General features: G+C 43.1%; 7 protein-coding genes across 16 annotated transcripts in view; 1 reads left to right on the forward strand and 6 right to left on the reverse strand.

Moving 5' to 3' along the window:
* Nucleotides 1-5,038: 5,038 nt before the first annotated feature.
* LOC306921477 (polyadenylate-binding protein 4-like) lies at nucleotides 5,039-20,159 on the reverse strand. Its single transcript, XM_079498618.1, has 17 exons — nucleotides 20,051-20,159; nucleotides 18,206-18,351; nucleotides 17,941-18,047; nucleotides 17,709-17,815; nucleotides 17,437-17,590; nucleotides 17,204-17,310; nucleotides 16,932-17,085; nucleotides 16,701-16,807; nucleotides 16,557-16,582; nucleotides 7,388-7,497; nucleotides 7,156-7,262; nucleotides 6,890-7,037; nucleotides 6,657-6,763; nucleotides 6,471-6,543; nucleotides 6,197-6,353; nucleotides 6,044-6,094; nucleotides 5,039-5,168 (listed from the first exon to the last, which is right to left on the reverse strand). The coding sequence occupies exons 2-16, from the start codon at nucleotides 18,295-18,297 to the stop codon at nucleotides 6,076-6,078; spliced, it is 1,575 nt and encodes a 524-aa protein (XP_079354744.1). The 5' UTR covers nucleotides 18,298-18,351; nucleotides 20,051-20,159; the 3' UTR covers nucleotides 5,039-5,168; nucleotides 6,044-6,075.
* A 5,091-nt stretch (nucleotides 20,160-25,250) lies between these two features.
* On the reverse strand, nucleotides 25,251-29,568 carry LOC306921517 (uncharacterized protein). Its single transcript, XM_079498672.1, has 9 exons — nucleotides 29,478-29,568; nucleotides 27,650-27,795; nucleotides 27,385-27,491; nucleotides 27,153-27,259; nucleotides 26,878-27,031; nucleotides 26,646-26,752; nucleotides 26,394-26,524; nucleotides 26,241-26,291; nucleotides 25,251-25,380 (listed from the first exon to the last, which is right to left on the reverse strand). Exons 2-8 carry the CDS (start codon nucleotides 27,739-27,741, stop codon nucleotides 26,273-26,275), a joined length of 717 nt encoding a protein of 238 aa, XP_079354798.1. The 5' UTR covers nucleotides 27,742-27,795; nucleotides 29,478-29,568; the 3' UTR covers nucleotides 25,251-25,380; nucleotides 26,241-26,272.
* Nucleotides 29,569-32,178: 2,610 nt separating this feature from the next.
* Nucleotides 32,179-44,809, reverse strand: LOC306927580 (heterogeneous nuclear ribonucleoprotein 87F-like; the record flags this gene model as incomplete). The annotated part of the gene is made up of 10 exons (XM_079507375.1): nucleotides 32,179-32,386; nucleotides 33,205-33,298; nucleotides 39,111-39,204; nucleotides 39,366-39,472; nucleotides 39,569-39,722; nucleotides 39,880-39,983; nucleotides 40,109-40,224; nucleotides 41,094-41,321; nucleotides 42,879-43,011; nucleotides 44,668-44,809. The coding sequence occupies 9 exons, from the start codon at nucleotides 44,807-44,809 to the stop codon at nucleotides 33,207-33,209; spliced, it is 1,170 nt and encodes a 389-aa protein (XP_079363501.1). The 3' UTR covers nucleotides 32,179-32,386; nucleotides 33,205-33,206.
* LOC306921525 (uncharacterized protein) lies at nucleotides 32,179-56,755 on the reverse strand. Of its 6 annotated transcripts, none has more exons than XM_079498686.1 (7): nucleotides 56,493-56,754; nucleotides 54,615-54,730; nucleotides 54,407-54,513; nucleotides 54,094-54,250; nucleotides 53,888-53,994; nucleotides 53,625-53,728; nucleotides 32,179-32,371 (listed from the first exon to the last, which is right to left on the reverse strand). In XM_079498686.1, exons 1-6 carry the CDS (start codon nucleotides 56,582-56,584, stop codon nucleotides 53,636-53,638), a joined length of 672 nt encoding a protein of 223 aa, XP_079354812.1. In that variant the 5' UTR covers nucleotides 56,585-56,754; the 3' UTR covers nucleotides 32,179-32,371; nucleotides 53,625-53,635. The 6 variants fall into 6 exon arrangements, with proteins under 6 accessions (XP_079354812.1, XP_079354813.1, XP_079354814.1 ...); XM_079498687.1 differs by lacking the exon at nucleotides 32,179-32,371 and adding an exon at nucleotides 52,606-52,813 and having other exon boundaries at nucleotides 53,894-53,994; nucleotides 56,493-56,755; XM_079498688.1 differs by lacking the exon at nucleotides 32,179-32,371 and adding an exon at nucleotides 52,606-52,813 and having other exon boundaries at nucleotides 53,675-53,728.
* Nucleotides 45,588-50,238, reverse strand: LOC306921506 (heterogeneous nuclear ribonucleoprotein A1-like 3). Of its 2 annotated transcripts, none has more exons than XM_079498650.1 (8): nucleotides 49,992-50,238; nucleotides 49,025-49,140; nucleotides 48,800-48,903; nucleotides 48,489-48,642; nucleotides 48,284-48,390; nucleotides 48,032-48,122; nucleotides 46,527-46,620; nucleotides 45,588-45,803 (listed from the first exon to the last, which is right to left on the reverse strand). In XM_079498650.1, the coding sequence occupies exons 1-7, from the start codon at nucleotides 50,081-50,083 to the stop codon at nucleotides 46,529-46,531; spliced, it is 756 nt and encodes a 251-aa protein (XP_079354776.1). In that variant the 5' UTR covers nucleotides 50,084-50,238; the 3' UTR covers nucleotides 45,588-45,803; nucleotides 46,527-46,528. The 2 variants fall into 2 exon arrangements, with proteins under 2 accessions (XP_079354776.1, XP_079354775.1); XM_079498649.1 differs by having other exon boundaries at nucleotides 48,029-48,122.
* Nucleotides 56,756-59,515: 2,760 nt separating the features above from the next.
* LOC306927591 (uncharacterized protein) lies at nucleotides 59,516-65,674 on the reverse strand. Its single transcript, XM_079507388.1, has 9 exons — nucleotides 65,535-65,674; nucleotides 64,893-65,008; nucleotides 64,701-64,807; nucleotides 64,532-64,601; nucleotides 64,274-64,349; nucleotides 60,206-60,342; nucleotides 60,017-60,123; nucleotides 59,782-59,917; nucleotides 59,516-59,672 (listed from the first exon to the last, which is right to left on the reverse strand). Exons 2-9 carry the CDS (start codon nucleotides 64,999-65,001, stop codon nucleotides 59,596-59,598), a joined length of 819 nt encoding a protein of 272 aa, XP_079363514.1. The 5' UTR covers nucleotides 65,002-65,008; nucleotides 65,535-65,674; the 3' UTR covers nucleotides 59,516-59,595.
* A 3,302-nt stretch (nucleotides 65,675-68,976) lies between these two features.
* The window catches only part of LOC306921666 (RNA-binding protein 3-like), a 1,638-nt gene continuing 700 nt past the window's right edge, over nucleotides 68,977-69,914 (forward strand). For 2 of the 4 annotated variants that reach the window (XM_079498899.1, XM_079498902.1), the window contains exons 1-2: nucleotides 68,977-69,102; nucleotides 69,764-69,879. In XM_079498899.1, coding sequence (XP_079355025.1) covers nucleotides 69,771-69,879 — 109 coding nt within the window. In that variant the 5' untranslated portion in view covers nucleotides 68,977-69,102; nucleotides 69,764-69,770. Of the gene's footprint in view, nucleotides 69,135-69,745; nucleotides 69,880-69,914 lie in introns of all 4 variants that reach the window. The other 2 variants (XM_079498900.1, XM_079498901.1) reach the window with 2 other exon arrangements.

Consider the following 69,914-nt stretch of genomic DNA (forward strand, 5'->3'; position numbering starts at 1 on the left):
TAAATAATAAGATTACAGTACATAGTAATTTCTTTTTAATATTTATTTACCCAAGGAAGTAGCTGAGCACAGGTGCTCATTTTCAGCAACACCTGCACATAGAAACCTGCACGTGCAAAACAAATGCTTGCAATGGATTAACCCATTTTGGGCGGGAACTCTGCCCTTTTGGTGTTTTAAGCATTCTGTTCTACTTTAGCTATTGAAAAATAGCAGATCTACAAGCTCATAGCGCGCCACTCGGTGGCGCGCTATGAGCGCAAATCTTTGAATATATATTTCAGAGCGAACATTTTTAACGAAAATATTGGCTTCTGAGGGGTCCCTGGAAGAACATATTTTGAGATGGGGGTCCGTGGCCCAATAAAGATAATTCTGGGGGTCCTTGACATGAAAAAGGCTGAGTACCACTGACATAGAAAGATGGGTTTTTCAGAAAAGATTTAGGATTTAGATTTTTTTTTTTTAAATCGACCTCGGTCCAAAATGGGTTAAATAATAAATAAATAAAAACAGAGTATTTTGGCTGTTAACTCTTTTTTTTGCCAACTACGTAAATATTCGTGCCCCCCCGCCTATGGAACGTTATATGCCAGCTACGGATATTTTAGTTTCTGTTGCAATTTGTTTGAGCTGAACCCCCATATAATGCCTATTAGCCCTATATTATATTGTCACATGGAAATTGTTACAACAAATGTAAACCTCATTTCATGTAGAGACCCACCTTTCTGCATAATTCAAGTATGGGTCCTGGGCTGTCCTGGGCTAGTGGTCACCTTAGAGTATATATGAATAGAGACGGCACCGGATTTCTCCTCTTGCATTAAGTTGCTCAAAAGCGCATGAGGCGATTTCACTCCTCCTTCCGGTTAGGAACAGAGTGCATTCTGGGAAGAATTGGGCCAAATCGTGAATGTATGAAACAGCGTTCACGTGTCATCATGAACGTGCGCAATGATAGTAGATAACCAGAATTGGTCCAGCGCTGCAATACCAAATTCGGCCACTATGTCCATTTCGCCTCAGGGTTTCCTCTGATTGCCGTCTCTATTCATATATACTCCAAGGTGGTCACCCTCTCCCCACAGATGTGGAGACTATAAAGGCTCATTCATAGTCTGGATTTTCGGTGGTGAGGTGACCACCGCTCTGGTGGTGAGGTGACCACCGCTCTGGCGGTGAGGTGACCACCGGAGCTGAAATAACGTTGAGAGGTAGTGAGTAAAAACAGAGAGAAGGGCTGGGGCGGTGGTTTGCTTTTCACCGCGAATCGTGATGTCCAGTGGTCACACCGAAAATCCAGACTATGATTGAGCCTTAAGCTGTGCCATCAGTTGTATATGGGAAAGATGGCCTCCTCAGTGGGGATACAGTGGAAAGACATTGCCCTTTATGGACCTGGAGAGGTCAGTGCAGAGCTATCAAAACACTCTAAAAAATGATATCCAGGCCCATTAGAGGCTGTGTCCCTGCTGCTATCTGACAGACAAGCATTGCTTTCTGCACACCTGATGTGGCCTGTGTTTTTTTCCTTTTGTTCTGGAGCTATTCAACTATGGAAAGGGGAACAGCCCACGACCCACTGGGCCATGAAGTAATGTCTCACCTCTGACATGGGAGAGGACCGGGAGAAGCTCAGAGACTCCTTGGCTACTATAACTTTAAGTGCCCAGTGAGCTATAATCCAGTGACCCCCCACACCTCATACTGCCCTCTACTACCCACCTGCAGGGCACCCTATAGGCCCGCCACACTCCTGCATCACCTCTGCCATAGGGACTCAGTTGACGTGCATGTTCTGATAGCGCTGCGGTGACCTCCATACCCCCCTACCACCCCCCACCCACATTAGAAGACTTGCAATGCACACCGTCGCGGGCAGCGCACCCCCGCGCCTCCCAGTTCTTCTCTGTGTGTGTATAGTGTCAACACTCGCAGAAATGACAGATCAGAATCACACACACACACACACACACACACACACACACACACACAAACCATAAGAGTTTTGGTATGGAATGAACATAATATAATAATTAGGCATGCATCACTTTGCCTAAAACCCTGAATTATAGAAGGACTGCAATTGGAAAAAGCCTACGCCGGTTCCCATGCATTTGTTGAAGAGACATCTATACAGTTTCTATACATTGCGCACTGCCCGGGACAGTGTGCATTGCAAGTCTTCACCACCCACCTACTGTACCCCCTCTACCTGCCTTAGGGCCCTCATAACACTGCTACACTACCCAGTACTGTACCCCCTCTACCTGCCTTAGGGCCCTCATAACACTGCTACACTACCCAGTAGACATACTGTACCCCCTCTACCTGCCTTAGGGCCCTCATAACACTGCTACACTACCCAGTACTGTACCCCCTCTACCTGCCTTAGGGCCCTCATAACACTGCTACACTACCCAGTAGACATACTGTACCCCCTCTACCTGCCTTAGGGCCCTCATAACACTGCTACACTACCCAGTAGACATACTGTACCCCCTCTACCTGCCTTTAGGGCCCTCATAACACTGCTACACTACCCAGTAGACATACTGTACCCCCTCTACCTGCCTTAGGGCCCTCATAACACTGCTACACTACCCAGTAGACATACTGTACCCCCTCTACCTGCCTTTAGGGCCCTCATAACACTGCTACACTACCCAGTACTGCACCCCCTCTACCTGCCTTTAGGGCCCTCATAACACTGCTACACTACCCAGTAGACATACTGTACCCCCTCTACCTGCCTTTAGGGCCCTCATAACACTGCTACACTACCCAGTACTGTACCCCCTCTACCTGCCTTTAGGGCCCTCATAACACTGCTACACTACCCAGTACTGTACCCCCTCTACCTGCCTTTAGGGCCCTCATAACACTGCTACACTACCCAGTACTGTACCCCCTCTACCTGCCTTTAGGGCCCTCATAACACTGCTACACTACCCAGTACTGTACCCCCTCTACCTGCCTTTAGGGCCCTCATAACACTGCTACACTACCCAGTACTGTACCCCCTCTACCTGCCTTTAGGGCCCTCATAACACTGCTACACTACCCAGTACTGTACCCCCTCTACCTGCCTTTAGGGCCCTCATAACACTGCTACACTACCCAGTACTGTACCCCCTCTACCTGCCTTTAGGGCCCTCATAACACTGCTACACTACCCAGTAGACATACTGTACCCACTCTACCTGCCTTTAGGGCCCTCATAACACTGCTACACTACCCAGTAGACATACTGTACCCCCTCAGGGCCCTCATAACACTGCTACACTACCCAGTAGACATACTGTACCCCATCTACCTGCCATAGGGCCCTCATAACACTGCTACACTACCCAGTACTGTACCCCATCTACCTGCCATAGGGCCCTCATAACACTGCTACACTACCCAGTAGACAGCTTAAGTTAATTCTAACATCAGCAGTCTTCAAAGGTCTCCCAGAAATACCTGACAATGGCTGAACAACTTCAGATTCTAGTACCCGTTTATGTTCATGTGTAATACCAGAGTTGATCCGAGCAGACCCGTACTCGGCAGCGTTGCAGCTGCTGTCCTGCAACTGCAGCCGTAGATGCAAGCTCCCAGAATGCCATGCAGGACTTCATTGAAATGTATACACATCTTTTTTTTAATACATTTTTATCGCATGATTTTGTAACCCATGTTGTCACACAGTCAGTGTCAATTATCTAATGTAATCCTGGGCTCTACACTCCCTCTGCCAATCTGGGGAGAGCAACGGACTGACCTCATGCTTCCTTCAATGCATGAGGAGTCCAAGCCGCATCTTTTCACCTGACAGGGGGGAGTTCCCCCGGTTGGACGTAGCGCGTGGAAGGAATACGTTATTCCAACCAGTTTCTTTCCCCTCCATCAGGCGCCCCAGCTGGCCAGAGGGAGGCAGTTTAGAGAAGTAATACATAACGACAAATGCATGTTTTTTTACATGAATTTATTTATTTCCACAACAAAAAGGCATCAAGGGCAAAGAAGTCAGTATTTTTGTATTACACTGCCAGCCAAGGGATGATCTTGGATTCAGGTTGATTTGTCATTTGCAGCTGAGGACAAGTGGGTAAAATAATGAATTTGAAGTTAGTGATGATCATTATTATTTTTTAAATAGTTGCAGGTCACTATATTATTTGGATTGAGACTACAAATTGTGTCAGCTCCACACTATTTTAGCCCATTAGTGCAGTCACAACATACAGCATTTTGGCATGCTGTGAACTTAGTAGATCTGCTACTATAACACTTTGCACGTATAATGGCATGCCCGAAATATGATGTCAGGGGTGGTTGCAACAATCTGGTTCAAGAATAGACCCCTACCATGGCCCAGGAAATGAATCCCAATGCATTTTTCCCATAGACATTTCAAAAAGTATTTATTTAAAGACGGTTACGCCGCGGACAAAGCCGAGTCGTGACAACTCATGACAACACAAACAATATTTTGGACCAAACAAATAATTACAAAGAAGAAAAACAACAAAAAGTGTTGTAACCTGCCGTTTTTCGCTTCTTTATAATTATTTGTTCGGCCCAACAATTGTGTTTGTTGTCATGATTTGTCACGACTCGAGTTGGCTTGATCCGAGCAGACCCGTACTCGGCAGCGTTGCAGCTGCTGTCCTGCAACTGCAGCCGTAGATGCAAGCTCCCAGAATGCCATGCAGGACTTCATTGAAATGTATACACATCTTTTTTTTAATACATTTTTATCGCATGATTTTGTAACCCATGTTGTCACACAGTCAGTGTCAATTATCTAATGTAATCCTGGGCTCTACACTCCCTCTGCCAATCTGGGGAGAGCAACGGACTGACCTCATGCTTCCTTCAATGCATGAGGAGTCCAAGCCGCATCTCTTCACCTGACAGGGGGGAGTTTCCCCCGGTTGGACGTAGCGCGTGGAAGGAATACGTTATTCCAACCAGTTTCTTTCCCCTCCATCAGGCGCCCCAGCTGGCCAGAGGGAGGCAGTTTAGAGAAGTAATACATAACGACAAATGCATGTTTTTTTACATGAATTTATTTATTTCCACAACAAAAAGGCATCAAGGGCAAAGAAGTCAGTATTTTTGTATTACACTGCCAGCCAAGGGATGATCTTGGATTCAGGTTGATTTGTCATTTGCAGCTGAGGACAAGTGGGTAAAATAATGAATTTGAAGTTAGTGATGATCATTATTATTTTTTAAATAGTTGCAGGTCACTATATTATTTGGATTGAGACTACAAATTGTGTCAGCTCCACACTATTTTAGCCCATTAGTGCAGTCACAACATACAGCATTTTGGCATGCTGTGAACTTAGTAGATCTGCTACTATAACACTTTGCACGTATAATGGCATGCCCGAAATATGATGTCAGGGGTGGTTGCAACAATCTGGTTCAAGAATAGACCCCTACCATGGCCCAGGAAATGAATCCCAATGCATTTTTCCCATAGACATTTCAAAAAGTATTTATTTAAAGACGGTTACGCCGCGGACAAAGCCGAGTCGTGACAACTCATGACAACACAAACAATATTTTGGACCAAACAAATAATTACAAAGAAGAAAAACAACAAAAAGTGTTGTAACCTGCCGTTTTTCGCTTCTTTATAATTATTTGTTCGGCCCAACAATTGTGTTTGTTGTCATGATTTGTCACGACTCGAGTTGGCTTTGTCTGCGGCGTAAACATCTTTAAATAAATACTTTCTGAAATGTCTATGAGGAAAATGAACGGAGAATCATTTCCTGGGCCCTGGTAGGGGGCGGGACTGCGACGCTCTATAGAGGGTATGCGCGCAACATCATCATACCCGGAAGTTATGCGGGAACACCTACTAAGTGGCAAAAAAAACAAAAAAAAAGGAAAAAAAACACTTTCTGGACTTGACAGCCCATACATCCAAACAGAATAAGGTATTTTCTGATTGCATTAAACAACGTTAAACTCACTTTATGCATGAACACAACTAAAGATATACTAGAGATATAACCGCTACATGCAGCATACTTACATTAGCCGTCATATCCGTCCCTGTGGGATGATCTAGGATCCGCCCGAAGAACTAACAATAAAGATACAATTAAAACCAGCATGAAGTGTACAGTACAAGAGTACAACAGGTGCACCGTGCTCAATTCACTAATTATTCAAGACTTGCCCTTACTTATTATACCAGTCGCCACCGGAGAGGAAGCTCCTCCTCCCTCCTCCTCCTCCTCCTCCTCCTCCTCCTCCTCCTCCTCCGTATCCTCCTCCTCCTCCTCCGTATCCTCCTCCTCCTCCTCCTCCTCCTCCTCCTCCTCCGTATCCTCCTCCTCCTCCTCCTCCTCCTCCTACACAAATACGAGGGGAATTTAACATGCCATTGATAAAGAATAAAATGTGCCGGAGATGGGAAAGGCTAACTTAAAGAGTTTTGTGTAAAAGCCCATCTCTACCTCTACCTCCACGACCAGATCCGCGCATTTCGCGGCCCGACAGCTCCACACTGATTATCCTGCCATCCAACATCTGAAATGACATCAATACATTATAACAGTGTTATGTTGTACAGTATTTGGTGCAGTACAAAAGTACAAAATGGCTTCAATCAAGCCATCCGTGACAATATATCATCAACTCACCTTTCCATTCATTGCATCCAGTGCATCCATTGCAGCCTCTGCGTTGTCGTACGTCACCAAGCCGAATCCCCGAGACCCGCCTGTGTGTCCGTCTATGACGACTTCAACTGTAGACACAAATCAATAAAAAAAAAATTTAAAAAAATGAATGAATTGAAGATAAATAAAAATAAAATCATGAAGGCAAATAAATGTGGTTGCCAATATGGAGCGCATTAGCGCAAGTAGCTTACCGTCCACAATTAATCCGTACGGGGAGAACGCCGACATCAACGACTCCTCGGTGGCGTCAAAGCTCAGCCCCTTAATATACAGCTCACGACCAGATCCGCGCATTTCGCGGCCCGACAGCTCCACACGGATTATCCTGCCATCCAACATCTGAAATGACATCAATACATTATAACAGTGTTATGTTGTGTTGTACAGTATTTGGTGCAGTACAAAAGTACAAAATGGCTTCAATCAAGCCATCTGTGATAATATATCATCAACTCACAGATCCATTCATTTCATCCAGTGCAGTCTTTGCAGCATCTGCGTTGTCGTACGTCACAAAGCCGAATCCCAGAGACCTGCCTGTGTCTCTGTCTCTGATGACTTCAACTGTAGACACAAATCAATAAAAAACAAATAAAAAAAATGAATGAATTGAAGATAAATAAAAATAAAATCATGAAGGCAAATAAATGTGGTTGCCAATATGGAGCGCATTAGCGCAAGTAGCTTACCCTTCCTAATTAATCCGAACTGGGAGAACGCCGACTCCAAATACTCCTCGGTGGTGTCAACGCTCAGCCCACCAATATACAGCCTACCCTCTTCCGAAATGGTTTGTCTAAAGAGCACGAAAACTGTTTGGTTAGCACATTTGGACTCAACCCCTTCCATTGTGTGAAATGTGCTTTACATAAGCAGATGAAACTCTGCATACACATAATGTGGGAACACAACCTGACAGAAATCAGAAAGGGTCACATCAGTCTCACTACTTACCCTACAATCAGCAGAGAGGAGATCAGGAGGGCTGTAGAACAGATGAAGAGTGGGAAAGCAGCAGGGCCAGATGACATCCTGGCAGAAGGCATAATGGCAGATGTTGATACCACCGTGAGCCTGTTGCATGCACTCTTCAAAATGATCTGGGAAGAAGAAGAGATACCGTCAGGATGGAAAGATAGGGCTTTATTTTTCTATTCATTTTATATCCCACGGTTTTTGTAACCCATTTTCTTTTTTCACCCAGACCCACATGCAAACTCCACACAGAAAGGCCCTTTTGCCAACCCATAGGGTATGAAACGGGCACTGTTGACGCGAAGGAGAGAATACGCCCCAGCGGGAATCAAACCCAGGACCTTCTAGCTGTGAGGCGCCACCATGACCCGAAAGAGGGCCTCATTAACACGCTCCCAAAGAGGAGACCTGGGCAACTGCAACAACTATAGAGCCTGGGATCTCCTAGCCGCAATTTGCAACTCTAGAAGTTTTTATAATGGGATGAATCTAGAGTTGCAATACCCTCCATTGACTCCCCATTCATTCAATTTGGTTTGTGATCTGCTTGTCTTACACAACGTTAAACTCACAAACATTGCAGCTGTAGTCCAAGCTTGAATTATCCTCTTTCAATCTGCCAAGCTTGTTTTTCATAAAAATCCCCCGTAGACATGTTATGAGCTACTTTCTGTCAAGACATCCTCTGTAGGTGATTCTTTTTCGAGTGTTGCAAGTGTTGCAGTTTGGAAGAACTCGTTTGTGTTAACGGGTCGTGCTGCTGCCTCCTGCATTATGTGCAAATTCGAAACAGGTGGTACGCTGGGCCGTTCAGTGACTTATGACGAGTGCTTCCAAACTCCAGCAAAAATAATCACCTGCACAGAATTTCTTGACAGAAAGTAGCTCATAACATGTCTACGGGGGATTTTTATGAAAAACAAGCTCGGCAGATTGAAAGAGGATAATTCAAGCTTGGACTACAGCTGCAATGTTGGTGAGTTTAACATTGTAAAGTGCTGGAATGCACCATCAACATTTGTCAACAGGGGGAGCCCTGGTATAGCATGAGATGTATTTAAGCCAATACATTACAAACGTTGTTTAAGACAAGCAGATCACAAACCAAATTGGATGAGTGGGGAGTCAATGGAGGGTATTGCAACTCTAGATTCATCCCATTGTAAACAAATCTAGAGTTGCAAATTGCAGCTAGGGATCTCCCTACTCTGTGTCAGGGAAACTAGGTGCTAAATAGAGTCATCCTGGATAGAATGAAGGAGACGGTTTACCACCAAAAGAGACGAGCCAGCAGGATTCTGAAATAATTGGTCATGTCACGTCACTACACTACACTACACTACACTACACTACACTAGCCTGGATCCAGCCCAAAGACCCCGCCCATTCTCTTAGTGGACTGCATCTCAAGAAAGCTACAGTCTGATAATCAGGCTAACACTACACTACACTACACTACAAAAAGGCATTTTGAGTGACAGTGTACATAGAGAGACCTCTGGAAGCTACTGAAACACCACAGAGTGCCCACTAACTATAGCTAGTGAACATAATATCATAAAATCAGCTATATATATCAACTATATAGGCCTACAGAAACAAGCCCAAATAAAGAAAAAAAACCATTTTGAAAACAAGTTCACCAAAAGATCAACCCATAGCCACAATATTTACCAGCAACTTTACAGAAAAACTAGTCCAAAGTCACTTATAATAAGCAGAGATGGCATACATTTCAGAGAGCACACATAATAAGGTTACCTTCAGTTGGTTTTCAGAAGAGACTGCAGTGATTAAGGTGTTGCTGCAGCAGCTTGGTGAGTTGAGGGCAGGAAATGCTCTGCTTTTGACTGCAACCCAAGAGGCCAATTAGCTCTTCGCTAAGTCCCACCCAAGCCCGTTCTTGGCCAATGCCACGTTAGCGACGGTTACTATGTTAGGATCCTGGTCACGCTTTCAATGCTGGTCAAAATGTTTAAGCAGTGTCAATAAATATATTTGCTGTACAGCATGTGTGGACCTCAGAAAGAGGGTTTGTTTTCTTACCTTGTTGTGAGCAAACTAGTCCATTCCATGAATTATTTCGCTCCGTTGTGCAGTTTAATAGTACATATTAGAAATAAAAATAGGCTCTCATTGACTTCCATTGTAACGGGGAAACAGCTCTCAAAGTCACTCTTTTAGAACACTAAGCTGATTCTGACCGTTTATGACATCAGGAAAACTCATGCGGTTATATTTTTAATAAAAAATGTCAAGGTTGTCTTGTTTTTGACTTTTTGACTTCAGTGTTGCCATATTGTGTGAGAGAAATAAGCCAACCCACCTCCAAAAACAAGCCAACTCTTAAAGCCAAATCAAGAAAAACAAGCCAAAACAAACACAATAATATGACCATATATAATCATAATAAAAAGATTGTATGCATTTATCATTATAAATACTATGTAGGCATATGTCTATGATAATTCATGTTTTGGTAATGTATTACATACACTAATTATTAGCCTTAAGCCAAAAGTAGCGGGAAATAAGCAGACCTGGCAACCCTGACAAGTTTGTGTGGTAAGAAGTTCCGGTTTGCCTACAAAACGATCTGATTGGTCCAAATCTGTACACCCACTTCTGAAGTAGCCTCGGTCTCAGGCCGTTGGATGTAAACATTAAACAAATGTATTTGATCTCGTCCACTTGTCGCAAACACCATACACAATTTTGGACGTGTTTGAGGGAGACACTTTAGGAGAAATGTCTGGGACTGCAGCTGGGTGCATCTCAAACAGCATGGCGACTTGTTTACAAACGAGAGTTGGGAACACCAGAACCGCTTCACACCAAAATAGTTACTTTATAAATCTATCAAAAGACGAAAATAAAACGAGTTTTCCTGATGTCATAAACTGATTCATGGAATGGACTAGTTTGCTCATAACAAGGTAAGAAAACAAACCATCTTTCTGAGGTCCACACATGCTGTACAGCAAATATATTTATTGACACTGCTGAAACATTTTGACCAGCATTGAAAGCGTGACCAGGATCCTAACATAGTAACCGTCGCTAACGTGGTATTGGCCAAGAACGGGCTTGGGTGGGACTTAGCGAAGAGTGAATTGACATTATGCAGTTGCACACCGCTGCCATCTTGCCAGCAAGGTGCTAACTAGGTGCAACATACCATAGACAGCCCATTCATCCAAACAGAACAAATCTAATTGTATTAAATAACGTCAAACTCACCAACATTGCAGCTGTACGAAAAGCTTGAATTATTGTCTTACTATCTGAAAAGTCCACCGTAGACATGTTATGAGCTACTTCCTGTCAAGACATTCCTTGTGTCAGAGTTTGGAAGCACTCGTCATCAGTAAAGCAACCTGCTGCTGCCTCCTGCATTATGTGCAAATTCAAAGCAGGGCTGTTGAGTGATTGTCAACGAGCACTTCCAAAGTCTAGCACAAAAAAATCACAATCCACACTCACATATTAACTGTAGCCTATATATGATGATTTCGGTGTGCCAGTACAGTACAGTACAGTGACAGTACAGTACAGTACAGGGTACAGTAGAGGGACCCCCACACGGTAACTGTCATTTCCCAACCGTTTTGGACGCGGGGCGGCACGCCTGAACCGGCCCGGCCCCCTGGGCGCGTTCCTGGGGGTCTGGATGTTCCGGGGACCCCCACATGGTAACTCTGTCATTTCTCTACCGTTTCGGACGTGGGGTGGCTAGAGGCCTAGACCTACCCGGGAATGGCCTCCCGCCCCAGAAAGACAGGCTCCCCCCATAGTATTTAAAATATTAAATGTTTTACAAAAGCACACGATTATGAGGTAAATAATAAGATTACAGTACATAGTAATTTCTTTTTAATCTTTATTTACCCAAGGAAGTAGCTGAGCACAGGTGCTCATTTTCAGCAACACCTGCACATAGAAACCTGCACGTGCAAAACAAATGCTTGCAATGGATTAACCCATTTTGGGCGGGAACTCTGCCCTTTTGGTGTTTTAAGCATTCTGTTCTACTTTAGCTATTGAAAAATAGCAGATCTACAAGCTCATAGCGCGCCACTCGGTGGCGCGCTATGAGCGCAAATCTTTGAATATATATTTCAGAGCGAACATTTTTAACGAAAATATTGGCTTCTGAGGGGTCCCTGGAAGAACATATTTTGAGATGGGGGTCCGTGGCCCAATAAAGATAATTCTGGGGGTCCTTGACATGAAAAAGGCTGAGTACCACTGACATAGAAAGATGGGTTTTTCAGAAAAGATTTAGGATTTAGATTTTTTTTTTTTAAATCGACCTCGGTCCAAAATGGGTTAAATAATGAATAAATAAAAACAGAGTATTTTGGCTGTTAAAACTCTTTTTTTGCCAACTACGTAAATATTCGTGCCCCCCCGCCTATGGAACGTTATATGCCAGCTACGGATATTTTAGTTTCTGTTGCAATTTGTTTGAGCTGAACCCCCATATAATGCCTATTAGCCCTATATTATATTGTCACATGGAAATTGTTACAACAAATGTAAACCTCATTTCATGTAGAGACCCACCTTTCTGCATAATTCAAGTATGGGTCCTGGGCTGTCCTGGGCTAGTGGTCACCTTAGAGTATATATGAATAGAGACGGCACCGGATTTCTCCTCTTGCATTAAGTTGCTCAAAAGCGCATGAGGCGATTTCACTCCTCCTTCCGGTTAGGAACAGAGTGCATTCTGGGAAGAATTGGGCCAAATCGTGAATGTATGAAACAGCGTTCACGTGTCATCATGAACGTGCGCAATGATAGTAGATAACCAGAATTGGCCCAGCGCTGCAATACCAAATTCGGCCACTATGTCCATTTCGCCTCAGGGTTTCCTCTGATTGCCGTCTCTATTCATATATACTCCAAGGCGGTCACCCTCTCCCCACAGATGTGGAGACTATAAAGGCTCATTCATAGTCTGGATTTTCGGTGGTGAGGTGACCACCGCTCTGGTGGTGAGGTGACCACCGCTCTGGCGGTGAGGTGACCACCGGAGCTGAAATAACGTTGAGCGGTGGTGAGTAAAAACAGAGAGAAGGGCTGGGGCGGTGGTTTGCTTTTCACCGTGAATCGTGACGTCCAGTGGTCACACCGGAAATCCAGACTATGAATGAGCCTTAAGCTGTGCCATCAGTATATGGGAAAGATGGCCTCCTCAGTGGGGATACAGTGGAAAGACATTGCCCTTTATGAACCTGGAGAGGTCAGTGCAGAGCTATCAAAACACTCTAAAAAATGATATCCAGGCCCATTAGAGGCTGTGTCCCTGCTGCTATCTGACAGACAAGCATTGCTTTCTGCACACCTGATGTGGCCTGTGTTTCTTTCCTTTTGTTCTGGAGCTATTCAACTATGGTAAGGGGAACAGCCCACGACCCACTGGGCCATGAAGTAATTTCTCACCTCTGACATGGGAGAGGACCGGGAGAAGCTCAGAGACTCCTTGGCTACTATAACTTTAAGTGCCCAGTGAGCTATAATCCAGTGACCCCCCACACCTCATACTGCCCTCTACTACCCACCTGCAGGGCACCCTATAGGCCCGCCACACTCCTGCATCACCTCTGCCATAGGGACCCAGTTGACATGTATGTCCTGATAGCGCTGCGGTGACCTCCATACCCCCCTACCACCCCCCACCCACATTAGAAGACTTGCAATGCACACCGTCGCGGGCAGCGCACCCCCCGCGCCTCCCAGTTCTTCTCCGTGTGTGTATAGTGTCAACACTCGCAGAAATGACAGATCAGAATCACACACACACACAAACCATAAGAGTTTTGGTATGGAATGAACATAATATAATAATTAGGCATGCATCACTTTGCCTAAAACCCTGAATTATAGAAGGACTGCAATTGGAAAAAGCCTACGCCGGTTCCCATGCATTTGTTGAAGAGACATCTATACAGTTTCTATACATTGCGCACTGCCCGGGACAGTGTGCATTGCAAGTCTTCACCACCCACCTACTGTACCCCCTCTACCTGCCTTTAGGGCCCTCATAACACTGCTACACTACCCAGTACTGTACCCCCTCTACCTGCCTTTAGGGCCCTCATAACACTGCTACACTACCCAGTAGACATACTGTACCCCCTCTACCTGCCTTTAGGGCCCTCATAACACTGCTACACTACCCAGTACTGTACCCCCTCTACCTGCCTTTAGGGCCCTCATAACACTGCTACACTACCCAGTACTGTACCCCCTCTACCTGCCTTAGGGCCCTCATAACACTGCTACACTACCCAGTAGACATACTGTACCCCCTCTACCTGCCTTAGGGCCCTCATAACACTGCTACACTACCCAGTACTGTACCCCCTCTACCTGCCTTTAGGGCCCTCATAACACTGCTACACTACCCAGTACTGTACCCCCTCTACCTGCCTTTAGGGCCCTCATAACACTGCTACACTACCCAGTAGATCTCCTCTATACCTGGCTGCCTTTAGGGCCCTCATAACACTGCTACACTACCCAGTAGATCTCCTCTACCTGCCTTTAGGGCCCTCATAACACTGCTACACTACCCAGTAGACATACTGTACCCCCTCTACCTGCCTTAGGGCCCTCATAACACTGCTACACTACCCAGTAGACAGCTTAAATATATATATACCTGCCTTTAGGGCCCTCATAACACTGCTACACTACCCAGTAGATCTCCTCTACCTGCCTTTAGGGCCCTCATAACACTGCTACACTACCCAGTAGACATACTGTACCCCCTCTACCTGCCTTAGGGCCCTCATAACACTGCTACACTACCCAGTAGACAGCTTAAGTACTGTACCCCCTCTACCTGCCTTTAGGGCCCTCATAACACTGCTACACTACCCAGTAGACATACTGTACCCACTCTACCTGCCTTTAGGGCCCTCATAACACTGCTACACTACCCAGTAGACATACTGTACCCCCTCTACCTGCCTTTAGGGCCCTCATAACACTGCTACACTACCCAGTAGATCATACTGTACCCCCTCTACCTGCCTTTAGGGCCCTCATAACACTGCTACACTACCCAGTAGACAGCCCTCTACCTGCCTTTAGGGCCCTCATAACACTGCTACACTACCCAGTAGACAGCTTCAGTTAATTCTAACATCAGCAGTCTTCAAAGGTCTCCCAGAAATACCTGACAATGGCTGAACAGCTTCAGATTCTAGTACCCGTTTATGTTCATGTGTAATACCAGAGTTGATCCGAGCAGAGCCGTACTCAGCAGCGTTGCAGCTGCTGTCCTGCAACTGCAGCCGTAGATGCAAGCTCCCAGAATGCCATGCAGGACTTCATTGAAATGTATATACACACACATCTTTTTTTTTTAATACATTTTTATCGCACAATTTTGTAACCCATGTTTTCACAGAGTCAGTGTCAATTATCTAATGTAATCCTGGGCGCTACACTCCCTCTGCCAACCTGGGGAGAGCAACGGACTGACCTCATGCTTCCTTCAATGCATGAGGAGTCCAAGGTGCATCTTTTCACCTGACAGGGGGGAGTTTAACCGGTTGGACGTAGCGCGTGGAAGGAACACGTTATTCCAACCAGTTTCTTTCCCCTCCATCAGGCGCCCCAGCTGGCCAGAGGGAGGCAGTTTAGAGAAGTAATACATAACGACAAATACATGTTTTTTAAATGAGTTTATTTATTTCCACAACAACAAAAGGCATCAAGGGCAAAGAAGTCAGTAATTTATTACACTGCCAGCCAAGGGATGATCTTGGATTCAGGTTGATTTTTAGTCATTTTCAGCTGAGGACAAGAAGTGGGTAAAGACAGTCAAAATAATGAACTTGCCTGAATTTCACACTACCAAAAAATATACAAAATAGAGATAGAGAAGGCTGTTATTTGAAGTTAGTGATGGTCATTAATATTTTTTAAATAGTTGGTCACTATATTATTTGGATTTAGACTACAAATTGTGTCAGCTCCACACTATTTTAGCCCAATAGTGCAGTCACAACATACAGCATTTTGGCATGCTGTGAACTTGTTGATCTGCTACTATAAAACTTGCCCAAATTATGATGTCAGGGGTGGTTGCAACAATCTGGCTCAAGAATAGACTATAGAGGGTATGCGCGCAACATCATCATACCCGGAACTTATGCGGGAACACCTACTAAGTGGCAAAAAAAAATATATATATATATATATATATATATATATATATATATATATATATACACACACACACATACACTTTCTGGCCTTGACAGCCCATACATCCAAACAGAATAAGGTATTTTCTGATTGCATTAAACAACGTTAAACTCACTTTATACATGTGCATACCCTCTATTGACCCATGCCTGGAGTAAGCCTGAGCAGCATGAACACAACTAAAGATATAACCGCTACATATACAGCATACTTACATTAGCCGTCATATCCTTCCCTGTGGGATGATCTAGGATCCGCCCGAAGAACTAACAATAAAGATACAATTAAAACCAGCATGAAGTGTACAGTACTGTACAGTACAACAGGTGCACCGTGCTCAATTCAGTAATTATTCCTACATTTAAGACTAGCCCTTACTTATTATACCAGTTGCCATCGGAGAGGAAGCTCCTCCTCCCTCCTCTTCCTCCTACTCCTTCTCCTCCTCTTCCTCTTCCTCCTACTCCTCCTACTCCTTCTCCTCCTCTTCCTCCTCTTCCTCTTCCTCCTACACAAATACGAGGGGAATTTAACATGCCATTGATAAAGAATAAAATGTGCCGGAGATGGGAAAGGCTAACTTAAAGAGTTTTGTGTAAAAGCCCATCTCTACCTCTACCTCCACGACCAGATCCGCGCATTTCGCGGCCCGACAGCTCCACACTGATTATCCTGCCATCCAACATCTGAAATGACATCAATACATTATAACAGTGTTATGTTGTGTTGTACAGTATTTGGTGCAGTACAAAAGTACAAAATGGCTTCAATCAAGCCATCTGTGACAATATATCATCAACTCACCTTTCTATTCATTGCAATCAGTGCAGCCATTGCATCCTCTGCGTTGTCGTACGTCACAAAGCCGAATATCCGAGACCTGCCTGTCTGTGTGTCTGTGATGACTTGAACTGTAGACACAAATCAAAAAAAAAAAAAAAAAAAAATGAATGAATTGAAGATAAATAAAAATAAAATCATGAAGGCAAATAAATGTGGTTGCCAAAATAGAGCGCATTAGCGCAAGTAGCTTACCGTCCACAATGAATCCGTACGGGGAGAACGCCGACTTCAACGACTCCTTGGTGGTGTCAAAGCTCAGCCCACCAATATACAGCTCACCCCCACGACCAGATCCGCGCATTTCGCGGCCCGACAGCTCCACACTGATTAACCTGCCATCCAACATCTGAAATGACATCAATACATTATAACAGTGTTATGTTGTGTTGTACAGTATTTGGTGCAGTACAAAAGTTCAAAATGGCTTCAATCAAGCCATCTGTGACAATATATCATCAACTCACCTTTCTATTCATTGCATCCAGTGCATCCATTGCAGCCTCTGCGTTGTCGTACGTCACAAAGCCGAATATCCGAGACCTGCCTGTCTGTGTGTCTGTGATGACTTGAACTGTAGACACAAATCAATAAAATAAAAATTAAAAAAATGAATTAATTGAAGATAAATAAAAAAAAAAATCATGAATGCAAATAAATGTGGTTGCCAATATGGAGCGCATTAGCGCAAGTAGCTTACCGTCCACAATGAATCCGTACGGGGAGAACGCCGACGCCAACGACTCCTCGGTGGTGTCAAAGCTCAGCCCACCAATATACAGCTCACCCCCACGACCAGATCCGCGCATTTCGCGGCCCGACAGCTCCACACTGATTATCCTGCCATCCAACATCTGAAATGACATCAATACATTATAACAGTGTTATGTTGTGTTGTACAGTATTTGGTGCAGTACAAAAGTACAAAATGGCTTCAATCAAGCCATCTGTGACAATATATCATCAACTCACCTTTCTATTCATTGCAATCAGTGCAGCCATTGCATCCTCTGCGTTGTCGTACGTCACAAAGCCGAATATCCGAGACCTGCCTGTCTGTGTGTCTGTGATGACTTGAACTGTAGACACAAATCAATAAAAAAAAATAAAAAAAAATGAATGAATTGAAGATAAATAAAAATAAAATCATGAAGGCAAATAAATGTGGTTGCCAAAATAGAGCGCATTAGCGCAAGTAGCTTACCGTCCACAATGAATCCGTACGGGGAGAACGCCGACTTCAACGACTCCTTGGTGGTGTCAAAGCTCAGCCCACCAATATACAGCCTACCCTCTTCCAAAATGTTTTGTCTAAAGAGCACGAAAACTGTTTGGTTAGCACATTTGGACTCAACCCCTTCCATTGTGTGAAATGTGCTTTACATAAGCAGATGAAACTCTGCATAAGCATAATGTGGGAACACAACCTGCCAGAAATCAGAAAGGGTCACATCAGTCTCACTACTTACCCTACAATCAGCAGAGAGGAGATCAGGAGGGCTGTAGAACAGATGAAGAGTGGTAAAGCAGCAGGGCCAGATGACATCCTGGCAGAAGGCATAATGGCAGATGTTGATACCACCGTGAGCCTGTTGCATGCACTCTTCACAATGATCTGAGAAGAAGAAGAGATACCGTCAGGATGGAAAGATAGGGCTTTATTTTTCTATTCATTTTATATCCCACGGTTTTTGTAACCCATTTTCTTTTTTCACCCAGACCCACATGCAAACTCCACACAGAAAGGCCCTTTTGCCAACCCATAGGGTATGAAACGGGCACTGTTGACGCGAAGGAGAGAATACACCCCAGCAGGAATCAAACCCAGGACCTTCTAGCTGTGAGGCGCCACCATGACCCGAAAGAGGGCCTCATTAACACGCTCCCAAAGAGGGCCTCATTAACACGCTCCCAAAGAGGGCCTCATTAACACGCTCCCAAAGAGGGCCTCATTAACACGCTCCCAAAGAGGAGACCTGGGCAACTGCAACAACTATAGAGCCTGGGATCTCCTAGCCGCAATTTGCAACTCTAGAAGTTTTTATAATGGGATGAATCTAGAGTTGCAATACCCTCCATTGACTCCCCACTCATTCAATTTGGTTTGTGATCTGCTTGTCTTAAACAACGTTAAACTCACAAACATTGCAGCTGTAGTCCAAGCTTGAATTATCCTCTTTCAATCTGCCGAGCTTGTTTTTCATAAAAATCCCCCATGACATGTTATGAGCTACTTTCTGTCAAGACATCCTCTGTAGGTGATTCTTTTTCTAAGTGTTGCAGTTTGGAAGCACTCGTTTGTGTTAATGGGTCACGCTGCTGCCTCCTGCATTATGTGCAAATTCGAAACAGGTGGTACGCTGGGCCGTTCAGTGACTTATGACGAGTGCTTCCAAACTCCAGCACTTAGAAAAAGAATCACCTGCACAGAATTTCTTGACAGAAAGTAGCTCATAACATGTCTACGGGGGACTTTTATGAAAAACAAGCTCGGCAGATTGAAAGAGGATAATTCAAGCTTGGACTACAGCTGCAATGTTGGTGAGTTTAACGTTGTAAAGTGCTGGAATGCACCATCAACATTTGTCAACAGGGGGGGCCCTGGTATAGCATGAGATGTATTTAAGCCAATACATTACAAACGTTGTTTAAGACAAGCAGATCACAAACCAAATTGGATGAGTGGGGAGTCAATGGAGGGTATTGCAACTCTAGATTCATCCCATTGTAAACAAATCTAGAGTTGCAAATTGCAGCTAGGGATCTCCCTACTCTGTGTCAGGGAAACTAGGTGCTAAATAGAGTCATCCTGGATAGAATGAAGGAGACGGTTTACCACCAAAAGAGACCAGCCAGCAGGATTCTGAAATAATTGGTCATGTCACGTCACTACACTACACTACACTACACTAGCCTGGATCCAGCCCAAAGACCCCGCCCATTCTCTTAGTGGACTGCATCTCAAGAAAGCTACAGTCTGATAATCAGGCTAACACTACACTACAAAAAGGCATTTTGAGTGACAGTGTACATAGAGAGACCTCTGGAAGCTACTGAGACACCACAGAGTGCCCACTAACTATAGCTAGTGAACATAATATCATAAAATCAGCTATATATATATATATATCAACTATATAGGCCTACAGAAACAAGCCCAAATAAAGAAAAAAAAACATTTTGAAAACAAGTTCCCCAAAAGATCAACCCATAGCCACAATATTTACCAGCAACTTTACAGAAAAACTAGTCCAAAGTCACTTATAATAAGCAGAGATGGCATACATTTCAGAGAGCACACATAATAAGGTTACCTTCAGTTGGTTTTCAGAAGAGACTGCAGTGATTAAGGTCTTGCTGCAGCAGCTTGGTGAGTTGAGGGAACTGCAGGAAATGCTCTGCTTTTGACTGCAACCCAAGAGGCCAATTGATTGATTGATTGATTGATTGATTGATTGATTGATTGAAAATTTTATTAACAGTTTGCAGAATTACAGTACATTTCAAGCACAAACTCAATACAAAGGCTGTTAACTGTGAGTGGACGACCCAATTAAGCATTACACTTGTTTACAACAGGGTCCACCATGTTCAAATCATCAAAACATTTAGAGACGTACAAATAGACACTTCTATATAGACAAAGAACAGTACAGGAATTCATCATAATGGAGGTAAAAAGGGAAAAGAAACATATACAGTGAGGGGAAAAAGGGGGAGGGCGGTGGGGGGGGGGTTCAGATTTTACAGGGGCCAGTTTCGAATTGCAGCCATCCGTAGGTGCCCTTTGAGAGCGGTTTTGAAGGAGTCAAGGGATTCGCATGTCTTAATGACTGTTGGTAGGGCGTTCCACATTTTGGTGGCATAGGAGCGAAAAGAATTTAGTCCCTTGTTTGTGCCGAATCTGGGTTGAACATGATTCGTTGCACTCCCTCTGGTGTTGTGGGTGTGGACTTCATTAACATTAAGGAAGTATCTACACAGGTACATGGGTATCTTGGTAATAATTGACATTATGCAGTTGCACACGGCTGCCATCTTTCCAGCAAGGTGCTAACTAGGTGCAACTTACCATAGACAGCCCATTCAACCAAACAGAACAAATCTAATTGTATTAAATAACGTCAAACTCACCAACATTGCAGCTGTACGAAAAGCTTGAATTATTGTCTTACTATCTGAAAAGTCCACCGTAGACATGTTATGAGCTACTTCCTCCCATATGGAAAAGATTAAACTAAATTTGTATATGTTTTACATGAAACCTGTAATAAATATATATGACAGTCAACGCAGATATAAGATCCATAGTGGTTTTTTGTAAAGTGAAACGTATATAATTTTGTCATTTATAAAAACTATGTATGACAGTCAAAGCAGATATAAGAGCCATAGTACATTTGTGTAAAGTGAAATGTATATAATTCTGTCATTTATAAGAACTATATATGACAGTCAAAGCAGATATAAGAGCCATAGTAGATTTGTGCAAAGTGAAACTTATATAGTTTTGTAACTTATAACTACATGTGAATCCACATACAAAGACCTTAGTAATTGTGTGTTGTCAAACGTATGAGTTGGGCAACCATCCGTGAAAACAAATTATAGGATATTTATTATATAAAAACCATACAATTCAGGCTATGTATGTCAAGACAAAATAATGAGTTTTAGGCATTTCCTTTTAAATTGTATGACTCCTATATTATTTAAGATAACAACTGGCAATAGGCCAAATTGTTTTAAAGATACATGTGTTATTGTATGCAGCAAACACATCATTTCCATGCAATGTACACTATTAAATAAAAACCAAATAAAAACAGACAATAAATAAAATCAGGGTGTACAGTAGAGGGACCCCCACATGGTAACTCTGTCATTTCTCAACTGTTTCGGACGTGGGGCGGCTCGCCGGAATCATCCCGGCCCCCTGGGCGCGTTCCTGGGGACCCCCCCGGGGACTCCCCGGGGACCCCCGGAGACCCCCACATGGTAACTCTGTAATTTCTCTACCGTTTCGGACGTGGGGCGGCCCCTACCCGGGAATGGCCTCCCGCCCCAGAAAGACAGGCTCCCCCCATAGTATTTAAAATATTAAATGTTTTACAAAAGCACACGATTATGAGGTAAATAATAAGATTACAGTACATAGTAATTTCTTTTTAATCTTTATTTACCCAAGGAAGTAGCTGAGCACAGGTGCTCATTTTCAGCAACACCTGCACATAGAAACCTGCACGTGCAAAACAAATGCTTGCAATGGATTAACCCATTTTGGGCGGGAACTCTGCCCTTTTGGTGTTTTAAGCATTCTGTTCTACTTTAGCTATTGAAAAATAGCAGATCTACAAGCTCATAGCGCGCCACTCGGTGGCGCGCTATGAGCGCAAATCTTTGAATATATATTTCAGAGCGAACATTTTTAACGAAAATATTGGCTTCTGAGGGGTCCCTGGAAGAACATATTTTGAGATGGGGGTCCGTGGCCCAATAAAGATAATTCTGGGGGTCCTTGACATGAAAAAGGCTGAGTACCACTGACATAGAAAGATGGGTTTTTCAGAAAAGATTTAGGATTTAGATTTTTTTTTTTTAAATCGACCTCGGTCCAAAATGGGTTAAATAATAAATAAATAAAGTATTTTGGCTGTTAACTCTTTTTTTTGCCAACTACGTAAATATTCGTGCCCCCCCCGCCTATGGAACGTTATATGCCAGCTACGGATATTTTAGTTTCTGTTGCAATTTGTTTGAGCTGAACCCCCATATAATGCCTATTAGCCCTATATTATATTGTCACATGGAAATTGTTACAACAAATGTAAACCTCATTTCATGTAGAGACCCACCTTTCTGCATAATTCAAGTATGGGTCCTGGGCTGTCCTGGGCTAGTGGTCACCTTAGAGTATATATGAATAGAGACGGCACCGGATTTCTCCTCTTGCATTAAGTTGCTCAAAAGCGCATGAGGCGATTTCACTCCTCCTTCCGGTTAGGAACAGAGTGCATTCTGGGAAGAATTGGGCCAAATCGTGAATGTATGAAACAGCGTTCACGTGTCATCATGAACGTGCGCAATGATAGTAGATAACCAGAATTGGCCCAGCGCTGCAATACCAAATTCGGCCACTATGTCCATTTCGCCTCAGGGTTTCCTCTGATTGCCGTCTCTATTCATATATACTCCAAGGCGGTCACCCTCTCCCCACAGATGTGGAGACTATAAAGGCTCATTCATAGTCTGGATTTTCGGTGGTGAGGTGACCACCGCTCTGGTGGTGAGGTGACCACCGCTCTGGCGGTGAGGTGACCACCGGAGCTGAAATAACGTTGAGCGGTGGTGAGTAAAAACAGAGAGAAGGGCTGGGGCGGTGGTTTGCTTTTCACCGCGAATCGTGATGTCCAGTGGTCACACCGAAAATCCAGACTATGAATGAGCCTTAAGCTGTGCCATCAGTATATGGGAAAGATGGCCTCCTCAGTGGGGATACAGTGGAAAGACATTGCCCTTTATGGACCTGGAGAGGTCAGTGCAGAGCTATCAAAACACTCTAAAAAATGATATCCAGGCCCATTAGAGGCTGTGTCCCTGCTGCTATCTGACAGACAAGCATTGCTTTCTGCACACCTGATGTGGCCTGTGTTTTTTTCCTTTTGTTCTGGAGCTATTCAACTATGGAAAGGGGAACAGCCCACGACCCACTGGGCCATGAAGTCATGTCTCACCTCTGACATGGGAGAGGACCGGGAGAAGCTCAGAGACTCCTTGGCTACTATAACTTTAAGTGCCCAGTGAGCTATAATCCAGTGACCCCCCACACCTCATACTGCCCTCTACTACCCACCTGCAGGGCACCCTATAGGCCCGCCACACTCCTGCATCACCTCTGCCATAGGGACTCAGTTGACGTGCATGTTCTGATAGCGCTGCGGTGACCTCCATACCCCCCTACCACCCCCCACCCACATTAGAAGACTTGCAATGCACACCGTCGCGGGCAGCGCACCCCCGCGCCTCCCAGTTCTTCTCTGTGTGTGTATAGTGTCAACACTCGCAGAAATGACAGATATCACACACACACACACACACACACACACACACACACACACACACACACACACACACACACACACACACACACACACACACACACACACACACACACACACACACACACACACACACACACTAAGAGTTTTGGTATGGAATGAACATAATATAATAATTAGGCATGCATCACTTTGCCTAAAACCCTGAATTATAGAAGGACTGCAATTGGAAAAAGCCTACGCCGGTTCCCATGCATTTGTTGAAGAGACATCTATACAGTTTCTATACATTGCGCACTGCCCGGGACAGTGTGCATTGCAAGTCTTCACCACCCACCTACTGTACCCACTCTACCTGCCTTAGGGCCCTCATAACACTGCTACACTACCCAGTAGACATACTGTACCCCCTCTACCTGCCTTAGGGCCCTCATAACACTGCTACACTACCCAGTACTGTACCCCCTCTACCTGCCTTTAGGGCCCTCATAACACTGCTACACTACCCAGTACTGTACCCCCTCTACCTGCCTTTAGGGCCCTCATAACACTGCTACACTACCCAGTACTGTACCCCCTCTACCTGCCTTAGGGCCCTCATAACACTGCTACACTACCCAGTAGACATACTGTACCCCCTCTACCTGCCTTAGGGCCCTCATAACACTGCTACACTACCCAGTACTGTACCCCCTCTACCTGCCTTAGGGCCCTCATAACACTGCTACACTACCCAGTACTGTACCCACTCTACCTGCCTTTAGGGCCCTCATAACACTGCTACACTACCCAGTAGACATACTGTACCCCCTCTACCTGCCTTAGGGCCCTCATAACACTGCTACACTACCCAGTAGACATACTGTACCCCATCTACCTGCCATAGGGCCCTCATAACACTGCTACACTACCCAGTAGACAGTTTAAGTTAATTCTAACATCAGCAGTCTTCAAAGGTCTCCCAGAAATACCTGACAATGGCTGAACAACTTCAGATTCTAGTACCCGTTTATGTTCATGTGTAATACCAGAGTTGATCCGAGCAGACCCGTACTCGGCAGCGTTGCAGCTGCTGTCCTGCAACTGCAGCCGTAGATGCAAGCTCCCAGAATGCCATGCAGGACTTCATTGAAATGTATACACATCTTTTTTTTAATACATTTTTATCGCATGATTTTGTAACCCATGTTGTCACACAGTCAGTGTCAATTATCTAATGTAATCCTGGGCTCTACACTCCCTCTGCCAATCTGGGGAGAGCAACGGACTGACCTCATGCTTCCTTCAATGCATGAGGAGTCCAAGCCGCATCTCTTCACCTGACAGGGGGGAGTTTCCCCCGGTTGGACGTAGCGCGTGGAAGGAATACGTTATTCCAACCAGTTTCTTTCCCCTCCATCAGGCGCCCCAGCTGGCCAGAGGGAGGCAGTTTAGAGAAGTAATACATAACGACAAATGCATGTTTTTTTACATGAATTTATTTATTTCCACAACAAAAAGGCATCAAGGGCAAAGAAGTCAGTATTTTTGTATTACACTGCCAGCCAAGGGATGATCTTGGATTCAGGTTGATTTGTCATTTGCAGCTGAGGACAAGTGGGTAAAATAATGAATTTGAAGTTAGTGATGATCATTATTATTTTTTAAATAGTTGCAGGTCACTATATTATTTGGATTGAGACTACAAATTGTGTCAGCTCCACACTATTTTAGCCCATTAGTGCAGTCACAACATACAGCATTTTGGCATGCTGTGAACTTAGTAGATCTGCTACTATAACACTTTGCACGTATAATGGCATGCCCGAAATATGATGTCAGGGGTGGTTGCAACAATCTGGTTCAAGAATAGACCCCTACCATGGCCCAGGAAATGAATCCCAATGCATTTTTCCCATAGACATTTCAAAAAGTATTTATTTAAAGACGGTTACGCCGCAGACAAAGCCGAGTCGTGACAACTCATGACAACACAAACAATATTTTGGACCAAACAAATAATTACAAAGAAGAAAAACAACAAAAAGTGTTGTAACCTGCCGTTTTTCGCTTCTTTATAATTATTTGTTCGGCCCAACAATTGTGTTTGTTGTCATGATTTGTCACGACTCGAGTTGGCTTTGTCTGCGGCGTAAACATCTTTAAATAAATACTTTCTAAAATGTCTATGAGGAAAATGAACGGAGAATCATTTCCTGGGCCCTGGTAGGGGGCGGGACTGCGACGCTCTATAGAGGGTATGCGCGCAACATCATCATACCCGGAAGTTATGCGGGAACACCTACTAAGTGGCAAAAAAAAAAAAACACTTTCTGGACTTGACAGCCCATACATCCAAACAGAATAAGGTATTTTCTGATTGCATTAAACAACGTTAAACTCACTTTATGCATGAACACAACTAAAGATATACTAGAGATATAACCGCTACATGCAGCATACTTACATTAGCCGTCATATCCGTCCCTGTGGGATGATCTAGGATCCGCCCGAAGAACTAACAATAAAGATACAATTAAAACCAGCATGAAGTGTACAGTACAAGAGTACAACAGGTGCACCGTGCTCAATTCACTAATTATTCAAGACTTGCCCTTACTTATTATACCAGTCGCCACCGGAGAGGAAGCTCCTCCTCCCGTATCCTCCTCCTCCTCCGTATCCTCCTCCTCCTCCTCCTCCTCCTCCTCCTCCCGCCTCATCAACACGGATTATCCTGCCATCCAACCACTGAAATGACATCAATACATTATAACAGTGTTATAATGTTGTGTTGTACAGTATTTGGTGCAGTACAAAAGTACAAAATGGCTTCAATCAAGCCATCTGTGACAATATATCGTCAACTCACCTTTCCATTCATTCCTTCCATCGCATCCTTTGCATCATCCGAGTTCATGAACGTCACAAAGCCGAATCCCCGAGGCCTGCCTGTGTCTCTGTCTCTGATGAGTTGAACTGTAGACACAAATCAATAAAATTAAAATTAAAAAAATGAATTAATTGAAGATAAATAAAAATAAAATCATGAAGGCAAATAAATGTGGTTGCCAAAATAGAGCGCATTAGCGCAAGTAGCTTACCGTCCACAATGAATCCGTACGGGGAGAACGCCGACTTCAACGACTCCTTGGTGGTGTCAAAGCTCAGCCCACCAATATACAGCTCACCCCCACGACCAGATCCGCGCATTTCGTGGTCCACCTCATCAACACGGATTATCCTGCCATCCAACCACTGAAATGACATCAATACATTATAACAGTGTTATAATGTTGTGTTGTACAGTATTTGGTGCAGTACAAAAGTACAAAATGGCTTCAATCAAGCCATCTGTGACAATATATCGTCAACTCACCTTTCCATTCATTCCTTCCATCGCATCCTTTGCATCATCCGAGTTCATGAACGTCACAAAGCCGAATCCCCGAGGCCTGCCTGTATCTCCGTCTCTTCTGACTTCAACTGTAGACACAAATCAATAAAATTAAAATTAAAAAAATGAATTAATTGAAGATAAATAAAAATAAAATCATGAATGCAAATAAATGTGGTTGCCAATATGGAGCGCATTAGCACAAGTAGTTTACCTTTCCTAATTAATCCGAACTCGGAGAACGCCGACCCCAACGACGCCTCGGTGGTGTCAAAGCTCAGCCCACCAATAAACAGCATACCCTCTTCCGAAATGGTTTGTCTAAAGAGCACGAAAACTGTTTGGTTAGCACATTTGGACTCAACCCCTTCCATTGTGTGAAATGTCCTTTACATAAGCAGATGAAACTCTGCATAAGCATAATGTGGGAACACAACCTGCCAGAAATCAGAAAGGGTCACATCAGTCTCACTACTTACCCTACAATCAGCAGAGAGGAGATCAGGAGGGCTGTAGAACAGATGAAGAGTGGGAAAGCAGCAGGGCCAGATGACATCCTGGCAGAAGGCATAATGGCAGATGTTGATACCACCGTGAGCCTGTTGCATGCACTCTTCACAATGATCTGGGAAGAAGAAGAGATACAGTCAGGATGGAAAGATAGGGCTTTATTTTTCTATTCATTTTATATCCCACGGTTTTTGTAACCCATTTTCTTTTTTCACCCAGACCCACATGCAAACTCCACACAGAAAGGCCCTTTTGCCAACCCATAGGGTATGAAACGGGCACTGTTGACGCGAAGGAGAGAATACACCCCAGCAGGAATCAAACCCAGGACCTTCTAGCTGTGAGGCGCCACCATGACCCGAAAGAGGGCCTCATTAACACGCTCCCAAAGAGGGCCTCATTAACACGCTCCCAAAGAGGGCCTCATTAACACGCTCCCAAAGAGGAGACCTGGGCAACGGCAACAACTATAGAGCCTGGGATCTCCTAGCCGCAATTTGCAACTCTAGAAGTTTTTATAATGGGATGAATCTAGAGTTGCAATACCCTCCATTGACTCCCCACTCATTCAATTTGGTTTGTGATCTGCTTGTCTTAAACAACGTTAAACTCACAAACATTGCAGCTGTAGTCCAAGCTTGAATTATCCTCTTTCAATCTGCCGAGCTTGTTTTTCATAAAAATCCCCCGTAGACATGTTATGAGCTACTTTCTGTCAAGACATCCTCTGTAGGTGATTCTTTTTCTAAGTGTTGCAGTTTGGAAGCACTCGTTTGTGTTAACAGGTCACGCTGCTGCCTCCTGCATTATGTGCAAATTCGAAACAGGTGGTACGCTGGGCCGTTCAGTGACTTATGACGAGTGCTTCCAAACTCCAGCACTTAGAAAAAGAATCACCTGCACAGAATTTCTTGACAGAAAGTAGCTCATAACATGTCTACGGGGGATTTTTATGAAAAACAAGCTCGGCAGATTGAAAGAGGATAATTCAAGCTTGGACTACAGCTGCAATGTTGGTGAGTTTAACGTTGTAAAGTGCTGGAATGCACCATCAACATTTGTCAACAGGGGGAGCCCTGGTATAGCATGAGATGTATTTAAGCCAATACATTACAAACGTCGTTTAAGACAAGCAGATCACAAACCAAATTGGATGAGTGGGGAGTCAATGGAGGGTATTGCAACTCTAGATTCATCCCATTGTAAACAAATCTAGAGTTGCAAATTGCGGCTAGGGATCTCCCTACTGTGTCAGGGAAACTAGGTGCTAAATAGAGTCATCCTGGATAGAATGAAGGAGACGGTTTACCACCAAAAGAGACCAGCCAGCAGGATTCTGAAATAATTGGTCATGTCACGTCACTACACTACACTACACTACACTACACTACACTAGCCTGGATCCAGCCCAAAGACCCTGCCCATTGTCTTAGTGGACTGCATCTCAAGAAAGCTACAGTCTGATAATCAGGCTAACACTACACTACACTACAAAAAGGCATTTTGAGTGACAGTGTACATAGAGAGACATCTGGAAGCTACTGAGACACCACAGAGTGCCCACTAACTATAGCTAGTGAACATAATTAAAATCAGCTATATTATATATATATCAACTATATAGGCCTACAGAAACAAGCCCAAATAAAGAAAAAAACATTTTGAAAACAAATTCCCCAAAAGATCAACCCACAGCCACAATATTTACCAGCAACTTTACAGAAAAACTAGTCCAAAGTCACTTATAATAAGCAGAGATGGCATACATTTCAGAGAGCACACATATAATAAGGTTACCTTCAGTTGGTTTTCAGAAGAGACTGCAGTGATTAAGGTGTTGCTGCAGCAGCTTGGTGAGTTGAGGGCAGGAAATGCTCTGCTTTTGACTGCAACCTATTTAAATAGTGTCAGTGGGCGGGGCCAGTGCCATGCATTTCACTGAGGCTTGATTGTATGAATGGGAGGGGCCAGCATCACTGGATGATTTTTGAGTGGTGCAACCACTCCTATTAGACAGTTACGTTTGTCCCTCCAGGTCCCTGGTTGGGTCTGTCTGTCTGAGCAGTGAGGCACGAAATAGCCTTTGGTTGGTTTTCACAACCAAGTGTCACTGTTGTTTAGCCTAAAACACGCACGCACGCACGCACGCACGCACGCACGCACGCACGCACGCACGCACGCACACACACACACACACACACACACACACACACACACACACACACACACACACACACACACACACACACGCCCAGTGTCTGCCACTGAACGAGGCATGAGTTATGCCTGTTCAAAGGTTTCATTTTCAAAAGATTGCTATAGCGCCCCCTTTGGCCAATTGGAGTAAGGCTGGTTTCAGTGCTATTTGGCATGACCCTCTACCACACTGTAAAGTGTCATAAGCATATGACGCTGCATGTATGTATTATGGGCAAAAGAAGAATTTTCACAAAACAGCAATTTTCTTTTCTCTTTCACTTAAAAATAGTATAGATTCCAAAGTTCACGTGTAGAAATTTCCGTGCATTTTGATCAAATATCCTGGGAGGAGATCATTTTGACTGATTTTCATAAAATTCAAAATGGCGGGTGATCTAGAGGTCAGAGGTCAAAAGTAAGAGCACAATACTTGTTCGGCATGAGGAGACGCATGTGCATCGAAGTTTTTTTGCTGACGGTCAAGCGGTTCATGAGCTATGACAAAGCTAATTAAGACAAACATGAAACATTAAACCTGTGTCAAAAAACAGACAGACAGTCCCGAAGGGACCAAGTCCCTTCAGAACTGCTTGGTCCCTTAATTATGTTAATCTGGGTATATATACAGACTGCAGGGTCAGACATAGATCATTGGCGCCTGCTGTAACTTCTTTTAGGGGTGGCGGTGGCTCAGGGGTCGAGTGGCTGGATGGTAACCACAAGGTTGCCAGTTCGAACCCGGGCTCCCCCAGAGTTAGTGTCGAAGTGTCCTTGAGCAAGACACTGAACCCCAATGATGTGCTGGTTGGTGCCTTGCATGGTTTCCGCCACCATCGGTGTATGAATGTGTGTGTGAATGGGTGAATGTAATGCACAATCTATGTAAAGCGCCTTGGATAAAGGCGCTATATAAATGCACCTTTTACCATTTTACAAGCACACGACACAGGAAGTGTGTGTGTGTCTCTCAGCATGTATTCACAATGACCGTCTTTGGAGTTGTATTTAATCAATCTGTCAATTTGATGAGTGGCCTAATAAGCATATCTTTAGCCCTACACAGTATGATACAAAATGCTTTTGTTTGTCGTGTGTGTGTGTGTGTGTGTGCGTGCGTGCATACTTTTGTCATGACCTTTCTTCTTATAATTGCATGAATACTGTTTTTACTTGACTTTTAAAACAAATCTGCTCTAGCATCGGGTACTACTACTGATAAAGAAATGTTGAACCTTGAGGGCCTAGAGGACATCCTATCCATATGGAACATGCAGAACGTTTTTGGTGGATGAGGCTGTAGTTTTTTCTTAGCTTAACCTAAAACAATGAAAAGTCTGAGCTTCCATCAACACATGCAATGATTTGTTTCACCTTCATTCATTCGGACATTCACCTCCACAGCTCCACCCTGTGTAGGAGAGGAGGCATTGTTCCATTGTGTTGAACGCTCCAGTGACAACTCCATGCATGGACATTGGGACATTAGTTTGGGCCCTACTTTCACCAGTGCCACAATAGTGCCAAATAGCAATCAACAAGATTACGAGTCAATGTATATCAGATTTTTTTTTTTTTTTAATAAATAAATAAAAATTAGGGATAAGGCACAGGCTAAAATAGGGGCCTAGTTATGCATAGTCGTGGCATATAGAACTATGAGCGAGGACAGCAGTTTGCCATGCTGTAGGAAGTGTTTAAACATGTCCATCAGTGGCTTCTTTCTAAAAATTAAGATGGGGTTAGCTCCCAGCATTTGGTGTGTGTGTGTGTGTGTGTAGGGAGTTAAAGTTCAGAATCTCTACATTTTTTAAGGCACTGTACATTTTAACAGTTTTATATAAAACAAAATTAGTACAAAACTACAGCTCGAGTGTGAGGCTGGTATGGTGCGTTGCAGTCTTTTGCCTTACGGTTCCGTAAAATTCAAACCCATTGCCATATTTTAGTTGTAATCTGGATTACAGTAAATGTATAAGTCATGACAACCACCTGAGAAGTATGTCAATAATGTACTCCTACTTGGTGAGGGCTACTTTTGAAGACTGGGCATGAGCAAATACTCTTCTGGAAACAGAAATCAGCATCTCCATAAAGCGTATAGTAATGATACAGAAGCACAAAGTGCTCTAAAATATCCTGATAGATGGCCGTGTTGACTTGATAACAGCCCAACACCAGCAATAGGACATGGAACCCCAAATCAGGATGACAATGCAGCCAATCCCACTGATTTGACGGCACAGAAACAGTATTCATAATCTAATCATGAATTGTGTAGATGGAAGAAATACGAATATCATCAAGTAAAACAAATGTTTATTAGTAAAGAATTTCCACAAATGCGATAGGTATATAAAAGAAAAACGGTATATAAAAGTATATAAAAGCCCAAGTCAGTCATCTTCACCAACGGTCTCCACCACGGTCATAACCACCACCTCCGCTCCTCTCGCCGTAGCTCCTGTCACCTCCGTATCCTCCGTCACCACCTCCTACGGTGTAGACCCCTGGGTGTGGTTATAATATTCAAATGTCTTCCATGTGTATTTTTGGTTTCTTTCTGAAAGCCCTCGAGTCAAGAGGCCCAATCGAAATATACAGTACCGCTTTAGTGACACACTAAAATCACCTCCCCTAACGCCTCCCCCATTATCATACAGCAACATCTATGGATCATATGCAGACCGGACCGCGGCCATCTTACCATATAAGTTAATGGCAAGGTGCTAAGAAGGTGCAACTTCCCATTGGCAGCCCATTCATCCAAACATAAAAGTCATATCTGATTGTATTAAACAACGTCAAACTCACCAACATTGCAGCTGTACGGAAAGCTTGAATTATTCTCTTTATATCCTCAAAGTGTTTGTTTCATAAAAATCCACCGTAGACATGTTATGAGCTACTCTGTCCTCACAGGTGATTATTTTTCTATGTGGTGCCGCGCTATGAACTTGTAGTTCTGCTATTTTTTTAAAAATCGTGAAAATGTGCCTCAAATCTTTGAATATATATTATTACAGAGTTTCAGTTTTTAACTCAAATCTTTGCTTCTGGGGAGGTCCATGACATGAAATATTGAGAACCACCGATATAGAAACATGAGGTTTTTTTAGAAGAAAACAAAACCGACGTCAGGCCTAAATGGGTTAACACTGCTGAACAGACCTATAACCACTACATACAGTATACTAACATTAGCCGTCATATCCATACCAGCTGTAGGAATCACCAGGATCCTGCCCAAGAACTATCCGACAGTAAAGACACAATTAAAACCAGCAGCTTTAAACAGGTGTTCAATTCACTAATTATTCCTTCCTACATTTAAGGCTTCCTACACTCCGTGTAGCCACCAACGGGGAAGCTGCTCCTGTCGCCAGGGCCGGCATGGAATCTGTATCCTCCACGACCAAAACCTACACAAATGATGGGGAGAGAATACATTTACCATGCCATCGACCAAGAATAAATGTGCCAGAGATGGGAAAGCCCAGAGCCATATAATAGAAGAGTTGCGTTATTGAGGGGGCACAGAACAGCCCGGTCACGTGATCCCAGAAGCGCTCGGGCGCACAGCTGCGCTCTCATGGAGAGCCTGATTAGGGACAGCCTGGGGGCAAGGGGCCAGTGAGGCTATTCAACGTTGAGGCGCTCGGTCCTAGTGGTAGGAGGAGGGACTACAGGCGGACCCGTGGATTCATGACCGGGAAACCCTGTGCAGCTGGGCTTTAACATTGATCGCTCGGTTGCACTTCCGCATTTGACCACCAAAATTTGGTGGTCAAATGCGGAAGTAGACGTTCTGAGACGGTACTTCCGGCAGTCTTCCGGGTGCTTCAAAACGCCACTGAGCAACTTCCACTGACATGAATAGCTGGGGGGGGGGGGGGGGGGGGCGGAGCTTTGCGCCAGTTCAGTCTCTATCCTTTTATATACTCTATGCCTGGGGGGCTCCGTCTTTTTGGCAAATCTAGAACTTCCTGTTTGAGAGCTAGCAAATTTAAGACATCCGGTTACTTTCAGAATAAAAGCGTCGTTAATTAAATAATTATTACCTTACATTAGTATTATTATTACATTACAGTTATGGTGAAGACACACATTATGTTTCTGTGTAAAAATAATTAAATAACGTAAAAGAAGTTGTAAACTGTATGTCTTTTTCTTTCCATTGAAAGTGTACACTGTTATATTAGCAATGATTTATTTTTTTGTAACTTTCAAAGCCTTGTCTGTATTCTTTTATATTTTAGTCCACTTTTTGACCTTTCACCTCGCTGTATGGCATGCCAATTTTTGTTTTACACCTCTGCTGCTTAGCGGACAGTGTGGTGTTGTAGAGGAGGTCTCCCCGGACGCGTGCATATGTCACACTAGTCGAAACATAGAAGGGATTTTTGTCCAGCGTCCACTTTATTAAGTCCATGCACTCCAGTGAATGGACTTGGGCACTCCAGTGCATTAGTCTAGTGGGAAGAGGGGGGTATCATGCACCCCCCGGAAATATACTTCTAATCAGTGTTTTCTTATTGGAAAAAATGTGCTGAAAATGATGAGCTATGATAAAAAGTTGTCAAAATGTCCCACCTACCTCAAAACCCCCTTTTTGGTATATGGCTCTGGCGAAATTGTGTAAAGGCAAATATGAATTCACTAAAATTACATAAATAGACATGGAAGTCTGAAATTTGTCATGGAGTATCCTGACACATATGGGTAAGTAGAAGAATAGGATTTGGGGGGTTGCTACCATTATAGTTTTAAATATGACCTACATTATCCCCAGAAAAACTAAAAAATATGCTGTCCGCTTGACTAATAACAACAAAGATGGTTATTTTCCAACACATTATGGTGAAAATCACTGCCTCACTTGTATATAGAAAACTTCCCATATCCCTAAGCTTCATTTTGAGCCCAAGATAACCTTTCTATCTTGAAAATTACTCTTTCTGTAGCCAAAACTCTGAACTACCGGTATACCTCAAATCGGTGAAAATTGTATATTCAGTCAGTATCAGCTATACATTTGGAATGAATGAATTTGAACTGACTCCACATTATGGAATATTTCTTACTTGAATAAGCCATGTTAAAAAGTTGGCAAAGTGTCCAATCTACCATTTTTATGCAAATGAGTGTCACCATTATCAAAACAATCGATGTTTACTATATCTCAGCCAATATTGCACTTAAATGAACAAATAAGGTGTCTATACTTGTATGTTTTGAGGGTCAAGGATCTCAGTGAAACTATTCTTAAAGTGACCACATGTGCCCGTGGCATGCTGGTGTAAAAATCAGTGCTGCCATTACAATAAAGTCACATTTATACCAAGTAAGAGATACCAATATTGCATATAACTTTACAAATAAGGTATCTAGACAGGTGTTGTGTTTTTATGCTAGCTTTATAATTTAGAATATATATACTGTAGCATAACATCACACACGAAAAACATCCTCAGTATGAACAATAGTAGGCGGCAGTATACACACTATAGAATGGCCTGCACTATGCAGTATAAAATACAAACAGTCACACAATCCTGTAACAGTATTCCATCATATACACACTCAAAGGCAAAAATGTAAGAACAGTGGTGGTGCAGGCTAGTGTATAGGGTGGCTATACACTAGCCTGCACCATAAAGAACAAAATGCAGTTCTTCGTCTTCTTGTCCATGGTCTCCAATGACAAGGAGATCAAAGGTTGGTAGGACTGGACCGCAGGACCACACTGGATTTAAAAACCCTTCGATTTTCAACCATCCCTGCCCTTCATAGGGTTTTGGTTTTTCCACAATAGCTTCATCAGCTCGCTTGTATAAGGCAACACGATGGTTCTCTTCAGAGCAGAGTAGCATGGAGGAAGACGAGCCAGGTCAACTTTAGATTTAAGAAGTGAGTTTGTCATTTGCCCCCACCATTGTCTGCAGCAACTTGGCATGGGTGAAGTCCACTGGGGCAGCAGTGGCTCAGGGGTAGAGTGGCCGGATGGTAACCGCAAGGTTGCCATTTCAAACCCTGGCTCCCCCAGAGTCAGTGTCAAAGTGTCCTTGAGCAAGACACCTAATTGCTCCTGATGTGCTGGTTGATGCCTTGCATGGTTTCCGCCGGTGTATGAATGTGTTTGAATGGGTGAATGTAATGGACAATCTATGTAAAGCGTCTTGGATAAAGGCGCTATATAAATGCACCATTTACCATATTGAAGACTCACAACTCTGTCCATACAGCAGACAGATGAATTGCTGCAACTATACTAATTAAGGATCTGTTCCATATAGACCGATTCAGAAACGGGTCTCATGGTCGCAGGCAACATATTTCCTGTGGACGGAGACGACATAACAGTCGGCTCTTCTACTACATTGAATGGATAGAGAGACCAAATAGAGTGCTGAAACGTTACTCTTTTACCTGCTTTTTAATAACACTAACTTTACAAAGATGCCCAGAACATCAGGATAAACCTGTGTAGTGTATGGCTGCTTCAACAGTGGTGGCAACGTTCAACTTTGGAGAAGAATACGTTGCCTGCGACCATGAAACCCGTTTCTGAATCGGAGATAGTGTAGCACAAGGCACATTTCAAGGACCCCCATAACACTTACGGGTCCATTTGGTTCCATTTTGTACGTTCAGAATTGCACACCAGTAAGATGTCAACAGCTCAGTGGCCTTGTAGTCAGAGCGTTCGCCCTGAGACTGGGAGGTCGGGGTTCGATCCCCTGGCCGGGTCATACCAAAGACTCAGTCGGTAAGTCGGACATGTCCCTGCTACATACTAGTGTCATGTCCAGGGGGTGTACTTGTACATCAAGCTACCTCATACTACAGAAACAGGAGATAGGCTTCTGCCCTATGGGCCTCATGGCTACACAAGGCTTACTTACAGGTCCATTTGGTTCCATTTTGTACACTCTAAAGTTACACACCCGCAAGAAGCTCTGGATATCATCAACAGCTCAGTGGCCTTGTAGTTAGAGCGTCCGCCCTGAGACTGGATAGTCAGGGGTTCGATCCCCAGCCGGGGAATACCAACGGGTTGGATTGGGGTAAGTCCCTGCGACATACTAGTCATGCCAGGGAGTGTACTTGTTAGGCTCCTGCCCTATGGGTCATATGGCTTGGCTAGGCTCAGAATATATGCTATTTAAATTGTGAGTCTTCAGTGAAAGAGTGGTGGGGCAGATGACAAACTAATTTCTAAATCTAAAGTTGACCTGGCTCGCCTTCCTACATGCTACTCTGCTCTGAAGGAATACCGGACATCTCACCCCGGTGAGTTGTCTTCACTTTTTGACATGTCGGGGTGAGTTGTCTGTACTTTCCGCTGGGGCGAGTTGGGCGAGAAAGTACGGACAGCTCACCCCGGAAAGTGAAGACATCTCACCCCGGTGAGTTGTACAAACTGCTGTTTGAACTTTGTTTACAATGTTTCTATATTTAAATAAACTACATTACATTTGACCGTACATTTGACTCTTGTGTTATATTCTTGTGAAATATTCAGTAAAGTATAGCTCAAAGGCTACATATTCAGTCAGACTTTTGGTGAGTTGTCCTGACAACTCACCCCGAACGTGAAGACAACTCACCCCGAAAGTGGCCAAAAGTGAAGACATCTCACCCCGGAAAGTGAAGACATCTCACCCCTGGTGAGTTGTCTTCACGTTTAGGGGTGAGTTGTCAGGACAACTCACCAAAAGTGGCAAAAGGGGTGAGTTGTCTTGTTACCCTCTGAAGAGAGCCACCGTTGCCTTATACAAGCGAGCTGATGAAGCTATGGTGGAAAAACCAAAACCCTATGATGAAGGGCAGGGATTGTTGAAAACCAAATAGTTTTTGAATCCAGTGTGTCCTGTGGTGCAGTCCTATACCAACCTCACTGCTTGATCTCCTTGACACTGGAAAGCATGCACAAGAAGCCGACGAGATAGAGGAATTTATTTCATCGGCACTGATTTGCACACCAGCATTCCATGGGCACATGTAGTCACTTTAAGAATAGTTTCACTGAGATCCTCGACCCTCAAAACATAGGTCTAGACACCGTATTTGTTCATTTAAGTGCAGTATTGGCTGAGATATAGTGAAAATCGATTATTTTGATAATGGAGGCACTCATTTGCATAAAAATTGTAGATTGGACACTTTTCCAACTTTTTAACATAGCTTATTCAAGTAAGAAATATTCCATAATGTGGAGTCAGTTCAAACTCAGTCCTTCATTAATTTATTCCAAATGTATAGCTGACTGACTGAATATACAATTTTCACCGATTTGAGGTATAGTTCAGAGTTTTGGCTACAGAAAGAGTAATTTTCAAGATAGAAAGGTTATCTTGGGATCAAATTGAAGCTTAGGGATATGGGAAGTTTTCTATATACAAGTGAGGCAGTGATTTTCACCATAATGTGTTGGAAAATAACCATCTTTGTTGTTATTAGTCAAGCGGACAGCATCTTTTTTTGTTTTTCTGGGGATAATGTAGGTCATATTTAAAACTATAATGGTAGCAACCCCCCAAATCCTATTCTTCTACTTACCCATATGTGTCAGGATACTCCATGACAAATTTCAGACTTCCATGTCTATTTATGTAATTTTAGTGAATTAATATTTGCCTTTACACAATTTTGCCAGAGCCATATACCAAAAAGGGGGTTTTGAGGTAGGTGGGACATTTTGACAACTTTTTATCATAGCTCATCATTTTCAGCACATTTTTTCCAATAAGAAAACACTGATTAGAAGTATATTTCCGGGGGGGTGCATGATACCCCCCTCTTCCCACTGTACTACATGGACTTGGGCATTTATCCATTTAGATAACTTTTTTACGTTATTTAATTACTTATTTTTACACAGAAACATAATGTGTGTCTTCACCATAACTGTAATGTAATAATAATACTAATAATGTAATGTAATAATTATTTAATTAACAACGCTTTTATTCTGAAAGCAACCGGTTGTCTTAAATTTGCTAGCTCTCAAACAGGAAGTTCTAGATTTGCCAAAAAGACGGAGCCATTCGGATCCATGCAGTCGGTCAACATCCGGTTCAGGAACTGTCCCTAATCGGCGTCCTCAGTAGCGCTAGAAGCCGCCATTACGCAGGCCCCATGAAGTCAACGGAGTTTGCAGAGTTTGCTGTCTTTTCTAAGGCTCTGGGAAAGCCTAACTTAAAGAGTCTAGCGTAAAAAGCCCATCATCACCACCATATTTGCGTATTAAGGAGGTTCCTCGGCCAGCACCACTGGAACGTCGCCTTGCAAGCCAAAAAGTGATCAGGCCATCCGATTCCATGCTCTGAAATGACAATACATTATAACAGTTATCCATCGTCAATACATTATTTATGTACAGCCAATTGTGTTTAGTCGGTGCAGTACCGTGTTGTGCCACCAGGCCACCATGTGCCTTACAAAACGGCTTCCATTAACATCTGCGACACGATATCGTCAACTCACCCTTACATTCGTTGCATTCAGTGCATCCTTTGCAGCCTCTGCGTTGTCGTACGTCACAAAGCCGAATCCCCGAGACCTGCCTGTAACCTCGTCTGTTTCAATTTCAACTGTAGACAAAAAAAATAGAATGAAATATTGAATGTGGTTAAATAATAAAAATCATGAATGTGGTCGTTATCAATTGTGGATCACAAGTAGTTTACCTTCAACAATGAATCCGTAGCTGGAGAAATATCGCTGCAACGTGTCCTCGGTGGTGTTGTAGCTCAGCCCATACACAAACAGCTTAGTCTCAGCTAGTCGCTCGTAGTTTGTCGCACTCGCAGCATAAACAGTGATCATCTGGCCGTCCAGAGTCTGCAAATGCAATGACATCAATACGTTATAACAAACAACACAACAGCCATTGTCAGTTGTCTTGTATCCGTTGCAGTACCCTGTTGTGCCACCAGGCCACCATGTGCCTTACAAAACGGCTTCCATTAACATCTGCGACACTATATCGTCAACTCACCTTTCCATTCATTGCATTCAGTGCATCCTTTGCAGCCTCTGCGTTGTGGTACGTCACATAGCCGAATCCCCGAGACCATGTAACCTCGTCTGTGATGACGCTAACTGTAGACAATTCAAATAGAATACATTAAAAGATTTAAAAAAATAAACAGAAAGAAAGAAAGAAAGAAAAAGGAATTTGCGAATGAATGTGGTTGCCATTATAGATCACAACTCAAGTAGTTTACCTTCCTCAATGATTCCGTATTTGGAGAACGCCAACCACAACATGTAATCGTTGGTCCAGTAGCTCAGCCCATGAATGAACAGCTTGCGGTTACTCGTCTCGTCCAACATGTTATGTCTAAAGAGAACACAACAACTGTGACTGTCACATTCAGACTCAACTCCTTCTAGTGTGGAATGTGCTTTAATTACAACAGCAGATTCAACTCTGTTAAGGTATATAAACTCGGCACAAAAGGCTTGGAAACGTAACTTTGGTCGGTTATTTCTTCCCATTAACGCAGTCAGGACGGGAACCCCTTTTGGTGTTTCAGCATTTGTTACAATAGCTATTGGAAAAATAGCAAATCTACAAGCTTTTAATTTATTTTATATAGTTTCTATTGTTGATTAGTCACCTTTACAACGAGGTATAGCCTGTAAGTATCGGGCATTCCTGGAATGAGCAAACACAGCTAAACGTGTGGGTAGCGCAAAAAAACAGGATTTGCTGCAAGTCAGCCAATGTGGTTCTGTTGGTCACTCTAGCACGTGCAGCATGCCCAAGATGATCGCAGGGGTGTTCAATTGGGTCAAGGTCTGCAGGCCATTCCATACCAAGTTTTTGTGGCTGTGTATGGATCTTCCAGACGCTAGAGAGTTCCAACACTGTGTAAAAATGGCCAATGTGTTGTTTTTTTCCTTATTGCTGTGGGAGAGTGCAAACATCCAATCCACTAAGCAACTCGAAGCAAGGGTGAATACCAACCATTTGCCATTTTGGCAAATTTGGAGGCACTAAAGCACACATTTAGCCGTGTTGCTCATTCCAGGAATCCCCGATCCTAGCAAGCTATTATACCTCGACTAATAAACAATATAAAATAGCAATTTATCATTAAAAGGGGTGAAATAGCAACCAAAGTTACATTTCTGAACCCTTTGTGCCGAGTATAACATAATGTAGGAACACAAATCAGAAAGGGTCACATCAGTCTGCCTACTTACCCTACAATCAGCAGAGAGGAGATCAGGAGGGCTGTAGAACAGCTGAAGAGTGGGAAAGCAGCAGGGCCAGATGACATCCTGGCAGGAGGCATAATGGCAGATGTTGATACCACCGTGAGCCTGTTGCATGCACTCTTCACAATGATCTGGGAAGAAGAAGGAGATACCTTGGGACTGGAAAGAGGGCCTTGAGGGCCTTGCTGCAGCTCGGTGAGTTGAGAGGGAACTCTGGGAGCAATCAAGAAATGCTCTGTGTTTGACTGCAACCTATTTAAATAGTGTCAGTGGGCGGGGCCAGTGCCATGCATTTCACTGAGGCTTGATTGTATGAATGGGAGGGGCCAGCATCAGGTATGAATGGGAGGGGCCAGCATCACTGGATGATTTTTGAGTGGTGCAACCACTCCTATTAGACAGTTACGTTTGTCCCTCCAGGTCCCTGGTTGGGTCTGTCTGTCTGAGCAGTGAGGCACGAAATAGCCTTTGGTTGGTTCTCACAACCAAGTGTCACTGTTGTGCAGCCTAAAACACACACACACACACACACACACACACAAACACACACGCACGCGCGCGCACGCACGCACGCACGCACGCACGCACGCACGCACGCACGCACGCACGCACGCACGCACGCACGCACGCACGCACACACACACACACACACACACACACACACACACACACACACACACACACACACACACACACACGCACACACGCACACACGCACACACGCACACACGCCCACACGCCCACACGCCCAGTGTCTGCCACTGAACGAGGCATGAGTTATGCCTGTTCAAAGGTTTCATTTTCAAAAAATTGCTATAGCGCCCCCCTTTGGCCAATTGGAGTAAGGCGGGTTTCAGTGCTATTTGGCATGACCCTCTACCATACTGTAAAGTGTCATAAGCATATGACGCTGCGTGTATTTATTATGGGCAAAAGAAGAATTTTCACAAAACAGCAATTTTCTTTTCTCTTTCACTTAAAAATAGTATAGATTCCAAAGTTCACGTGTAGAAATTTCCGTGCATTTTGATCAAATATCCTGGGAGGAGATCATTTTGACTGATTTTCATAAAATTCAAAATGTCGGGTGATCTAGAGGTCAGAGGTCAAAAGTAAGAGCACAATACTTGTTCGGCATGAGGAGACGCATGTGCATCGAAGTTTCTTTGCTGACGGTCAAGCGGTTCATGCGCTATGACAAAGCTAATTAATTGTCCCTGTGCCAAAAACGGCACGAGCAAAAGTGCCAAATGATTTTAGACCGATCGCCCTCACTCCTCTATTAAGCAAATGCATGGAGCGTGTAGTGAGTAAGGAGCTCTCACTGCAAACAGCTAAGTGCAGTTTGCTTATAGAGCCAGTCGAGGAGTAGAGGATGCCACTCTAACTTTATTGGACAAAATACATAGTCATTTAGACAAACCCAAAACATACGTCCGTGTCCTTTTTATGGACTTCTCCTCTGCTTTTAATACGGTCCAACTCCATCTTCTCCTAAAACGCCTGTGTGACCTGAACGTCAGTAGCAATCTCATGTTGTGGATTAGGGAGTTTCTGAGAGAGAGACCCCAGCGAGTCTGTATTAATAACACTCTGTCTGACTGCCTTGTCCTAAACACTGGCGTGCCACAGGGGTGCGTTTTATCCCCTCTGTTATTCTCCCTATACACAAATGAGTTGAAATATAACAACAAAGACTTCTCTCTCATAAAGTACGCTGACGACATGGCCCTGGTTGCCTGCCTGCAGGACGTTTCCAGTCCCTCTTACTCCCAGCACATCGACCGTATTGCCACCTGGTTTGACAGCAGCTTCCTTGACCTTAATGTCACTAAGACCAAGGAGCTGTGCTTGGGAGGGGGCTCAAGAGCAGAGGGCTCAGGGTCCATCTTTAGGCCTGTTACTATGAGTGGGGAGGAAGTGGAGCAGGTCAGTGACAACTGCTGTGGACATTTTAAATAAGAAAATGTTTAAATAGTCTAAGCGCCACTGCTCATGATCACTGTTGTTATGTTAATGTGAATGCATTTTTATATAGTATCTTAATGCACCTGTGTATTTTTTGTAATGTTTTATTGTTGTAACTGACTGCCGGTGTGCCAAAGACAAATTTCCATTTTATGTAAATTTAATGGACAATAAAGTTTTCTTTATCTTTATCTTACTTTCAGCGCCATTGCCGACGATTAAAGTCAATTGACGCCTAATTTTGATACTGGCGCTTAACGCCATTGCCGACGGCCTTCGGCAATTGCGCTTTTATGGCGCGTTCGATTGCTCGAGCCATAATGCTACTCACGTTAGCCGGTTAGCTAGCTGTGTTGTTAGCACAGAACTGGATCGCCCATCTTAGATCGTCGTCGCCATAATAATCCATTCTATCCATTTCTTTCAATTGCCTGTATCTCCTATTCCTTGTCCCAGATGGCATTTTGGTCAAAACAGCGTTTCTTTGACGGCACAGATATGACGATCTGGAGCTCTGCAGAGCTCCGGTCTGGCTTCAGATGGTAAACAAGGCCTGTCCGCTCCGTGTAGTTTCCTAGGTTATGACTACTGCTTGTGGACCGGAAATGGCGGCTTTTCAAAATAAGAGCTCAAATTTTAAAAAATCCTGGCGTGAATTAGATCCTAATTTTTCAATAAATGATAGCGGCCTAAGTGTTAAGACAAACATGAAACATTAAACCTGTGTCAAAAAACAGACAGACAGTCCCGAAGGGACCAAGTCCCTTCAGAACTGCTTGGTCCCTTAATTATGTTAATCTGGGTATATATACAGACTGCAGGGTCAGACATAGATCATTGGCGCCTGCTGTAACTTCTTTTAGGGGTGGCGGTGGCTCAGGGGTCGAGTGGCTGGATGGTAACCACAAGGTTGCCAGTTCGAACCCGGGCTCCCCCAGAATTAGTGTCGAAGTGTCCTTGAGCAAGACACTGAACCCCAATGATGTGCTGGTTAGTGCCTTGCATGGTTTCCGCCACCATCGGTGTATGAATGTGTGTGTGAATGGGTGAATGTAATGCACAATCTATGTAAAGCGCCTTGGATAAAGGCGCTATATAAATGCACCGTTTACCATTTTACAAGCACACGACACGTCACAGGAAGTGTGTGTGTGTCTCTCAGCATGTATTCACAATGACCCTGTCTTTGGAGTTGTATTTAATCAATCTGTCAATTTGATGAGTGGCCTAGTAAGCATATCTTTAGCCCTACACAGTATGATACAAAATACTTTTGTTTGTCGTGTGTGTGTGGGTGTGCGTGTGTGTGTGCATGCGTGCGTGCGTGCGTGCGTGCATACTTTTGTCATGACCTTTCTTCTTTTTATAATTGCATGAATACCGTTTTTACTTGACTTTTAAAACAAATCTGCTCTAGCATCGGGTACTACTACTGATAAAGAAATGTTGAACCTTGAGGGCCTAGAGAACATCCTATCCATATGGAACATGCAGAACGTTTTTGGTGGATGAGGCTGTAGTTTTTTCTTAGCTTAACCTAAAACAATGAAAAGTCTGAGCTTCCATCAACACATGCAATGATTTGTTTCACCTTCATTCATTCGGACATTCACCTCCACAGCTCCACCCTGTGTAGGAGAGGAGGCATTGTTCCATTGTGTTGAACGCTCCAGTGACAACTCCATGCATGGACATTGGGACATTAGTTTGGGCCCTACTTTCACCAGTGCCATAGTGCCAAATAGCAATCAACAAGATTACGAGTCAATGTATATCAGATTTTTTTTTTTTAAATAAAAAAATAGGGATAAGGCACAAAAATAAAAAAATAGGGATAAGGCACAGGCTAAAATAGGGGCCTAGTTATGCATAGTCGTGGCATATAGAACTATGAGCGAGGACAGCAGTTTGCCATGCTGTAGGAAGTGTTTAAACATGTCCATCAGTGGCTTCTTTCTCAAAATTAAGATGGGGTTAGCTCCCAGCATTTGGTGTGTGTGTAGGGAGTTAAAGTTCAGAATCTCTACATTTTTGAAGGCACTGTACATTTTAACAGTTTTATATAAAACAAAATTAGTACAAAACTACAGCTCGAGTGTGAGGCTGGTATGGTGCGTTGCAGTCTTTTGCCTTACGGTTCCGTAAAATTCAAACCCATTGCCATATTTTAGTTTTTTTTTAGTAAATGTATAAGTCATGACAACCACCTGAGAAGTATGTCAATAATGTACTCCTACTTGGTGAGGGCTACTTTTGAAGACTGGGCATGAGCAAATACTCTTCTGGAAACAGAAATCAGCATCTCCATAAAGCTAGTAATGATACAGAAGCACAAAGTGCTCTAAAATATCCTGATAGATGGCCGTGTTGACTTGATAACAGCCCAACACCAGCAATATGACATGGAACCCCAAATCAGGATGACAATGCAGCAAATCCCACTGACTTGACGGCACAGAAACAGTATTCATAATCTAATCATGAATTGTGTAGATGGAAGAAATACAAATATCAAGTAAAACAAATGTTTATTAGTAAAGAATTTCCACAAATGCGATAGGTATATAAAAGCAAAAAAAAAAAAAGGTATATAAAAGTATATAAAAGCCCAAGTCAGTCATCTTCACCAACGGTCTCCACCACGGTCATAACCACCACCTCCGCTCCTCTGGCCGTAGCTCCTGTCACCTCCGTAACCTCCGTCACCACCTCCTACGGTGTAGACCCCTGGGTGTGGTTATAATATTCAAATGTCTTCCATGTGTATTTTTGGTTTCTTTCTGAAAGCCCTCGAGTCAAGAGGCCCAATCGAAATATACAGTACCGCTTTAGTGACACTAAAATCACCTCCCCTAACGCCTCCCCCATTATCATACAGCAACATCTATGGATCATATGCATTTGCATCTGATTGTATTAAACAACGTCAAACTCACCAACATTGCAGCTGTACGGAAAGCTTGAATTATTCTCTTTATATCCTCAAAGTGTTTGTTTCATAAAAATCCACCGTAGACATGTTATGAGCTACTCTGTCCTCACAGGTGATTATTTTTCTATGTGGTGCCGCGCTATGAACTTGTAGTTCTGCTATTTTTGAAAAATCGTGAAAATGTGCCTCAAATCTTTGAATATATATATTAGTTTCAGTTTCAGTTTTTAACTCAAATCTTTGCTTCTGGGGAGGTCCATGACATGAAATATTGAGAACCACCGATATAGAAACATGAGTTTTTTTTAGAAGAAAACAAAACCGACGTCAGGCCTAAATGGGTTAACACTGCTGAACAGACCTATAACCACTACATACAGTAGACTAACATTAGCCGTCATATCCATACCAGCTGTAGGAATCACCAGGATCCTGCCCAAGAACTATCCGACAGTAAAGACACAATTAAAACCAGCAGCTTTAAACAGGTGTTCAATTCACTAATTATTCCTTCCTACATTTAAGGCTTCCTACACTCCGTGTAGCCACCAACGGGGAAGCTGCTCCTGTCGCCAGGGCCGGCATGGAATCTGTATCCTCCACGACCAAAACCTACACAAATGATGGGGAGAGAATACATTTACCATGCCATCGACCAAGAATAAATGTGCCAGAGATGGGAAAGCCCAGAGCCATATAATAGAAGAGTTGCGTTATTGAGGGGGCACAGAACAGCCCGGTCACGTGATCCCGGAAGCGCTCGGGCGCACAGCTGCGCTCTCATGGAGAGCCTGATTAGGGACAGCCTGGGGGCAAGGGGCCAGTGAGGCTATTCAACGTTGAGGCGCTCGGTCCTAGTGGTAGGAGGAGGGACTACAGGCGGACCCGTGGATTCATGACCGGGAAACCCTGTGCAGCTGGGCTTTAACATTGATCGCTCGGTTGCACTTCCGCATTTGACCACCAAAATTTGGTGGTCAAATGCGGAAGTAGACGTTCTGAGACGGTACTTCCGGCAGTCTTCCGGGTGCTTCAAAACGCCACTGAGCAACTTCCACTGACATAAATAGCTGGGGGGGGGGGGCGGAGCTTTGCACCAGTTCAGTCTCTATCCTTTTATATACTCTATGCCTGGGGGGCTCCGTCTTTTTGGCAAATCTAGAACTTCCTGTTTGAGAGCTAGCAAATTTAAGACATCCGGTTGCTTTCAGAATAAAAGCGTCGTTAATTAAATAATTATTACATTACATTATTATTACATTACAGTTATGGTGAAGACACACATTATGTTTCTGTGTAAAAATAAGTAATTAAATAACGTAAAAAAGTTGTAAACTGTATGCCTTTTTCTTTCCATTGAAAGTGTACACTGTTATATTAGCAATGATTTATTTTTTTGTAACTTTCAAAGCCTTTCACCTCGCTGTATGGCATGCCAATTTTTGTTTTACACCTCTGCTGCTTAGCGGACAGTGTGGTGTTGTAGAGGAGGTCTCCCCGGACGCGTGCATATGTCACACTAGTCGAAACATAGAAGGGATTTTTGTCCAGCGTCCACTTTATTAAGTCCATGCACTCCAGTGAATGGACTTGGGCACTCCAGTGCATGGACTTGGGCATTTATCCATTTAGATAACTTTTTTACGTTATTTAATTACTTATTTTTACACAGAAACATAATGTGTGTCTTCACCATAACTGTAATGTAATAATAATACTAATAATGTAATGTAATAATTATTTAATTAACAACGCTTTTATTCTGAAAGCAACCGGTTGTCTTAAATTTGCTAGCTCTCAAACAGGAAGTTCTAGATTTGCCAAAAAGACGGAGCCATTCGGATCCATGCAGTCTGTCAACATCCGGTTCAGGAACTGTCCCTAATCGGCGTCCCCAGTAGCGCTAGAAGCCGCCATTACGCAGGCCCCATGAAGTCAACGGAGTTTGCAGAACTCTGTCTTTTCTAAGGCTCTGGGAAAGCCTAACTTAAAGAGTCTAGCGTAAAAAGCCCATCATCACCACCATATTTGCGTATTAAGGAGGTTCCTCGGCCAGCACCACTGGAACGTCGCCTTGCAAGCCAAAAAGTGATCAGGCCATCCGATTCCATGCTCTGAAATGACAATACATTATAACAGTTATCCATCGTCAATACATTATTTATGTACAGCCAATTGTGTTTAGTCGGTGCAGTACCGTGTTGTGCCACCAGGCCACCATGTGCCTTACAAAACGGCTTCCATTAACATCTGCGACACGATATCGTCAACTCACCCTTACATTCGTTGCATTCAGTGAATCCTTTGCAGCCTCTGCGTTGTCGTACGTCACAAAGCCGAATCCCCGAGACCTGCCTGTAACCTCGTCTGTTTCAATTTCAACTGTAGACAAAAAAAAAATAGAATGAAATATTGAATGTGGTTAAATAATAAAAATCATGAATGTGGTCGTTATCAATTGTGGATCACAAGTAGTTTACCTTCCACAATGAATCCGTAGCTGGAGAAATATCGCTGCAACGTGTCCTCGGTGGTGTTGTAGCTCAGCCCATACACAAACAGCTTAGTCTCAGCTAGTCGCTCGTAGTTTGTCGCACTCGCAGCATAAACAGTGATCATCTGGCCGTCCAGAGTCTGCAAATGCATTGACATCAATACGTTATAACATACAACACAACAGCCATTGTCAGTTGTCTTGTATCCGTTGCAGTACCCTGTTGTGCCACCAGGCCACCATGTGCCTTACAAAACGGCTTCCATTAACATCTGCGACACTATATCGTCAACTCACCTTTCCATTCATTGCATTCAGTGCATCCTTTGCAGCCTCTGCGTTGTGGTACGTCACATAGCCGAATCCCCGAGACCATGTAACCTCGTCTGTGATGACGCTAACTGTAGACAATTCAAATAGAATACATTAAAAGATTTAAAAAAATAAACAGAAAGAAAGAACGAAAAAGGAATTTGCGAATTAATGTGGTTGCCATTATAGATCACAACTCAAGTAGTTTACCTTTCTCAATGATTCCGTATTTGGAGAACTCCAACCACAACATGTAATCGGTGGTCCAGTAGCTCAGCCCATCAATGAACAGCTTGCGGTTACTAGTCTCGTCCAACATGTTATGTCTAAAGAGAACACAACAACTGTGACTGTCACATTCAGACTCAACTCCTTCTAGTGTGGAATGTGCTTTAATTACAACAGCAGATACAACTCTGTTATATAAACTCAGCACAAAAGGCTTGGAAACGTAACTTTGGTCGGTTATTTCTTCCCATTAACCCAGTCAGGACGGGAACCCCTTTGGGTGTTTCAGCATTTGTTACAATAGCTATTGGAAGCGATCTACAAGCTTTTAATTTATTTTATATAGTTTCTATTGTTGATTAGTCACCTTTACAACGAGGTATAGCCTGTAAGTATCGGGCATTCCTGGAATGAGCAAACACAGCTAAACGTGTGGGTAGCGCAAAAAAACTGGATTTGCTGCAAGTCAGCCAATGTGGTTCTGTTGGTCACTCTAGCACGTGCAGCATGCCCAAGATGATCGCAGGGGTGTTCAATTGGGTCAAGGTCTGCAGGCCATTCCATACCAAGTTTTTGTGGCTGTGTATGGATCTTCCAGACGCTAGAGAGTTCCAACACTGTGTAAAAATGGCCAATGTGTTGTTTTTTCCTTATTGCTGTGGGAGAGTGCAAACATCCAATCCACTAAGCAACTCGAAGCAAGGGTGAATACCAACCATTTGCCATTTTGGCAAACTTGGAGGCGCTAAAGCACACATTTAGCAGTGTTGCTCATTCCAGGAATCTCCGATCCTTACAAGCTATACCTCGACTAATAAACAATATAAAATACCAAGTTATTAAAAGGGGCGAAATAGCAACCAAAGTTACGTTTCCGAACCCTTTGTGCCAAGTATAACATAATGTAGAAACACAAATCAGAAAGGGTCACATCAGTCTGCCTACTTACCCTACAATCAGCAGAGAGGAGATCAGGAGGGCTGTAGAACAGCTGAAGAGTGGGAAAGCAGCAGGGCCAGATGACATCCTGGCAGAAGGCATAATGGCAGATGTTGATACCACCGTGAGCCTGTTGCATGCACTCTTCAAAATGATCTGGGAAGAAGAAAAGATACCGTGGGACTGGAAAGAGGGCCTTGAGGGCCTTGCTGCAGCTCGGTGAGTTGAGAGGGAACTCTGGGAGCAATCAGGAAATGCTCTGTTTGACTGCAACCTATTTAAATAGTGTCAGTGGGCGGGGCCAGTGCCATGCATTTCACTGAGGCTTGATTGTATGAATGGGAGGGGCCAGCATCACTGGATGATTTTTGAGTGGTGCAACCACTCCTATTAGACAGTTACGTTTGTCCCTCCAGGTCCCTGGCTGGGTCTGTCTGTCTGAGCAGTGAGGCACGAAATAGCCTTTGGTTGGTTCTCACAACCAAGTGTCACTGTTGTGCAGCCTAAAACACGCACGCACGCACGCACGCACGCACGCACGCACGCACGCACGCACGCACACACACACACACACACACCCAGTGTCTGCCACTGAACGAGGCATGAATTTTCACAAAACAGCAATTTTCTTTTCTCTTTCACTTAAAAATAGTATAGATTCCAAAGTTCACGTGTAGAAATGTCCGTGCATTTTGATCAAATATCCTGGGAGGAGATCATTTTGACTGATTTTCATATAATTCAAAATGGCGGGTGATCTAGAGGTCAGAGGTCAAAAGTAAGAGCACAATACTTGTTCGGCATGAGGAGACGCATGTGCATCGAAGTTTCTTTGCTGACGGTCAAGCGGTTCATGAGCTATGACAAAGCTAATTAAGACAAACATGAAACATTAAACCTGTGTCAAAAAACAGACAGACAGTCCCGAAGGGACCAAGTCCCTTCAGAACTGCTTGGTCCCTTAATTATGTTAATCTGGGTATATATATACAGACTGCAGGGTCAGACATAGATCATTGGCGCCTGCTGTAACTTCTTTTAGGGGTGGCGGTGGCTCAGGGGTCGAGTGGCTGGATGGTAACCACAAGGTTGCCAGTTCGAACCCGGGCTCCCCCAGTTAGTGTCGAAGTGTCCTTGAGCAAGACACTGAACCCCAATGATGTGCTGGTTGGTGCCTTGCATGGTTTCCGCCACCATCGGTGTATGAATGTGTGTGTGAATGGGTGAATGTAATGCACAATCTATGTAAAGCGCCTTGGATAAAGGCGCTATATAAATGCACCTTTTACCATTTTACAAGCACACAACACAGGAAGTGTGTGTGTGTCTCTCAGCATGTATTCACAATGACCGTCTTTGGAGTTGTATTTAATCAATCTGTCAATTTGATGAGTGGCCTAGTAAGCATATCTTTAGCCCTACACAGTATGATACAAAATGCTTTTGTTTGTCGTGTGTGTGTGTGTGTGTGTGTGTGCGCGCATACTTTTGTCATGACCTTTCTTCTTATAATTGCATGAATACTGTTTTTACTTGACTTTTAAAACAAATCTGCTCTAGCATCGGGTACTACTACTGATAAAGAAATGTTGAACCTTGAGGGCCTAGAGAACATCCTATCCATATGGAACATGCAGAACTTTGTGGATGAGGCTGTAGTTTTTTTCTTATCTTAACCTAAAAAAAATGAAGTCTGAGCTTCCATCAACACATGCAATGATTTGTTTCACCTTCATTCATTCTCCTCCACAGCTCCACCCTGTGGAGGAGAGGAGGCATTGTTTTATTGTGTTGAACTCTCCAGTGACAACTCCATGCATGGACATTGGGACACTAGTTTGGGCCCTGTTCACCAGTGCCAGCCCATAGTGCCAAATAGCAATCAACAAGATTACGTGTCAATGTATATCAGATTTTTTTTTAATAAATAAAAAAAGTTTAGGGATAAGGCACAGCAAAAATAGGGGCCTAGTTATGCATAGTCCTGGCATATAGAACTATGAGCGAGGACAGCAGTTTTCCATGCTGTAGGAAGTGTTTAAACATGGCCATCAGTGGCTTCTTTCTCAAAATTAAGATGGGTTAGCTCCCAGCATTTGGTGTGTGTAGGGAGTTAAAGTTCAGAATCTCTAAATTTTTTAAGGCACTGTACTTTAACAGTTTTATATAAAACAAAATTAGTACAAAACTACAGCTTGAGTGTGAGGCTGGTATGGTGCGTTGCCTTACGGTTCCGTAAAATTAAAACCCATTGCCATATTTAAAACCTTTTAGTTGTAATCTTGATTACAGTAAATGTATAAGACATGACAACCACCTGAGAAGTATGTCAATAATGTACTCCTACTTGGTGAGGGCTACTTTTGAAGACTGGGCATGAGCAAATGCTCTTCTGGAAACAGAAATCAGCATCTCCATAAAGCTAGTAATGATACAGAAGCAATAAGTGCTCTAAAATATCCTGATAGATGGCCGTGTTGACTTGATAACAGCCCAACACCAGCAATATGACATGGAACCCCAAATCAGGATGACAATGCAGCCAATCCCACTGACTTGACTGCACAGAAACAGTATTCATAATCTAATCATGAATTGTGTAGATGGAAGAAATACAAATATCATCAAGTAAAACAAATGTTTATTAGTAAAGAATTTCCACAAATGCGATGGGTATATAAAAGCAAAAAGGTATATAAAAGTATATAAAAGCCCAAGTCAGTCATCTTCACCAACGGTCTCCACCACGGTCATAACCACCACCTCCACTCCTCTCGCCGTAGCTCCTGTCACCTCCGTATCCTCCGTCACCACCTCCTACGGTGTAGACCCCTGGGTGTGGTTATAATATTCAAATGTCTTCCATGTGTATTTTTGGTTTCTTTCTGAAAGCCCTCGAGTCAAGAGGCCCAATCGAAATATACAGTACCGCTTTAGTGACACACTAAAATCCCCTCCCCTAACGCCTCCCCCATTATCATACAGCAACATCTATGGATCATATGCAAACCGGACCACGGCCATCTTACCATATAAGTTAATGGCAAGGTGCTAAGAAGGTGCAACTTGTCATTGGCAGCCCATTCATCCAAACAGAAAAGTCCTAAACAACGTCAAACTCGCCAACATTGCAGCTGTACGGAAAGGTCAAATTATTCTCTTTATATCCTCAAAGTGTTTGTTTCATAAAAATCCACCGTAGACATGTTATGAGCTACTCTGTCCTAGCAGGTGATTGTGCCACGCTATGGACTTGTAGTTCTGCTATTTTTGAAAAATCGTGAAAATGTGCCTCAAATCTTTGAATATATATTATTACAGAGTTTCAGTTTTTAACTCAAATCTTTGCTTCTGGGGAGGTCCATGACATGAAATATTGAGAACCACCGATATAGAAACATGAGGTTTTTTAGAAGAAAACAAAACCGACGTCAGGCCTAAATGGGTTAACACTGCTGAACAGACCTATAACCACTACATACAGTATACTAACATTAGCCGTCATATCCATACCAGCTGTAGGAATCACCAGGATCCTGCCCAAGAACTATCCGACAGTAAAGACACAATTAAAACCAGCAGCTTTAAACAGGTGTTCAATTCACTAATTATTCCTTCCTACATTTAAGGCTTCCTTAATTACTTGTTGTCCGTTTAGCCACCATTTGTGAGTCCTCCACGACCAAAACCTACATAACGTCGCCATGCAAGCGAAACAGTGATCTTATGGCCATCCGATTCCATGCTCTGAAATGACAATACATTATAACAGTTATCCATCGTCAATACATTATTTATGTACAGCCAATTGTGTTTAGTCTGTGCAGTACCGTGTTGTGCCACCAGGCCACCATGTGCCTTACAAAACGGCTTCCATTAACATCTGCGACACTATCGTCAACTCACCTTTACATTCATTGCATTCAGTGCATCCATTGCAGCCTCTGCGTTGTCGTACGTCACATAGCCGAATCCCCGAGACCTCCCTGTAAGGTAGTCTGTGACAACTTCAACTGTAGACAAAATAAATAATAGAATGAAATATTGAATGTGGTTAAATAATAAAAATCATGAATGTGGTTGTTATCAATTGTGGATCACAAGTAGTTTACCTAACACAATGTTTCCGTAGCTGGAGAAATATCGCTGCAACGTGTCCTCGGTGGTGTCGTGGCTCAGCCCATTAACAATCAGCTTAGTCTTGTCCCTAGTCGGGTCGTTTGTCGCACTCGCAGCATAAACAACAGTGATCATTGAGCCGTCCAGAGTCTGCAAATACAATGACATCAATACGTTATAACATACAACACAACAGCCATTGTCAGTTGTCTTGTATCCGTTGCAGTACCGTGTTGTGCCACCAGGCCACCATGTGCCTTACAAAACGGCTTCCATTAACATCTGCGACACTATATGTCAACTCACCTTTCCATTCATTGCTTTCAGTGCATCCTTTGCAGCCTCTGCGTTGACGTACGTCACATAGCCGAATCCCCGACACCTGCCTGTAACCTTGTCTTTGATGACTCTAACTGTAGACAATTCAAATAGAATACATTAAAAGATTTAAAAAAATAAACAGAAAGAAAGAAAAAGGAATTTGCCATTATAGATCACAACTTAAGTAGTTTACCTTCCTCAATGATTCCGTATTTGGAGAACTCCAACCCCAACATGTAATCGCCGGTCCAGTAGCTCAGCCCATGAATGAACAGCTTGCGGTTACTCGTCTCGTCCAACATGTTATGTCTAAAGAGAACACAACAACTGTGACTGTCACATTCAGACTCAATTCCTTCTAGTGTGGAATGTGCTTTAATTACAACAGCAGATAAAACTGTTATATAAACTCGGCACAAAAGGCTTGGAAACGTAACTTTGGTCGGTTATTTCTTCCCATTAACGCAGTCAGGACGGGAACCCCTTTTGGTGTTTCAGCATTTGTTACAATAGCTATTGGAAAAATAGCAAATCTACAAGCTTTTAATTTATTTTATATAGTTTCTATTGTTGATTAGTCACCTTTACAACAATGTATAGCCTGTAAGTATCGGGCATTCCTGGAATGAGCAAACACAGCTAAACGTGTGGGTAGCACAAAAAAAACAAAAATAAAAACTGCTGCAAGTCAGCCAATGTGGTTCTGTTGGTCACTCTAGCACGTCCAGCATGCCCAAGATGATCGCAGGGGTGTTCAATTGGGTTGAGGTCTGCAGACCATTCCATCCCCATACCAAGTTTTCTAGCGAGTTCCAACACAGAGTGTAACTAGAAAAAGTGCCCTTCTGGGCACAGGTCTCCACCAGGAGGATAGGAGTGTGTGATGTTTGGCAAAATGTTTAGGAGTAATATATAAACGTGTGTGTGTGTGTGTGTGTGTGTGTGAGACAAGGCTTGGCCTGTTGTAGCGCCACCATGAGGCTGATTTGAAAACTGTCAAGTGGCATTTCTTCCTCAGCCTAGTGGGAATATGCATGCACAGTTTCACCGCAATCGGACGCTGCGTGAAATTTGGATAAAATCTGAAGTAATATTACAAAATGTGTTTTACATTATGTCGGCCTCCTGGTGGCGCTATAAAGAGCAGATGTGAAGAATTCCAGGCAAAGGTTTTTCCTTGGCCTCTAGGGAGTTGGCATACAAAGTTATCCACAGATCCGTGCAGTTAGAGGTAAAAACACTTTTCAGCCAGTTATAGCGCCACCATGAGGCTGAATTGAAAATGTTCACATGGCATTTCTTCCTCGGCCTAGTGGGAATGTGTATGCACAATTTCACGGAAATCACACGATGTGTTCATGATTTGCAGCATTTTGTTTGAAACTGAGCACTCCTGCGAACTTTGGAAGCCAATCTTAGCCAATCAGGATGGAGTCTGAGAAATCTGAAAGACCTGTTTCGTTGAATGGCTCTAGAGAGACTGTGTACCAATTTGTGTGATGTTTGGACAAAATCTGTAGGTGTACTGTCCAAAATCTTGTTTTGTACAAAGCGGCCTCCTGGTGGCGCTATAACAGGCCGTTCTGGAAATTTTGGGGCAGAGGTTCATCGTTGGCATCCAGGGAGTGTGTGTGCAAAAGTTGGCATCAACCGGGTTAACGGTGCCAGAGATTAGCTGTTCACAGACGGACAGACGGACGGACACACGGCCACACGGACGGACGGAGTGCAAAACATACTCTCTCCCCATGCCTTCGGCCTGGTGGAGACAAAAATGGCCAATATGTGTTGTTTTTTCCTTATTGCTGTGGGAGAGTGCAATCATCCAAACCACTAAGCCACTCGAAGCAAGGGTGAATACCAACCATTTTGGCAAATTTGGAGGCACTAAAGCACACATTTAGCCGTGTTGCTCATTCCAGGAATCCCCTAATAAACAATATAAAATAGCAATTTATCATTAAAAGGGGTGAAATAGCAAACCAAAGTTACATTTCTGAACCCTTTGTGCCGAGTATAACATAATGTAGGAACACAAATCAGAAAGGGTCACATCAGTCTGCCTACTTACCCTACAATCAGCAGAGAGGAGATCAGGAGGGCTGTAGAACAGCTGAAGAGTGGGAAAGCAGCATGGCCAGATGACATCCTGGCAGAAGGCATAATGGCAGATGTTGATACCACCGTGAGCCTGTTGCATGCACTCTTCAAAATGATCAGGGAAGAAGAAAAGATACCGTGGGACTGGAAAGAGGGCCTTGAGGGCCTTGCTGCAGCTCGGTGAGTTGAGAGGGAACTCTGGGAGCAATCAGGAAATGCTCTGTGTTTGACTGCAACCTATTTAAATAGTGTCAGTGGGCGGGGCCAGTGCCATGCATTTCACTGAGGCTTGATTGTATGAATGGGAGGGGCCAGCATCAGGTATGAATGGGAGAGGCCAGCATCACTGGATGATCTTTGAGTGGTGCAACCACTCCTATTAGACAGTTATGTTTGTCCCTGCAGGTCCCTGGCTGGGTCTGTCTGTCTGAGCAGTAATAATAATAATAATACATACGATTTATATAGCGCTTTTCTGGGTACCCAAAGTCGCTTTATAGACATTTTAGTACAGACATTTTTATTAGAAGAACTAGTTAAAAAGGTTAAGAACTAGAAATCAAAATCAAAAAAGGACAAACAAGAAGGGTGTGTGTGTGGAGGGGGGGGGGGGTTATGTAGGGAAAGCCAGTTTGAAAAGGTGGGTTTTGAGTGTGCTTTTGAACATTTCGAAGGTGGGGGCAAACTGGTCTAGCCCCCCGAACCCACCTCACCCCTGCCCACTTCGACAGGCTGGAATGGCTTAGGGTCGACGACAGAGTACAGCATCTTGCAATGGGTCTGGTCCACAAGATTCGATACACCACCAAGATACCCATGTACCTGTCTAGATACTTCCTTAATGTTAACGAAGTCCACACCCACAACACCAGAGGGAGTGCAACGAACCATGTACAACCCAGATTCGGCACAAACAAGGGACTAAATTCTTTTCGCTCCTATGCCACCAAAATGTGGAACGCCCTACCAACTGTCATTAAGACATGCGAATCCCTTGACTCCTTCAAAACCGCTCTCAAAGGGCACCTACGGATGGCTGCAATTCGAAACTGGCCCCCGTAAAATCTGAATCCCCCCCCCGCCCCCCCCCCTTTTTTCCCCTCACTGTATATATTTCTTTTCCATTTTTACCTCCTTTATGATGAATTCCTGTTCTGTCTATAGAAGTGTCTATTTGTACGTCTCTAAATGTTTTGATGATTTGAACATGGTGGACCCTATTGGAAACAAGTGTAATGCTTAATTGGGTCGTCCACTCACAGTTAACAGCCTTTGTATTGAGTTTGTGCTTGAAATGTACTGTAATTCTGCAAACTGTTAATAAATTCTTCAATCAATCAATCAATCAATCAATCTGATGTGAGTTGGGAGTGAGTTCCAAAGAGAAGGGGCGGCCACTGCGAACTTGTGCGAAGGCCCTGTCTCCCCAAGTTCGTTTTGAGCAGTGAGGCACGAAATAGCGTTTGGTTGGTTTACACAACCAAGTGTCACTGTTGTGCAGCCTAAAACACACACACACACACGCACACACACACACACACACACACACACACACACACACACACACACGCGCACACACACACACACACACACACACACACACACACGCCCAGTGTCTGCCACTGAACGAGGCATGAGTTATGCCTGTTCAAAGGTTTCATTATCAAAAAATTGATATAGCGCCCCCTTTGGCCAATTGGAGTAAGGCTGGTTGCAGTGCTATTTGGCATGACCCTCTACCATACTGTAAAGTGTCATAAGCATATGACGCTGCATGTATGTATTATGGGCAAAAGAAGAATTTTCACAAAACAGCTATTTTCTTTTCCCTTTCACTTAAAAATAGTATAGATTCCAAAGTTCATGAACTTTCTTTTTATAATTGCATGAATAGTTTTTACTTGCGACTTTTAAAACAAATCTGCTCTAGCATCGGGTACTACTACTGATAAAGAAATTATCAATGAACCTTGAGGGCCTAGAGAACATCCTATCCATGTGGAACGTGCAGAACTTTGTGGATGAGGCTTGTTTTTTCTTAGCTTAACCTAAAACAATGAAAAGTCTGAGCTTCCATCAACACATGCAAAGATTTGTTTCACCTTCATTCATTCGGACAGTCACCTCCACAGCTCCACCCTGTGGAGGAGAGGAGGCATTGTTTTCTCCAGTGACAACTCCATGCATGGACATTGGGACACTAGTTTGGGCCCTACTTTCACCAGTGCCATATACCAAAAAACAAGATTACGTGTCAATGTATATCAGGTTTTTTAATACAAAAAAAAAAAAGGTTTAGGGATAAGGCACAGGCAAAAATAGGGGCCTAGTTATGCATAGTCCTGGCATATAGAACTATGAGCGAGGACAGCAGTTTGCCATGCTGTAGGAAGTGTTAACATGTCCATCAGTGGCTTCTTTCTCAAAATTAAGATGGGGTTAGCTCCCAGCATTTTGTGTGTAGGGAGTTAAAGTTCAGAATCTCTTTACATTTTTGAAGGCACTGTAAATTATTGTAACAGTTTTATATAAAACAAAATTAGTACAAAACTACAGCTTGAGTGTGAGCCTGGTATGGTGCGTTGCAGTCTTTTGCCTTACGGTTCCATAAAATTCAAACCATTGCCATATTTAAAACCTTTTAGTTGTAATCTTGATTACAGTAAATGTTTAAGACATGACAACCACCTGAGAAGTATGTCAATAATGTACTCTTACTTGGTGAGGGCTACTTTTGAAGACCATGAGCAAATACTCTTCTGGAAACAGAAATCAGCATCTCCATGAAGCGTATAGTAATGATACAGAAGCACAAAGTGCTCTAAAATATCCTGATAGATGGCCGTGTTGACTTGATAACAGCCCAACACCACCAATATGACATGGCACCCCAAATCAGGATGACAATGCAGCCAATCCCACCGACTTGACTGCACAGAAACAGTATTCATAATCTAATCATGAATTGTGTAGATGGAAGAAATACAAATATCATCAAGTAAAACAAATGTTTATTAGTAAAGAATTTCCACAAATGCGATAGGTATACATATAAAAGCCCAAGTCAGTCATTTTCACCAACGGTCTCCACCACCTCCGCTCCTCTCGCCGTAGCTCCTGTCACCGCCGTATCCTCCACTACCACCACCTCCTGCGCAAACACAAGAGAGAATACATTCAACAACATGCCATCGATCAATTATATGTGCCAGAGATAGGAAAGCTTAATTAAAGAATCCAGGGTAAAACCCCATCTCTACCGCTTCCACCACCATATCCTCCGCCACCTCCATATCCTCCTCCTCCCCCCCTTCTTCCTCCACCTCCTCCTCCTCCTCCACCTCCGGAACGGCCATTCCCAGCGTCGTCCACACGGATCGTCCTGCCATCCAGAGTCTGAAAAGATAACCGGTCAGTCGTGTTGTGCCACCAGGAGAGCATAAGGTGCCTTTCAGAATGGCTACCAGCATCTGTGGCAATATGTCATCAACTCACCTGTCCATTCATTTGTTCCTGCGCTTCCTTTGCATGGCTTGGGTTTTCGAACTTCACGAAGCCAAATCCACGAGACCTGCCTGTTTCTCTGTCTTTGATGACAACAACTGTAGACAATGGGGGAAAAAAAGATAAATTACACCCGTCAATGAATGTGTGGTTGTTCATATGAATAGCAAGTCGTTTTACCGTCACAAATTCTTCCAAATTTGATGAAGGCGTCCTCCAACGACTGATCACCCGTGTCAAAGCTCAGCCCTCCAATGAACAGCTTTCCCTCGTCGTTAGACATGTTTTGTCTGAAGAGAAACACAACTGTCCCCTTGCTTTATGAACCCTGTGAATGTGCATTACATAAAGCGTTTAAAACTAAATTACTAAATATGTCATGGTTTGGCAAATACAAGATTAGGAGGCAAGGAAGCTATAGGCCAAGCAGTTGAAATACAAACTCAACAACTAGGTCTATGAAAACATGCAACCATCACTTTAAACCTATATGCATTGGATATTTGAAAATTGCAGATGTACAAGCTCACAAGGCCTGCAGGTCCTTTGTGTAATCAGTGGGACTGGGACCAGGTAACCTCACCTCACCAGGCTTTCCACCTCAGAGGAAAGCCTGGTCTCTGTTCCAAAAGTGCCGTATGATCCGGTCGGGAGCGGATGATATCGTTATGTCATGTTGTAGTATTGTTTTGTAGTCAGGCAGGAACAAGCAAACGGAACATCCTTTTCCCTCAAACAGGAAGAATAAATGCTCTTGTAGCCTGTAGCTTTTATTGAGAAAAATCGGTTTGAGGGAAAAGGAAGTTCCGGAAGATTGAAGACTACAAAACAATACAACATGACGTAGCGATATCATCCGCTCCCGACCGGTTCATAAACCCGAAATGGAATGGTGCCCAGGCTAGGGACCAGGAGCAGCATAGTGCGATGATTACACACGCTGCACGGACCCATTTGCCGTTTCCACTTCCACTGATTAGACACAGAAATGTTTGAGAACCACTGGTTTAAACATTTGGAAGAAAAGTGCAAATAAAACTAATCTTTAGTAAAAGGCTCAAACAAGCAAATACTTGTTTAGAAGCAAGCCCAAATAAGCAACCAGGCCTACACTTTGGAAAAAGGCCCAAATACATTTTAAAAGTAACCCCAAAGAAGAAAACAGACTAAGCAAAGCTGATGCACTTTTAAAATACAAGCCATATTTACCAGCAACTTAACAAAACTACAAGCCAAAAGTCACTTATAATACAGACATGTGGAATAATGCATATGTTTCAGAAGGCAGGACATAGTAATCAATCACCTTTAGTTGGTTTTCAGAAGAGAGTGCAGTGATTAGGTGTTGCTGCTGCTTGGTGAGCTGAGAGATGATGCACTTGGAGGAATCAGGAAATACTCTTCTGACTGCAACCTATTTAAATAGTGTCAGTGGGCGGGGCCTGTGTGTGTTTCACTGAGGCCTGATTGGATTAATGGGAGGGGTCAGCATCACTGGCAGGTTTTTAGTTTGACCCTTTTAACTGTATTTGCAAAAAAAAATAACATGGAGTAGCCTAGTCTTACATTTTATTTTCCAAACGCACCATGTCAACATACATTGGAATGCAAAAATACAATTTGGAAATGTATTACAATGTCACAATTTTAAATTATAGTACCCTGTGGTGTACAAAACTGTCCAGCATGTACTCACAATGACCCTGTCTTTGGAGTTTTAATCAATCTTCTGTCATAGTTTTGTAACATTGATAGATAAATTCTGACATGTTGTTTACACGTCATGTCAAGTTGGCCACTCCATCATATTCTGTTGCTCAACACAGATAGAACTTTGGGCCCAGACCGTGTTCCATATAGGTCATATTTGGTCATCTTGCCCTTTTTATCATTTTACTCTTAGCCTACTGCCTGTTTACTCCGGGTTGTTCTCCTTATCCTATTTATGTCATGTCACCATCCACGTGCCTAATCATCTCAGCCCTATATTATCCTTTATATTATTTTATCATATTGATATTATGGATTTCCTGACGGCACATTAAGATTTAATATCTTGTTTACTCCTTATTCGGTCTCCATAATGTCTGTCCCCAGTCAACTTAACTTGCCATACTGAGAGGCCTATTTTGATTTGAGACATGTATTTGACCTTGATGCCTAGTGAGAAAGTAGATAGCAGGCCATTTCTCTGTTGAAGAGTTCACAGACGGCAGGGAAAGAATGTTATCAACAGGTTGCCTGGCAACGCCAGCCTCTGTGCTTTCCCGGTCTATGGTCATCAATGACGGAACCAAGGAAGATGTCACGATACCAGTCTCATCATCCATGTGCTGGTCCAATGAGTGCTCGACAACCAGCACCACCGTGGGATATTGCGGAAATGAACTATTTACCAGCCAATGAACATTTTATCAACAACTGACGTCAGATGCACTATTAATGCCAGTAACATACTGTGAAGAGGAGTTCAGTTCAGGTTCAGTTCGGATCCATATTGGAACAATTGAATACTCTAAATTATAGTGATGTATTGTACTATTATTATTATTATCTGAACCATGTAGCACATTCTCTATGTAAATTGACTTTATTACCTACTAAAAATTACAGTTAAAACCTTAAACTTCCTCTCAGAACTTTATTTCGTCTGTCTCCAATTCGTTTTTAAGGTATCCTTCTATTTTTTATGGTGGAGTGACTGTCATTCAAGATTTAAAGGGCTACTCACTCATTTTTAAGGTAAATACAGCACAGTATTTGGTCTCCCTGCTGGGTTATTGAAGATATATATATATTTACAGTCCTTTCTAATTAGCATTACAGAATAGATATAATTTATTTTTATCCATTAATACGATCCTTGGGGTCGCCGGAATTTTATTTCCATCAAACATGTATTTGCAAAAGAACATTTATCTAAACCAATTTGTTGAGTGGCCTAGTAATACAGTATGACACAAAATACTTTTGCTTGCCGTGTGTGTGTGTGTGTGTGTGTGTCCCACTGAGCATTTTTGTAATCTAATAGACGGCTAAATGGCTAAAATAAATAGTCATTATCAAAAAAATGGGGTATAAATAGTCTAGACGTTGAAACAACGTCGTTTCAACATCTAATCTAAGCCTAGACCGTTAAAACACTTATTTTTAGACTATTTTACCCCATTTTTAGACGGTCATTTAGCCGTCTAAAAGCCGTCAATTGCTCAGTGGGGTGTGTGTGCGTTTGTAGTCATGACCTCTTTTTATAATTGAATAGGCCTGTTTATCATCTTGATACTTTTAAAACAAATGTACTGGGTTAGAAGACATGAACCTTGAGCACATCCTTCCATGCATGATGGAACTTTCAGCACTTTAAAAAAATTGGTGAATGAGGCTTTTTTTCTTAGCTTAACCTAAAACAATGAAAAGTCTGAGCTTCCATCAACACATGCAATGATTTGTTTCACCTTCATTCGGACATTGACCCTGTGGAGGAGAGGAGGCATTGTTCCACTGTGTTGAACTCGGGGAGAGAGAGAAAGAAAAATGCCAATATCATTCCTAGTCCTGGAATATAGAACTATGAGCGAGGACAGCAGTTTGACATGCTGTAGGAAGTGTTTGTACATTTTAAACAGGTCCATCAGTGGCTTCTCTCAAAATGAAGATTAGGTCCCAGCAGTGTGTGTGTGTGGAGTTCCAAGTTCAGAATCTTTACAAAATCATCATTAGTACAACACTACAGCTTGTGTGGTGTGGTGTGTTGCAGTCTTGTGCCCTACAGTTCCATAAAACAGTGCCATATTTAATACCTTTTAGTTGCAATCTTGATTACAGCACATGAACAAACAATTTAAAACACAGACATGACAACCTGAAAAGTATGTCAATAATGTACTCTTACTTGGCGAGGGCTACTTTTGAACGCAATAGGCATGAGTAAATACTCTTCTGGAAACAGAAAGCAGCATCTCCATAAAGCTAGTAAAGATACAGAAGCACAAAGTGCTTCCTGATAGATGGCTGTGTTGACTTGCTAACAGCCCAACACCAGCAATATGACATGGCACCCCAAATCAGGATGATGCATCCAATCCCACCGACTTGACTGCACAGAAACAGTATTCATTCACAATTTAATCATGAATTGTGTAGATGGAAGAAATACAAATATCAAGTAAAACAAAATGTTTATTAGTAACGAATTTCCAAAAATGCGATAGGCATACATATATAAAAGCCCAAGTCAGTCATCTTCACCAACGGTCTCCACCACGGTCATAACCACCGCTCCTCTCGCCGGAGCTCCTGTCACCGCCGTATCCTCCGCTACCACCTCCTACGCAAATACAAGAGAGAATACATTCAACAACATGCCATCGATCAATTATGTGCCAGAGATAGGAAAGCTTAATTAAATAATTAAAACCCCATCTCTACCGCTTCCGCCACCATATCCTCCGCCACCACCAAATCCTCCACCACCTCCATATCCTCCTCCCCCCCTTCTTCCTCCACCTCCTCCTCCTCCACCTCCGGAACGGCCATTCCCAGCGTCGTCCACACGGATCGTCCTGCCATCCAGAGTCTGAAAAGACAACCGGTCAGTCGTGTTGTGCCACCAGGAGAGCATAAGGTGCCTTTCAGAATGGCTACCAGCATCTGTGGCAATATGTCATCAACTCACCTGGCCATTCATTTGTTCCTGCGCTTCCTTTGCATGGCTTGGGTTTTCGAACTTCACGAAGCCAAATCCACGAGACCTGCCTGTTTCTCTGTCTTTGACGACAACAACTGTAGAGAATGAAAAAATATATAAGATAAATTACACCATGTGAATGAATGTGTGGTTGTTCATATGGAGTGCAAGTCGTTTTACCGTCACAAATTCTTCCAAATTTGGTGAAGGCTTCCTCCAACGACCGATCATCCGTGTCAAAGCTCAGCCCTCCAATGAACAGCTTTCCCTCGTCGTTGTCCCTCGACATGTTTTGTCTAAAGAGAAACACAAAACTGTCACATTACATAAAGCGTTTAAAACTCAATTATACTAAATATAAGGTTATGGCAAATAGAAGAATCAGGTCCTTGGTGTAATCAGTGGGACTGGGACCAGGAGCAGCATAGTGCCATGATTACACACACCCATTTGCCGTTTCCACTCCCACTGATTAGACACGGAAATGTTTGAGAACCGCTGGTTTAAACATTTGGAAGAAAAGTGCAAATAAAAAACTACATTTTATGAAACTAATCTTTAGTAAAAGGCTCAAACAAGCAAATAAGCCCAAATAAGCAACCAGGCCTACACTTTAGAAAACGGCCGAAATGTGAAAATACATTTTAAAAGTAACCCCAAAGAAGAATACAACCCGACTAAGCAAAGCCGATGCACTTTAAAATACAAGCCATATTTACCAGCAACTTAACAAAACTACAAGCCAAAAGTCACTTAAGCCTATAATAAGCAGACATGTGGAATAATGCATGTTTCAGAAGGCAGGACACAGTAAACAATCACCTTTAGTTGGTTTTCAGAAGAGAGTGCAGTGATAAGGTGTTGCTGCTGCTTGGTGAGCTGAGAGATGATGAACTTGGAGGAATCAGGAAATGCTCTGCTTTGGACTGCAACCTATTTAAATAGTGTCCGTGGGCGGGGCCTGTATGTGTTTCACTGAGGCCTGATTGGATGAATGGGAGGGGTCAGCATCACTGGCAGGTTTTTAGTTTGACCCTTTTAACTGTATTTGCAAAAAAAATAACATGGAGTCTTACATTTTATTTTCCAAATGTCAACATACATGGAATGCGAAAATACAATGTGGAAATATATTACAATGTCACAATTTTAAATTATAGTAATCTTTATAGCAAAAGGCCGACGCACACCTCAGAAGGCTAGTGAAAGGTGCGTAGGGGAATAGAGCATATATTAAAAATGGTATCTTTGAAAAACAAAGAAAAGGTCCCACACACTGTGGGACCTTTTCTTTGACTTCATCAGGACTGTCAGGACAGACAAAGTCTAATCGACCGAAACGTCGACCTAATAAAGAGCAACATTTTGGCCAAGTGTCTGACAGTGTGCGGGACCTTTCTTTGTTTTTTCAAAGATACCCTTTTTTTAATTATAGTACCTGTCCGGACGTCCCCCAGTCACTTCATCCAAGAACTGGGCCCGACCCTGCAGTCTGTACCCAGATTAAGATATTACCTATTAACTTATTACCATGTTAGGGTACTATAATTAAAAAAAGGTTATCTTTGAAAAACAAAGAAAGGTCCCGCACACTGTCAGACACTTGGCCAAGATGTTGCTCTTTATTAGGCCGACGTTTCGGTCTATTAGACCTTCATCAGGACTGTCTATTAGACCTTCATCAGGACTGTCTATTAGACCTTCATCAGGACTGTCTATTAGACCTTCATCAGGACTGTCTATTAGACCTTCATCAGGACGGTCTATTAGACCTTCATCAGGACTGTCTATTAGACCTTCATCAGGACTGTCTATTAGACCTTCATCAGGACTGTCTATTAGACCTTCATCAGGACTGTCTATTAGACATTCATCAGGACTGTCTATTAGACCTTCATCAGGACTGTCTATTAGACCTTCATCAGGACGGTCTATTAGGCCTGCTTTACACTGGCAGCCAAATCTAGCCTGAATCTAGCCTGAATCAGATCTGTGTCACTTCAAGATAGAAATCCGATTTGCTTAAATAAGTCTAAATGCAGACAGGTCACATGGAATCCGATTTTTTCAAATGTGACTTGAGTCACATCCAGAGGTGGTTTCAAATCCGATTTATATCCGATCTGAGTTGATCTGGCTCAGTCTGAATACGACGACCACATGAAGTGACCTGAGTCAAACTGTCCAAACGTCACCCGCAGCGCGACCCGAGCGCTACTGACGTGACTTCATTACAGAGCGCGAGTAGTATTTTAATTTAAGTATTAAACAAGAGACAGAGAAAAACAACCAAACGAGAGCAAAAGAAAACAAGCGACAGGACAGAAAAGAGAGGAAAACAATATTGCAACACACGTTTGTTTTATAGGAATAATGTCTCTTCATTTATTATGTCAGCAGACTCAGCACTATACGGCGGAGGCGTAGTGTACCAAAGTCGGAAGTCCTGACGTCACTTGCTCATCCCCTAGTCCAGGGTCACAGAAGTTTCATTTTGAATACTCTCATATAAGCATTGTGGTTCAAAAATAAATAAACTATCAAAGAATATTGTCGGGGAGGTATTTGATAAAGTATATTTCTAGCGAAAATGTTAATAATTCGGCGGCAGTAACATTCGCGTTTTCTCTCAGTCAGTTGATTCTTTATATCCATGTGAGTCAAACCGCTGGGATCATTTGTTTATTTTTGGAACACAGTTCTTATTTGACGCGATATGAAGAGGCTACAGAAACAAGGCCGTTTATTAGGATATTTCTCGCGGAATGGTAGGGAACAACTAGCCTACACGCGGTCCTATCTGCAATGTGAGATTGGTGTTGGTTAAAATAGAAAGGAGAGCTCGTAGTCCCGATGCCAAAAAGTGACAACTTTAAATATGCTATTAAATATCTAATACTGTAAGTTTACGGTTTACATCAATCAGCCTCTCAAACCCATGGCTTGTTCCAATGCGTAACGTGCGTCGGGTCGGCTACCCCCCAAAAAACAGACATACAAGCTGTCAACACGCCGTTTCATGGCGAGTTGATAGCTTGCAGATCTGTTCTTTTGGACAACATAATCAATGATGCACGGCGCCCGATGGAATATAGGCTACAAGCCTACAACTAAACATGTTTGTGACCAAATAAGCCTGTAGCCAGGTAGCCTACTGTAACATTACGTGGACAAGGACATGGTGGACAACATATGGAACTTGATGTTAGTGAACATTAATTACGTAGTGTTTAATAACGAGGCCGCAGCGTAGTGTTTAATAACGAGGCCGCAGCAGCCGCAGCGCACATGATCCATGAAACCCGATGTTTCAAAAACCTTCCCTCACAGACAATCCCATGCTCGTATCAACATATTAAACAATGGCAAAGTTAAATGAAGTTGGATAGTTAATGTACAGCTAAACATATGTGTTTACTTCCGCCGTTTTAATATTTAAATGTTATGATGAAAGGCATCAGTTTGTGCGCCTCACCACTGTGGAATGAAATCAGCTGAGATCCACACAGCTGAGGTTAATTTGTGCAATTGTAGGCTACTGCGGGGGGTGTTCTTTTTTATTTCATTCATTAATGTGGGTCCAAAAAAATACAATTTTGTAATGACTCTCGTGTGTGTGTGAGTGATATTGATCAACGGGCTGACCGCATTGCAAACCGGAAAAAAAACAACTCGGTTACCACGGTAACCAAAGCAGATATGTCGATGCAGGGCGGCTTTGCGTTGAGTTGTTAAAATCAGTCTGAGTGCACAGATCGGATCTGGTCACTTGCAAACGGTAGTGTGAATGACTGGGCCAAAAGATCGGATTTGAGAAAAAAATCGGATTTGAATCGGATCTGACTTTTTGTGACTGCAGTCTAAAGCCGGCCTTAGACCTTCATCAGGACTGTCAGGACAGACAAAGTCTAATCGACCGAAACGTCGACAGTGTGTGGGACCTTTTCTTTGTTTTTCAAAGATACCCTTTTTAATATATGCTCTATTCCCCTACGCACCTGTCACTAGCCTTCTGAGGTGTGCGTCTGCCTTTTGCTATAAAGATTACTATAATTTACAATTGTGACATTGTAATACATTTCCACATTGTATTTTCGCATTCCAATGTATGTTGACATGGTGCGTTTGGAAAATAAAATATAAGACTAGGCTACTCCATGTTATTCTTTTTGCAAATACAGTTAAAACTAAAAACCTGCCAGTGATACTGACCCCTCCCATTCATCCAATCAGGCCTCAGTGAAACACATACAGGCCCCGCCCACGGACACTATTTAAATAGGTTGCAGTCCAAAGCAGAGCATTTCCTGATTCCTCCAAGTTCATCATCTCTCAGCTCACCAAGCAGCAGCAACACCTTATCACCTCATCTTCTGAAAACCAACTAAAGGTGATTGATTACCGCGTCCTGCCTTCTGAAACGTATGCATTATTCCACATGTCTGCTTATTATAGGCTTACGTGACTTTTGGCTTGTAGTTTTGTTAAGTTGCTGGTAAATATGGCTTGTATTTTAAAAGTGCATCGGCTTTGCTTAGTCTGGTTGTATTCTTCTTTGGGGTTACTTTTAAAATGTATTTTCACATTTCGGCCTTTTTCTAAAGTGTAGGCCTGGTTGCTTATTTGGGCTTATTTGCTTGTTTGAGCCTTTTACTAAAGATTCGTTTCATAAAATGTAGTTTTATTTGCACTTTTCTTCCAAATGTTTAAACCAGTGGTTCTCAAACATTTCCGTGTCTTATCAGTGGGAGTGGAAACGGCAACTGGGTGTGTGTGTAATCATGGCACTATGCTGCTCCTGGCCCCAGTCCCACTGATTACACAAAGGACCTGCAGGCCTTGTGAGCTTGTACATCTGCAATTTTCAAATGTCCAATGCATATAGGTTTAAAGTGATTTTCATAAACCTAGTTGAGTTTGTGTTTCAACTGCTTGGCCAATAGCTCCTTGCCTCCTAATAATTCTTGTATTTGCCAAAACATAACATTATATTCAGTATAATTGAGTTTTAAACGCTTTATGTAATGTGACAGTTTTGTGTTTCTCTTTAGACAAAACATGTCGAGGGACAACGACGAGGGAAAGCTGTTCATTGGAGGGCTGAGCTTTGACACGGATAAGCAGTCGTTGGAGGACGCCTTCACCAAATTTGGAAGAATTTGTGACGGTAAAAAACGACTTTCAATCCATATGAACAACTAC

The sequence above is a fragment of the Electrona antarctica genome (genome assembly GCF_951216825.1).
Source record: "Electrona antarctica genome assembly, chromosome: 1".
Taxonomy (NCBI): Eukaryota; Metazoa; Chordata; class Actinopteri; order Myctophiformes; family Myctophidae; genus Electrona; species Electrona antarctica.

Bases quoted from the DNA above. Each gene is read 5' to 3' on its own strand.
- LOC306921477 (XM_079498618.1), bottom strand. From the start codon at position 18,297: ATGCCTTCTGCCAGGATGTCATCTGGCCCTGCTGCTTTACCACTCTTC. The intron at 17,591-17,708 runs GTGAGTTGATGA...ATGTCATTTCAG, and splicing joins TGATTGCAATGAATAGAAAG to ATGTTGGATGGCAGGATAAT. The intron at 16,583-16,700 runs GTGAGTTGATGA...ATGTCATTTCAG, and splicing joins TGATTGCAATGAATAGAAAG to ATGTTGGATGGCAGGATAAT.
- LOC306921517 (XM_079498672.1), bottom strand. From the start codon at position 27,741: ATGCCTTCTGCCAGGATGTCATCTGGCCCTGCTGCTTTCCCACTCTTC. The intron at 27,492-27,649 runs GTAAGTAGTGAG...CGTGCTCTTTAG, and splicing joins TCCTCTCTGCTGATTGTAGG to ACAAACCATTTCGGAAGAGG. The intron at 26,525-26,645 runs GTGAGTTGACGA...ATGTCATTTCAG, and splicing joins TGGAAGGAATGAATGGAAAG to TGGTTGGATGGCAGGATAAT.
- LOC306921506 (XM_079498649.1), bottom strand. From the start codon at position 50,083: ATGCCTTCTGCCAGGATGTCATCTGGCCCTGCTGCTTTCCCACTCTTC. The intron at 49,141-49,991 runs GTAAGTAGGCAG...TGTTCTCTTTAG, and splicing joins TCCTCTCTGCTGATTGTAGG to ACATAACATGTTGGACGAGA. The intron at 48,391-48,488 runs GTAAACTACTTG...TTTTGTCTACAG, and splicing joins CTACGGATTCATTGTGGAAG to TTGAAATTGAAACAGACGAG.
- LOC306921525 (XM_079498686.1), bottom strand. From the start codon at position 56,584: ATGCCTTCTGCCAGGATGTCATCTGGCCATGCTGCTTTCCCACTCTTC. The intron at 54,514-54,614 runs GTAAACTACTTA...AATTGTCTACAG, and splicing joins ATACGGAATCATTGAGGAAG to TTAGAGTCATCAAAGACAAG. The intron at 54,251-54,406 runs GTGAGTTGACAT...TTGTATTTGCAG, and splicing joins TGAAAGCAATGAATGGAAAG to ACTCTGGACGGCTCAATGAT.
- LOC306927591 (XM_079507388.1), bottom strand. From the start codon at position 65,001: ATGTCGAGGGACAACGACGAGGGAAAGCTGTTCATTGGAGGGCTGAGC. The intron at 60,343-64,273 runs GTGAAGATGACT...GGGTTCATAAAG, and splicing joins GACCGTGGTGGAGACCGTTG to CAAGGGGACAGTTGTGTTTC. The intron at 59,918-60,016 runs GTGAGTTGATGA...TTATCTTTTCAG, and splicing joins AGGAACAAATGAATGGACAG to ACTCTGGATGGCAGGACGAT.